Source organism: Marmota flaviventris, chromosome 4 (assembly GCF_047511675.1).
Source record: "Marmota flaviventris isolate mMarFla1 chromosome 4, mMarFla1.hap1, whole genome shotgun sequence".
In the NCBI taxonomy this organism is placed as follows: Eukaryota; Metazoa; Chordata; class Mammalia; order Rodentia; family Sciuridae; genus Marmota; species Marmota flaviventris.
This window is the reverse complement of record NC_092501.1, coordinates 79108598-79172658: the sequence shown is the minus strand read 5'-3', so window position 1 is coordinate 79172658 and position 64061 is coordinate 79108598. Positions and strand designations below refer to the sequence as shown.

Genomic DNA, 64061 nt, shown 5'->3' with positions numbered 1-64061 from the left:
TATTCATCCAAATGAATTTTAGAACTGTGAAAAATGCCATTGGTGTTCTGATGAGGATTGCAATAATCAATTATATTCTAATGAATTCTATAATATTTTACCCTTTTTTGTTTATATCAACAGATAAAACTTGGACAGATAATGAGTTTCTCTAGGCAGTTTTTTTCCTATTTTTTAAAACCTCAATCCATTCTATGTATTGCAATTTTCTTTGTACAACGATAAAAACATAAATATGCATGTCATACATTCAATAACTTTTTAGCACTTACCAGGCACACTATTCTTGGTATTAAGGTATAGAGCAGTAAGCAAAAGAAATGTTCATGTCCTTGTAGTTGAAAACAGGAGGAAAAATATGTTTTAACCAATTGTAATAATAATTTTATTTTAGTTTGTTACTTTAAAATTTTTATTGGTTCTTTTTTTTTTTTTTTTTTTTTTTGGTTATGGTATATTGTGGTAAGTTCTACGAAGAAAACCTAGGAATGAAAGGTAGGGAATTGATATGATAGGGAAGATCACATTGTATTTGGTCAAGGAAATTCTCACTTGTGTGACTTGAGGAAAAAGCCTGAAGGACATAGGATGTAAAGGAAAGAACCAAGTTGGTATCATAGCAAAATCATTAAAGGCATAAGAAAAAATATAATATATAACAACTGAAAAATAATAAATATACCACAAGTTTTTCTGTGAAAAATGCCCTTATACCTTATAATATATTCTTATTTTATATTCTATTCCAGCCTTGTATGTAAAAACATTTTCCCAAATCCACTTCCTAAATGTCACTATCTATAAGCAAGTATTATCCCCCCAGGTGTAAAGCCAAAGCTCCAGTGGTTAAAAAGAGGAATGGAATTGGTGGGTCAGAGGGTTGGTACTCTCAAAAGTGACTGCCCAGCTTTGTGCAATGGCAGTATCATAGCCAATGAGGTTAATCTTAGGTTCAATTATTGCTCGTAAAAAAAAAAAAAAAAGTGACTGCCCAGTGTTTCAATGGAAGAAATAGACATGTAATCAAAACAGCTGCACACCCTGCATAAAATATAATGTAGAGACACTGGCCCAGGCATGATAGAATTAAGAAATTGTATTGCAATAAGGCAAGATAGGATTCTTTCAAAATAGATCAGGCTATGATATAAGCTGCCCCGCTACTCGGCTACTCGAGCCCTATAAGATGACAGACCAGTAGATTTTACTAGATAATAGGGAAACCACAATGGAGAGTTGCAGTGCAGGTTTCTGTGGCTAAAAAAAAAACTTGTTCTTTAGCAAAGAGCTTGTCTCCATTTAAAACAGCTCTTAGAATATTACAGTATCTGACCAGGATAAGAAACCACTGTACAAATGAAGCTGCCCTCATGCACTGGGTATTTTTACATCCAGCCCTATAGTAAGTCTTGTAGATAGAACCATGATATGGTTTGGATAAGTGTTAATGCCTTGGTCCCTAGCCTGTGGCAATATTAGGAGGGTAGAGCCTTTGAGAGGGTCCCCTTAAAGACATCTGTGGGACTCCTGAATCTATTTCCCCCCCTCCCCACCCCCACCCCCATGAGGGTGAGCAGCTTGCTCCACTGTGTGTTTCTTGCCATAGATATCCTGCCTTGCCACAGACCCCAAAGCAATGGGGCCAACCAATCATGAGCTGAAACCTCAAAAATAGTGAGCTGAAATAAACTGTTCCTATTTTTAACTTGATTATCTCAGGTATTGTGTTTCAGTAATGGAAACCTGACTAGCCACAAACAGCAATTTGTTGTAAGATAAAAATGGGACATTCTGGAACACATTATGTTAAGCAAAATAAAAATCATAGGATCTCATTTATATGTGGAATCTAAAAAGGTTGAATTCACAGAAGTAGAGAAAAGAACGGTTGTTACTGGAGGCTAGAGTTATAGGAAGATTACAGAGATGTTGGTCAAAGTATTCAACAGTTCAGTTAGATAGAAGGGAGTTCAAGAGATCTATTATATAACATGATAATTATAGTTAATAACAATATATTATATTCTTGAAAAGTGATGAAAGTAGATTTTAAGTAGTCACCACAAAATGATATATATGTGAGACACTACATGTTAATTACCTAATTTAGCCATTCCACAAGGAATATATACATTTGAAACATGTTATAAAAATATGTACAAATTTTGTCAATTGAAAAAAAATGTTTAAAAAGTTAAGAAATTATTTCCACTTATGTTGGTAAGAACAGGGCTAACATATTAAGCATAAAAATACTGGTGCATGTCTGTAATCCCAGCTACTTGCGGGGCTGAGGCATAAGGATCACAATTTCAAGGCTAGCCTCCACAACTGAGCAAGACTCCATCTCAAAAATTTAAAAGGAGCCGGGCTTGGAGGTGCACACCTGTAATCTCAGGGACTCGGGAGAGTTCTAATCCAGCCTTAGCAACTTAGCAAGGCCTTAAGAAACTCAGTGAGACCCTGTCTCTAATAAAATATTTTTAAAATGACTGGAGATGTGTCTGGGTGGTTAAGTGCCCCTGAGTTCAATCCCTGGTACAAAAATAAAATAAAAGGACTATAAATGGAGCTCAATGGTGATAAAGTACCCCTGGGTTCAGTCCCCAGTATTCCCCCCCACTGAAAAAAGACAAGCCAAAAATAAACGTCTAAAACTAAAAAAAGGAAATGAGTAAAGGATATGATTAGGAAATACAACAGAAGATGTTCATAGAAAAGTAAGTTAAGGAAAAATGTTCAGTGCAAAGAATTGTAAACTCAAGCAACCATAACATAACTTTGCCACTAACCAGTTTAGCAAATAATGAGGAAACAAGTTATACTTGATATTATCAAGCCCTTGGATAAATGCATGTTTGTACTGCTGATAGGAATATAAATAGGCACAATCTCCCTGATGGCAACATGTCATGAAAACAGTTCTGATCCTTTGACTCACTTTGTAAAGTATTATCCCAAAGAAATTCTTGTAGAAGAAGACAAAGATGTATGTGGTATTAATATAATAGTAATGATTGAAAATAGGTAAAAATAACAAATAAGTTATGTAAAATATATGACGGAATATTACATAGCCACTAATAATTATGTTTAAAATTGTATTTAAACATGAAAAAAATAGTAAAAAATTAAACTAATTGTGTATTTATTTGTGTCTATGTGAAACATTTATACATGAGAAAAAACAGGTAGAAAAGAAAATGAAGTGTCAACAGAGAAGGTAGGAATGGAGGGAGGAAATGATATATTTCCACAGGACACAAGTGAATTATACCCAGAGGTGGCCCAGATCCAAGTATTACCTACCACTGTTGCTACTCTCATACCTAATACATATGGCCTTGTGGGCATTTCTTGTGAACAGCTGAACAGGAAGGGAAAAACACTAGGCCTAGTTTATGAGTGGATGGCTCAATAGGATAGAAATGAGAAGAGCCAACCTATCATAAGTTGAATTTATTATAAAGTTCCTATAATTAAAATAATGGGATATAGATACATAAATAGAAATATGAAAGGAAATTCCAGAAATTTAGGCTCAAAGTCATCTAGAATTTAACAAGTGATAAAGGTAGTATTATACAGTAGGGGAAAGAAATTTTCATTAAGAGATGATAAGATAACTGAATAGATAGATGAAAAAAATAAAAGAGAATCCATTCCCATTTATATATCAAAAAAATTCCAATGGACTACTCAATGTTAAATGTAAAAAGAGGGATTCCACCTCTTGGGTCCCCTTCTTCCTCCGGGAGAAGTCTTTTCTGCTGTCCTTTAATAAACTTCTAATTTCTACTCTGACCTTGCCTCGGCGTGCTTCTTTGGTGTTATTCTTCAACATTGGGGAAGCAAGGACTCGTCACCGGTCAACAGCGGTATCATATTGGAGGTCCCAGACCGAGATTCTACACTGAGGTAAGTGCACGCACTCCATGTCTGTTTGAGGTGCATCTTTTTCTTTCTGGAGGGTAAGGTGGGCACCCGACGGCTACTTAAACGCAATTAGTGCAGCCGCCACTCTTCAAGACTCGGGTGAGAGGTTTCCCGGCCTAGACAGCTCTCAATCACCTGTTCAATACAGAGCAGGCATGTTGGGTTCTGCCAAAGCCGCTTCCAACTTTTCTGTCTGGGCCTGGAGAGCAATTGGCGTGAGTACACAGTGTCCCGAATCCTGATCTGCCTCGGATGCGTGGAGGTGGAGGAAGGAGTTTGGAACAACTGCGGAATTCCGGTCTGGGCTACACTCAGATGATTCCTAAGGTTCCTTTCTCTTGAGCCCCCTTCCGACAGCCCTCAGGGGTATCTAGGGTGATCGTAGATGAATGGCACTGAGGGAAAGCCCCAATCACATTTGCCTCCGTATGGGCCATGCAACACTCCCAACCTCGCATCCATTCCTCCTGGATGCTCCCCTTCCTTCGCAGGTCAGAAATGTTAGCAATTCAGGTTGTAGGACTGAGAAAGGCATGAGATAATTAGCAAAATCTGCCCAGGTTCTCTAAGATGCATAGGTAAATTTCACTAGTCTGTTTTACCGCCCCAATGTTTAAAATGTGTTGTGTTCCTTAAGCTGCTAGAGAGGCATTTTTAGAATCAACTCCTCTGGTAATCTGCTATCTTACAGCCAGTAGATATCCCTTAACACTTAGGCGGCTCCTTTAGTCTACAGAGCAAAGGCAACAAAGAGCGCATGTTTCTCTTTTGCAATGGGTTTTTAGTGGCCGGGAGGATAAGCAGTAATGCCCTTAAGTCTGAATCCTCCCAGGGTCTCTGGCACAGGGCAAACTGAGACCCTAGCACTTTGCTAAAGGGGACCAGAAACCCCTTGGCAAAGCAAGGTGAGAGACGGGTTTTCTGGACTGTCTAGGAAGCTCAAGCTTAGGGAGACGTCCCTAATGAGAACAGTTTTCTCTGGCGCAGCATGGGCGCCTGAGTCCTGTTCTTCTCACTCAGACGGGAGCTTCTCTCTCTCCAATATGCCAGGTGCACCACTAGCCTGCGTATTGAAAAATTGGGATAAATTTGAACCTCAGACGCTCAAGAAAAAGCGCCTCATTTTCTTGGCCTGGCCTCAATACAAACTCTCTGATGGAGAAACCTGGCCACCAGAGGGAAATATCAATTTTAATACAATTTTACAGTTTGATAAAATTTACAAAAAAGGAAATGGTGTGAGGTGCTGTATGTTCAGATTTTCTTTGCTCTAAGGGAAAATCCTAAATTATGCCAACAGTGTAAAGTAGACTTAGCTATGATATCTGCCATGAAGAGAAAAAATCTTGGACTCACTGAGGAAAAAGAATCAAGAGAAAAATTTGGGCCGATCAAAGTACATACCCCCTTCCCCCTTCAAGACCTAAGGCAGATAAAAACTGACTCTCCTGGAAAGTTAGGAGATATGCCAGATTGCCTGGGATTGGATCTATCCAAAGGAGCTAATCCTGTAAGTAAAAGGGAAACTGAGGATTCCCAGCAGCTGCCAGAGCCATTTTCGCTTTGGGGAATTTCCTCATTCTTCCCTGCACTGCAAGGATTGCTCCATCTCTGTCCACTTAAAAAGAAGGGACACTGAATGCAGTAAAGTCAGTCACACTGAGACCCTTGATTTTACACCTATAGCTGCCCCTATGTGAAAACATCTGGTCCACTCATGGGAAATCTAAGGTGCCACTGATAGGAGTCATAATTAAATGGAAGTTAAAAACCTGGAGAGATTTTTCTCTTATCTGGTCTATTTTAAAGGTTATTATAGATTGTTTCTTGGGGATGATCTTGGCTAAACGTGTGTCTAAAAGATGATTTTTTTATTGTAACATCTGGTATCTAAATGAGTTTGAAGCATTGCATAATCTTGCAGTTAAAAGTTGGGGTTAGGTAATTGTTTAGTTTGATTTCAGATAATTCATGCTGGAGAACTTAAATACTTAGGATAGAAAATTAAAAGAATTCTACTTCCAAGTTGGCAAGTAACTCCCAATCATTTAGTTTTATTTTGAACTGGGTAGCCTGAGAAGATTTCACTAGGTGTACCAGTGCATTAACTTGGGCAAGGATAGTAAATTATGATATGGTATCTGTTCCCCCTCCAGTGTGTAAGATTTAGGAAAAAAATGTTAAATTGGAACGTTGGTCTGGCTTATTGAAATAACATTGAATAGCAACAGTCTTAAATTTTTAAAGCTTAATTTTGGATATACATGGTAGTGTGTGGTTCTATTTTAAGATTTTTTTCAAATGATTTAATGTAACTTAATACTATAGGAACTTCAGAACAAAGGAAGTGACTTAATGATCCTAAAGAAATTTCTTCTGATGGTAGAGATCCTATTTTCAGTTTTGTGTGAGCAAGTTTTTCTAGTGTAGGAAAATGTAAAGGTATGAAATTTTGTAAATTGTATCTTAAACTTGTATCATAATTTTCAACATCCAAACCTGAAAATTGTGACTTATGGTTAAAATGCTTTAGGCATGAGGTTTCTGCTCAGAATTCCAGTTTTCCCAGTTCCTTCCAGACCTCAGCCAGGACTTAAGTTGATATGCAAATAGAAGAAGCCTGGAGCAATCAGTAGGAGACAGATCTGAGGCCCAAGAAAAAAAAAAAAGAGTAAAGGTGTCTTTTTATGGGCACTCAAACTAGATTAAACCAAAGAGTAAGTTGTATGGCATTTACTAATTACTGGCCGGTCAATTTTTTCTAGGACTTTTGCTTTTTTCTTAGATTCTGTATTTTTTTTTTTGAGCTCGTGATTTTGATCCTACAGACAAGTTAATGTTTTTCTGATAAGTTCTATTTTTGATCAACTGGAGTTTTTTTAAACATTGCAATGAGATTTCACCTGAGAAAGCTACAAGGCCTTTACTATTGTGTTGTGTTACACTTGTGTTACATGTTGTATGTTGGTATGTCTGTATGTGTGTATGTCCATATATCATGCAGTGATATGACAATTGACAGATGAGGAGCGCTCATAAAAAATTAAAAAATGGATCCAAATATCTTTGATTCACGTGATTCAAATGGTTCAATTTAAATTTGGCAAATAGATAAAAAAGAGGTCTTAAATTAAGCTTATAAGTTTTTCTAGATGTTCAAAAAGGCCCTAATAAAATGTTAAATCTGCTTAAATTCAAAAATTTACAAGTATTGTTTCAAAATGTGAACAGAAGGAGGTTACAGATGAAAAAGAAAAACTAGAAGGTTCTAGGTATGGATTTAATAGAGGGAAAATGTGTTTCTGGATAAGAGTATATGATTAAGTAATTAAGAGGGTTTAAGTAAATGATATAAAGAAGGTCTGTGTAAGTTGCTTATAAGTGTAAGTTTTTGAGCAAGTAATCTTCAAGAAATTAAACAGCTGGTCAAACAAGTGCTGTTGTTTTAGAGAATTGTGCTGTTATTTCTTTAAAAGCTAAACTTGGTTAATATAAAAACATCAATGTAATTGTGGTGTTAATGTGTCCATATCTTCCAGGTGTACAAGTCTGTAAGGTAGAAGCTTTAGAAAGAGCATTATATCAAGCTGGTGTTCTAAAGTTGTATGGTAATTTTAGGCTTAAAAAGAAAAACATGTTGGAGATTTATTATATCATTTGTGTTCTATAACTGGACTTGTTATCAATAAGATATGTAAAGTTCTATGTTACTTTTTACACTGAGATACAATTTAAATGTATTTTTAAATGAGAGCCTAATCTGTGTGAAGGTTTTATTGCAAAACACAAAAGTACATTACTACTTTTCTACAAAAGGTTAAAAGCTTTCAGCCTTTCTTTAATTCATGTTTTGGGTGTGATATTTTGTTAGCTAATATTCATGTGAACTTGAGCAACAATTTATGTAGGCTTTGTAAAATGATGTTTAAAAAAGCAAAGATCAGTTTCAGAACTACAGTACTTAAGATTTATGAAGAGCCCTGCCTTACTTGAGATAAGGCTCTGTCCCATCTCACTACATGTGAAAGTGACTATGGAGGAAGTAGGCCAGATTTCAGTACATTTAAAGTTGTGTCCAAAAGTTGGGTTTTGTCACGATTACCAGGATCTCAAACAGGGAATTATGATGTATAACCCTGCCAGAATTCAAGGTAGCTATTATATAAGCTAAATGTTTTTACTCTTGATAATTTTATTTTGTAGTTTTCTTATAAATGATTTAGGATTGCCTGTTAATGTTTTAAAGAGGTACTGCTTTAAGAACACAACCTGGGTCAACATAAGATAAGGAGTTATCACCTACAGGATAGAGAGATAGACATTAAAGCCCAGTGCTCTTAATATAAGGCTGTTAACTTATTTGCTGGATGTTTAAGATTAAGTTTTAAAATTAAAAATTTGGCTCTTGCCCTCTGAGTCAGTCTGAATCAGGGAATAGGGGACTTCTCCAAAGAGCTTTGCAACTCTAGGCCACATAACCTCCTGATCAGGGAGATTAATGAGACCAGTGGAGGACAGAAAGCCAATCAGTGCATTTGCTGTGAAGAGGAGGGTCATCAGAAAAGGGAGACATCCCTGATGCTTCCAAGGGAAGCCACATGGTCAAGCAAGGCCTGGACCCATCCTAGCGCAAATGGCACTAGCAGTGCAAATGGCACTAGCTGAACTGAGAAGCTGCTGTGAAGTTCCCCGAGGACTCCCAGGGAAGCTCAGCTGACTGTTAACAATAGATAAAAACAAAAGTCAGTTTGACTTGCTTCATCTTAAACACTTAGCAAAGACAGTCAAAGCCAAAGCACAGCTGTTCCTGGATATTTTAAATAATAATAATAGTTAAATGTAACTTCCAAAAATAAGTAAACTGGAGGCTACAAAAGAGATTCTCAGACAGGAATGCCTGATAACTATCAAAAGGAACTTCCAGAGTAGTTTTTAGTTTAAGGCCTTTATTTCTAACCTACACAGGTAGGCTTAATGTTTGCTAGTATGGTTATCCAGCCCTAAGTAACAGAATTAAGGTCTCTCTATTAGACACAGAGGTCATACTAATAAAAGGATTTTTCAAGATCAGATGACATTAAATTATTAAACTGTATCTTAAGGAAAAGGACATCTGTAACCCTAAAAGTTAAATGTTGTGTTTACATCCCTGACATTTCTCGCAATGTGACAAATATCCTTAAAGATTTACATGCTCAGATAGAAGCCATGTCCTCAGCAACTTTGTCATGGAAACAATATCTTAGCTCCTGGTTCTTGGTACTTCCTGGTAGAAAACATTGTTAGTCTTTGTCTTTGCCATCATACTCATTGGCATATTCCTGTGCTATGGCATTTATTGCTGCATCAATATGGTTCCAGTACTAATGAATTCTTGTTTCTCTTATAGACCACCCATCACTCAAATGGCCCTCCAGCCTATTACTTCTCAATCAGACTTCTATCATGGACCACTCGATAGACCCGATTTTTAAAGGGGGACTCCAAACTGCTTGCCCCACATCGTCCCTTTTCAGCCTGAAGAAGCCAGAAAGATCTTATTCGCCCCCCTTCCTTACAGCAGTAAGGAGTTCCCAACTTAGAGGGGGGAATGAAGCCAGATTTAAAGTTAGGTAGTCAGTGTAGTTAGATAAATCGGGTCTAATATCGAGTGAAATCTAAAATGGAGACCATGCGGAGAATGACTCCGGGAAAACACAGGACAACTCATGGAAGTCCCGAAAAGGCCCTAGGCCAAAGTCCACCTCAAAGAAATGTTAATGAACAGCCCCCAGCAAAAAGGTGCTGACTCAGAAGTCCTTCCTGACCAGATTACTTCTTTGGCCCACCTGTGTCCCACCCCTGGGTCCTTCCCACCTACATTCCATCACTGAAAGAACTATAAAAAGGGAAGACAACATCCCTTCCACGGATTCCACCTCTTGGGTCCCCTTCTTCCTCCGGGAGAAGTCTTTTCTGCTGTCCTTTAATAAACTTCTAATTTCTACTCTGAAAAAAAAAATGTAAAAAGAGTTAAAAATACTAGAAAAACAAAGTGTGAATTTTCCCATAACTTAATATTCCTCACCATGATTAAAACTTCAGATACACTAAAAGAAAATATTGACAAATCTATCCACATAAAATTTAAAAATTAACAACAAAACAACTCTGCATTGTTAAGTAAACTAAAAATAAATTCACAATCAAAATTAAAAGATTAAACTGGGAATAAGTTATTTGCTATTTTCTTAACAAAGAAAGGACTAATATTCCTATTGGAAGAGTTCTTACAAATATAGTCACCACTCAACATCCATGAGAGATTGGTTCTGGGATCCCCCACAGATGCCAGAATACACACATGTTCAACTACCTTATATATAATGTATTTTCATAAAATCTATGCATATCTTTTTGTATATTTAAAGTCATCCCTGGATTGCCTATAATACTTAAGGCAATGTAAATACTACATAAATATTTGTTATACTATTTATACTATTATTTAGGGAATGATGATGAGAGAAAAGCATGTACAGTGGCAATTCTTTCCAAATATTTTCAATCCACAATTGTTTGAATTGATGAATGCAAAATCCATTGAATATAAAAAGCTAACTGTATGGAGATGTAAGGAAACCAACAACCCTACAGAACTATGGGTATGAATTTTGTGCAGAAAATTCATTGGAAGAGAAATCCAAATGACACTAAAGTTTATGCAATCAAAATTGCTCTTTAAAATAAAAAGAAAAAATATAAATAAATATAACATCAAATCATTTCACTATCAGACTGGCAAAAATCCAAAAGTATAATAATATATATAATTAGTTTGGTTTTGCTATAGACAAAAATGCATTTTTACATCCTGCTGGTGAGAATCAAAATATCAACCACTATTTAGTAAAATTACATATGAATTTACCATTTGACTCAGAAAATCTCACTTCTAGGAATCCACCTACCACAAGGACACATAGGTCAAAAAATGAAAAGACCTAAGCACAAGTCTACATTACTTTTTATATTTGCAAAAGACTGGAAACAAATAAAATGTTGATTAATAAACTGGTGTAATGTATTGTGGTATACACAGAGAGCTTAGCATCTTAAGGAAAAAAAGCAGAGAAATTGCTCTACATACTACTAAAGGGAAGCTCCAGACTATATTATTAAGTAACAAAAGAAAATCTGAGAAAATCAAGTATTCTATAATATATAATAGTATTATATATTATATAATAGCTTTCATATAAAAAAGGAAAATACACACACATATGGATTTGTTTATATTAAAAATAATGATAAACTATAAGTAATACACTTCCTTGGTTTTCCCGCTCCCCCCACTACTCGAGGCCAGACCAGGCCAGCCTGTCAACCTGCGGGATCTGTTACTGTCTTCCAGATCACACCCAAGAATCCGAAAAGCAAAAATCTACACCAAGTTGCACAAACACCAGAGGACCAGTCCAGGGCTATGCGCAGTGAGCCACCAATGTGCAGACTCTATTTTCTATAAGCACGATCCACGACACTGGGGACTATTCCTTCATTAGCAGTTCAGGGGGTGTGGCCCAGGGCTATAACGTATACTCTCAGTAGCCCTGAATTTTTCCAGTGTTCCAGAAAAAACGGCCATGTACATAATCAGTGTATTATTTGAACACAAGACTACCAAAGGGAGTAAAGATACAAAGCTGTGTGAATTATGAATATGAATGAGGGACTAGGGGGTGTAATTTAATAGGAGGAAGGTTGCTTAGCATGCTGGGTTTGGTCCCCAGTACACAACTTGGGCCCTCGGGGGCACACACATGCACACAATGTGTATGTATAAATTGTTAGACTAGGACGCAAAGAAAAGACCACTGACTCCAATTAAAATCAAATTAAAGCAATCTTATTATTTCCACCAGCTGGGCTGCCTCTCCCAACAAAAACCGCAGGAAGGAGACAGCAATGCATCTTTCCTGTAGCCCAACTTTATAGCCCAGAAAGTGGGGGTTACAGATAGCAAACTCTGAGGAGCTTAACACAAATGGTAGTTTATATTTTTGCTGGCCCCGACATCAGAATTTATGAAGGTCATTAGAGCCTCAAAGAGAGTCGTTATCTGGCTAGTGAGGCCAATATTTATGAGGCATCACTAAAGTTTCAGAGAGGGCTGCTATCTGTTCCCGGAAAGCCAGGCATGGGTGAGTTAAGGCACAGGGCAGGCATTCTAAGCAAGTTCAGAATTTGCAGTAATTTATAGTAAAGCCAAAATTAGCTTTTTATGTCTTTGTGGAGAGATGGCTCCCAATTTTAAAAGGCAATCAGGCTGAGTTTAACAAAATATATATACACACGTATAGAGAAGTTAAATTATACTAGGAAATTAAAATACTAGCAAATAAAAACACTTAAAAGTGAGTAGTAAAAAACTGGGGGAAAAATAAGAAAGTTGACTCTTAAAATGACAAAATAAATCCTGATTTGGGCAAAAGAAAGTTTATTCAAAAAGGTTTTTTGTGTGTGTGTGATAAGAAATACACTCTTATCTCAGGATCTGAAAGCATCTCAAAAATTAAAGGATTTTTATTTTTACATGGAGGGATAAGAATGGTTAGTAACTTTTGAGAGGCAAGTGGGCAAGCAAATGGGGAAAGTGATAAAACAGCCAGATGGGGTTAGTCTGACAGGATATGATGCCTCCTAAGGTCAGCCATTCTGCATTTGAGTATTTACTCAGAATTTCAGAGGCCTGCCAAGAGGAGAGAAGCTTGAAATTCGGTCAATCTCAATGGGTAAATAATGAGCAACTGTGAAGATTTGGCCATAAATCAAGCAGTAATATATGCAAATTTTAGATAAATCAGAAATACTAGTGAAGGAACAAAATAAACACAAGTGCCTCACACACTCCCCTCCCACAGAAAACCAAGATTAAATGTTAGATACAATTCTTCTGATATTTTTACAACAATAAGATCATTAGAACCAAAAAAAAAGATAAAGTAATTTATCTCTTTGCACCAAACAACACATAGTGAACATTATCACTTAGTATTGTTTTATAACATCGTCTTCATTATAGGCCAATAATAATACAATCGAATGGAATCTCATTTTTAAATGAGAAAAAAAAAAAAAAACCGTAAGCAACACAGAAAACACTATGGAGGTGGGAGAATCTGATTTCCCAAGTGATCACATTGTAATATTCAAAATATCCAGCATCAACAAAAATTTCATGGCATATAAAGAAACAACTATATGGATCAAAGAAAAAAATTGACAAAAACCGTCTCTGATAAACATGATGTTGAACTTACTAGGCAAATACTTTAACTAACTTAAATATGCTAAAGAGTTAAAGGTAGAATGATGGATGGTCAAATAGACACTATAAATAATAAATTCATAAAAAGTTCTGGGGCTGAAAAGTACAACAGCTTCCCAAAGGTAATATCTCCAACTACACAATACCGTGAGGTGTTAGAATCTCAAAATGTAAATTTTGGACACACACAAATAGTCAGTCTATAGAAACATATATCTGATGAAAAATTGGCATCAGTAATTCATAAAGAACCCCTACAAATAAATAATTAAAAGACCCAATTAAAAATGGACAGAATTTGAGTGCTTATTTCCCAAAATAATGTGAATAGACAGTAAATAAGTAAATTAAAAGGTACTCAACATTACTATTCATCAAGGAAATGCAAATTTAAAATATAGTAAAATACTGCTATATACCCACTAGAATGCCTAAAATGAAAGATCAAGTGTTGAAGATATGGCACAGTTAGAACTCTCATAAATTACTAGTTGTATGACACTTTTGGGAAAAATATTGGGCAGTTTCTAATATAGTTAAACATATACCTCCTATCTGACTCAGCAATTCCACTCATATGTATGTGTGTGTGTGTGTGTGTGTGTGTATAAAACAAAAATATGTGACACAAAAATATTTTCACAAAAATTTTTAGCAAATAATCAAATCTAAGAAGAATAGGTCATGAGAACACCTGAAATATGAGTGGTCTGGGATTTGTGATTTCTGTATTAAGTGAGAAAAGGCTTATTAATTTGGAACCTTTCCATAGTGTGAGAAGTAAATTGTTGGGACCTCAGTTGATGTCAGAGAATTGGAGAAGCAGGGCTGGAGAAGATCTATGTATTTTGTATCAAAAAGAAGAAAAAAATATCTTATTCAGTATCAAAAGTGTTGTGAGTAAAAGCAACTCAGGAACACTATTCCATGATTTGAAAAAATAGTAAGCATCAAGTCATGCAAAGACAAAGATGAATCTTAAATGTAAGTGTAAGTAGCCAATATGAATGGTTAAGATTCCATTTTTCTGACACTCTGGAAGAAAGCAAAAATATGCAAATATTCCCAGACAGAGATCTGACAGTTCATCACACAATGGGCCAAGTAAATCAAGAAAGACAAAGTATTGAGGCAGGGAAGGAAAATGTATTTGCAAAACCAGTTGGTCAAGAAAGTGAAGTGTTAGTGTCCAAAGTCTATCCTGCCAGGATGCTGATTTAGGAGTTGATTACATAGGCAGTTGATGGGTACTCCCAGACTGTGGACATTTCTCACAGGAGTGATATGTGATCACAGACTGGTGGGTGCCTTATTAGAGTGAAAGTGTCAAATGACACATGCATGATTTTAATTGCTTAATTAAGTCCGGCTGCAGCAAAATAACGGGGGGGGGGGGGGGGGGGGGGGGGGGACGAGCAACTTGTGTACATTGATACAGCAGGAGTGGGAGCCGTTTATCGTAGGACAGGAGGGGTATATATATTACACACAGATTATCTTAATTAACATAAACTAGATACAGCAGTCAACCAATAAGGAATCTCCACACTTAATGGCTCCCTGGCGTTACTTCACAAACCACTCCCTCTGCAAAATGGCAGGCGCCATTTTGACTTGTTTACAGACTCTAACACTTATTTATAAGATTCTTGTCAGTTTTGCAAATATCAAAAACAAAGATCATATTTTCTCAGGCTATTCTTGTTAGTTTTCCCACATACAGATTCTGACATATTACACAATGGATAGGTTAGAGAGGGTAGCTGTCCTGAGACCTTCTCGCTAATCACTAAACTCATGACAGTGAAAGAAAACATACTTCACCTTATTATTGTGGAAGATAGGGGTCAGGTGAGGTTAAGTAGGTAGTTGGGCACAAGAATTGGTCTCAATGCTTGTTTTCAGAAACAGTAAGCTTTAGCCCTTGACCCCCGCCGACTTCATGAATGAAGGTTTGAGATGTGAGAAACCACTAGGGAGTTTTGAATTAAAGAGACAAGACTCTAATTACCTTTAAACCAAGCTCCAGGACGGCTCCTAGTGGGACCATCCTCGCACGTGTGATTTGAGTTACCTCCCTGACTGGGCGAGAGGAGCTTAGGCACAGCTGTGTCAGAGCTTTCCCCACCCTTCTCAGGTCCAAGGGCTTGTCCATAAAGAGGCATGTCTGACCACTACCCTGAAGACCCAATCATCGCCCCTGACCTTGGGATGCTGCCCCCCTTAATCTTCATTGGATAGGATTTTTTCCCAGAATTTTTTGTTCCCCAATTAAAGTCCACTCCCTGGCGTGTTCTCTCTCTCTTGCTAGCCTCTTCAGTAAACCTCACTATCACAATAGGTGGCTGGAGGCTGGAGCTAGGAGGAGAGCTTGTTTTAAAGCCGCTGCGAGAGTAAAAGTTTATAAATGAGCTGGGTCGATATCAGAACACAAACGAATAAACTCTGAAACCATTCCCTTCTTTCTATGGGGTCTGAGAACATCTTGACAATATTTGTTTGCATTTTCAAATGCTAGCTGTTTAACAATAAATTCACATGTACCTGGGTCTCCAACAGATGGGTTTGCGGTCTGATAGAGCAGGGCAACAAAATCAGAATAGAGTTCATTGGCACCCCAGTCACCCAGAGGGAGTGGCTGGCAGCAAATTGTCTTAAGCAATCTCTGTATAAATGGCAGATTAGGACCGTAAACATCATAAGCATTTTTTAATTTTTTAATAGTTTTAAATGAAATTACCACATGGATGCAAACACGCTGGTCTTGATCATTAACCTGCTCAAAAACTGGAGAAAGTTGAAAGTCACTAATATCTTCCCAGTTTCCGGTGCCTTTCTAACTTCCTGCTGGAATGGAGTAAGGAAGGTCATCACCAGTTCAGAATACCTGTTAAAATTTGTCCTTCTAACAGGGAGCGGCTGAATTTGAATGGCTGGAGCAGGCCCCATTAAGCATAATTTGTTAAAATTCCTGGTAAGGGCTGGGGTTGTGGCTCAGCGGTAGAGGGCTCGCCTCGCATGTGCAAGAACTTGGGTTCAATCCTCAGCACCACATACAAAAATAAACAAGTGAAATAAAGGTTTTGTGTCCAACTACAACTAAAAAATAAATATTAAAAAAAAATTCCCTGGTAATTCCTGACTTCATTGTCTGACTCCTCTCTCTCAGACTGGACCCTTCCATGGGCCTTTCCCTGTTGCCATCTTGACTCTGACCTTCAAAGCCTCATGGAGGAGGAGGAGGAGGACTTTCTGTCTCTCTATGAATTTCCTCTGGATTTTCCTCTCCTGGAGAGAAATCTTCTACCTGCCACCCCCCCACCCCCACCCCCAGGCCTCCTATCTATGGTTCTCCTCTGGATTACTCCGATCTGGTTCAGGCCAAGCTAAGTTTTTTACTTTAGGTCTTGCCCTGAGGTTTTTTGCTTGAAAAGATTTTTCTGTTGTTTTTAGTCTGCTTAAAGGAAAAAAGTTTTCCTTAGCATCAGGCAATTTTTCCATTTGAATAGACTTAATGGCTCTCTGAATATCTTTCAATAGATCTTCAGGGGGCCAAGGACTTTGGCCCACGTAATCAAAAAGACAGATCTCTAAAGCAGTCCAAACCTTTTGAATATTGTCAATATTTCCAGGTAATTCATTAGAAAGGCAAACTTTATGTAATTTTCTTCCTAATTTTTCCCATGTATGTAAATTTGGTGAATCTTGGTCACAAAACAAAGGACAAAATTCACCAACAATTTTTAAAAATTGTAGCAGCTGGGTCCTCTTGACCTGCTTTCCCTTCTGATTAATTATTGTCTCTAAAATGGTCAAATACATGTCCTTATGGGTAGAAGTTGAATTTCCCATTATTAATTCTTTTAACGTCCCTTAGCTCCAAAAACTGCCTGGTACCTTCGTGACCCTAAAAATTGTCACAAATTCTGCATTTCTATAGCGCACTTTCTAACTCAACCTAAACGATTTGACTTATGTGCCTCACTTCAGGGCACCGCTTAAAGCCCACAACCTGCACCGGCTTCATGAATGAAGGTTCAAGACATGAGAAACCACTAGGGAGTTTTGAATTAAAGAGACAAGACTCTAATTACATTGAAACCAGCTCCAGGACGGCTCCTCTTAGCTCCAGCCTCTAGCCACGTATTGTGTAGCAAGGTTTACTGAAGAGGTGAGAGAGAGAGAGAGAGAGAGAGAGAGAGAGAGAGAGAGAACATGCCAGGGAGTGGACTTTTATTGGAGAACAAAAAATTCTGGGGAAAATCCCATCCAGTGAAGATTAAGGGGGGCAGCATCCCAAGGTCAGGGGTGATGGGGTAGTGGTCAGACATGCCTTTACACTGCCAAGCCCTCAGACCTGGAGAAGGGTGGGGAAAGCTCTGATACAGCTATGCCTAAGCGCATCTCTCCCAGCCAGGGAGGTAACTCAAATCACATGCGAGGATTGCCTCCCACAGTAAGCATATTAGCAGGATAATTTTTAGGGCAGCACAGCTATTCTTTATGACATGTAATGGTAAATTTAGGACACGATGCATTTGTCAAAAGACATATAACTTTATAGCACAAAGTAAACTTTAACGTAAGCATTTTAAAAAATCATTTGGTTAGTCAGAGACCTTAGAATAGAAATCGGGACTAAAATAATCTTAGTGCATTGTAAATATATGAAACAACATAACTAAAATGAAGTAGAAGTGCTGACTTTAGTCATCACAGAGATGATGAATTTTTTTTTTTTTTTTAGTGATATTGTGATTGAATCCAGGATCTCACACTTGCTAGGCCAGTGCTCTATCACTGACCTACATTCCCCTGTACTCTAGTTGACAAAGTGGTTTACCAAGGGAGTGCTAGTTAACAGTTCTGAAACCACTATACATGCATACTGGAACTGAACAACTAAAAGGATAGTGGATAGGAGAACCAGATTTCTCACTGTTTGGGTGAGAGTTTACACACATGCAAGGGAAAGTGATTAAAATGATCAATGGCATAACTGATTATAGCAGAAGGAATCATTATTAACTCATGCTTAGCTTCATATAAAGTTACTGCAGAGTGTTATATATAGAAATATTTATAGATATGTTTATATACAAGGGTTAGTGTGTGTAATTATATATATATATATATTTTTTTTTTTTCTTGTCAACTGAGAGGGTCTTGAAGAAATAACATATAAGAAGCAACAAGCACAGCTAGCACTCCATTCTTACTTTCTATACCATTATCTAATAAAGGAAACCAGAGCTCCTTGAATAATTGGCTGACTCCAGGACTGGGGCAGGAAATATACAAGAAGAGTATGAAGCATCTTAAAGTGCCAGAAAGCAAGGAAGTATTCAAACAGAATACTTCTAAAAGAGGCTTTTGCATTCCACTTCAGACTTGAGAGTGTGAGGAACTCTGAGGACCTGCTCCCCAGGGAAAGCAATGAAACTCCAAAAGCAAATGCTGAAATTCTATAAAAATCATCCTAGGTGCATGCAGCAAATGAAACACTTATTCAAGAAAATCTACTAAAATTCAGTAAGAACAGTAAGAGTCTGTGATACCTAAACAAAGATCCTCACCTTCATTCCCATCTGAACAGTTACAGCCAAGAATATGTAACTTTCTCTATTTTCACTTATAAGTCTATCTTCCCAGAAATGGCAATAGGTGGACGTTTCTATCTTGCTCCAAATTACTTTCTGCCAAGTCTAAGTTCTTGGTGAGTACAGCTAAGAGGGAGCTAATTATTTCTTTTCAGCCACCACTAATGGGTGAGAGCCTCTATATTGGCATGGTGACTTTGAAAATACTTTGGCCCCAATCTCTGAGGAAGGATTCATGTATAGAGAAGAAAGCTGAAGAAGGCTAAGAAAGCAAATATTCATCTAACTAATCAGGGCTGCCATTCAGGGAGAAGGGGACTGTGGTCATGGCTCCAAAGTCATGGCTCAGAGATTTGTCATGGGAATAAGCAGGTTATAGAACAGAGAACTCCAAGTCTCTCCTCAAATAAACTGATTTACAATAGAGTATGGGAAAATTCATGCTTAAGCACTCTCAAAAACAGTAGTGATTGTGGGAATTGATGTCAACAAGGTGGTAGAATAAGAAGCTCCAGACCCTTATTCCCTCAAGAAGAAACTACATGTGTGAGATCTCTAGATATTGCATCACCCAAGTAAGCACACAAACAAGAAAAGGGACTGCATCAAAAATGGTAGGGGAGTGTGCCATATTTTGCTTAGTCACACTGGACCCCTAACAGTGTAGTATAGTACAATTAGGGAATTTCTTTTTTTCCCAATTCCTGGATTGTCTCTCAGAATGAAAAAAAAAAAAAAACACAAAAACATGAAACTTCTATTCACTGCTCTATACTGTCTGAGGACTGCCCAAGAAACTGATCTCCATCTCACATGTTCCAAGGTATTGATGGAATGGTAACATAGTTTGTATACCAAATTGGAGTTTGCTAAAAACACAGGCAAGTTCATTAGAGCAGCAAGGAGGAAATGATGGACAAAAAACCTACAGATGTACAGAAACAAATTAATGAAATGCCAGTGATAAGACTTTTCCTATCTGTAATTACATTAAATGTAAATGAATTAAAGTTCCTAATCAAAAGTATAGGTTGGTTGAGTGGATTTTTTCCATGTTTTTATTGATACACTATAATTGTACATAATGATGGAATTCGTTTTGCATATGGATACATGCACATGATATAATAATATAATTTGGTCAGTATTATTCCCTAGTATTTGAGCTTTCCCTCTCCTCTTCACCCCTGGTCCCTTTCATCTGCTATATTGGTCTCCTTTCAATTTTCTTGATATCCCTCCACCTTTTTTGAATTTTTTCCTCTCTAGTTTCCACATATGAGATAAAATATACAACTCTTGACTTTCTGAATTTGGCTTATTTCATTTAACACTTAACATAATTATTCTGCAAATTACATAATTTCATTTTTCTTTAACACTGAATAAATTTCCATTGTGTATGTATGCCATATTTTCTTTATCCATTCATCCATTGAGAGATACTTGGGTGGGTTTCATAATTTGTGACTTTGCTGCTAAAAACATAGGTATGCATGTATTGCTATAGTATGCTGACTTTAATTCTTTAAGATAAACAGCAAGGAGTGGTATAGCTGGGTCATATAGTGCTTCCATGCCTACTCTTCTGAGAAAACTCCATACTGATTTCCATATAATTTACAATCGCACCAACAATGTAGAAGACTTCCTTTATCCCCACTTCCTCTCCAGCATTTATTATTATTTGTATTCTTGATGGCTGCCATTCTAATCAGAGTGAGATATAATCACATTGTAGTGTTTTTTTTTAATATTTATTTTTTAGTATTTGGCGGACACAACATCTTTGTTTGTATGTGGTGCTGAGGATCGAACCCGGGCCGCACGCATGCCAGGCGAGCACGCTACCGTTTGAGCCACATCTCCAGCCCCATCACATTGTAGTTTTGATTTGCATTTCCCTAATTGCTAAAGATGTTGAACGTTTCTTCATGTTAGTTGACCATTTGTATTTCTTCTCTTGAAAAGTGTCTGTTTAGTTAATTTTCCCATTTATTAATTTGATTTGTTTGCTTTCTTGTGATGTTAAGTGGTTTGTTCTGAATTCTTTATATATTCTGAATGTTAATTTTATGTCTAAAGAGTGTTAAGGTCGAGCGAGCGTTGGAGGAAGAGACCACCTCTGCAACAGCAGAGGGTTTATTGGGGGTCCAGCATGCTGGGGCTCAGAGCTCACTTGAGAGGAGCAAAGAGCCCTGAGAACAGCTTAAGCAGAGCTTATATACATTCTTTAGAGGAGGGCAGGGACTTCACATACATCATAGCATCCCTTAGCAAATCATCACACGCCGCGGGAAAATCAAATAACAACTCTAAATCATGATTAGCACATTCACTGGCGGGAACAAGTTGGGTAAGGGGGATTGGTCAGTACAAGAAAAGGGTATACATTTGAACTGATTGGTTTAAGTCCTGAGGGGTGTACTTGCTGAGCTGCATGGTTTCTGGGAGGGGTTGTTTTTACAGAGCAACCAGATGGTCAGGAGAGATTTCTCAACATACATTTAGTAGTTTTTTCAGGAGTTGTTTTGACATCTACATAAATTTCGGGTTTCAGGAAAACAGGTTTCAGGAAAACAGAACTTAGACTCAACCAAGAAAACAAAACTTAACTTTTACATTCTTAACCTTTCAAGAGTACCTAGCAAAGATTTTCTCCCATTCTGTAAGTTCTCACTTCATCTTCTTAATTGTTTTCTTTGTTGTGCATAGTTTTTTTAATTTGATGGCATCCTATTTATTAATTGTTTATATAATTACCTGAGCTATTGAGGAAGTTCCTCTATTGAGGAAGTCTTTGCCTGCATCTATATGTTGGAGTGTTAACCCTGCGTTTTCTTCTAGAAGTTGTCAAGTCTAGGACAATTCCTAAGTCTTTGATCCAGTTTGAGTTGACTTTAGTACAGGGTGAGAGATAGGGATCTAGTTTTGTAATGATCGGGCAAAAGTCGGAGGAAAAGACCACCAAGAGACTGTCTCATGCAACAGCAAAGGGTTTATTGGGGGTCCAGCATGCTGGGGCTCCAAGCTCACCTCGAAGAGGTAAAGAGCAAAGAGCCCCAAGAACAGCTTGAGCAGAGCTTATATACATTCTTTGGAAAGGGCAGGGACTTCACATACAGCATAGCAAATCATCACATGCCGCGGGAAAATCAAATAACAACTCTTAACCATGATTAGTACATTCACTGGTGGGAACAAGTCGGGTAGGGGTGATTGGTCAGCACAAAGAAGGGTGTACATTCGAACTGATTGGCTTAAGTCCTGAGGTGTGCACGTGCCGGACTGCATGGTTTCTGGGTGTGGGGGGGGTTGTTTTTACAGAGCAACCAGATGGTCAGGGGAGATTTCAACATACATTTCAGTGGCTTTTCCGGGAGTTGTTTTTAACTTCCACGTGAATTTCAGGTTCCAAATGCAACTTAACAGAACTTAAAAACTTTACAGAACTTGAAACAAATCTTATCTTTTATCTTTCAATTTCTTTAACCTTTCAGTTTCATTCTTCTACGTATGGATTATTGGAATAACTTTCGGTTTACAGCTAGCAGCTACGAGGAACTTGGAGTGCTTGAGAGGAACTTGGAGTGCTTGAAAAATCTACTATCATTCAGGCCTGACAAGAACACCTGCAGGATTGGGTGCTCTGCTCTAGCAAGCCATTAGTGAAACCACATCCTCAGAACTTGTGGTTAGCGTTGCCAAACTACCAGGCCAGGAAACTGAGAGTCAGAAGCTTCGGCATCAAACCCCTGACTCAGAAGGCCCCCCTTCCCTAGGGACAAAGACCCTTCTAGATTGCTTTCCACCATGACAGCAATATTTAGAGCTTCCTTATAGTGTGGTTACATTAGGTATAAAATGATTGGCTTATAGATATTAACTACATTTAACCACACCAGTGACCAGAACAACCACAATTCTGACATCATTTGTTTAAAAAGCTGTTTTTTCTCCAATGTATGTTTTTGGGTCCTGTGTCAAAGATCAGATGACTGTATCTGTGTGGATTTGTCTCTGTGTCCTCTATTCTATTTCATATTCTATATGTCTGTTTTTAAGCCAGTACCACATAAATTTGTATTATAATTTTAAGTTGGATATCATGATGTCTCCAACATTGCTTTTTTTGGTTTAGAATTTGTCTATTCAGGGTGTTTTATTATTTTCTTTCATTGTTCTTCCCCACCCCTTTGGGGATTGAAATCAAAGGAGCTTTACCATTGAGATACATCACCAATCCTTCTTATTTTTTATTTTGAGATGGGATCTTGCTAAGTTGCTAACATTCTTGCTAAGTTACTGAAGCTGGCCCTGAATTTGTGATTCTCCTACCTCAGCCTCCTGAAGTGCTGGACTTATACGCATCTGTCACCACGCAAGAGTGCATCTTTTATTCTTCCAAAGGAATTTTATATATGTTTTTTCTAGTTCTATGAAGAATGTAATGGATGTTTTGATGAAAATTGTATTGAGTATGTATATTGTTTTTGGTAATATGGCAATATTAATGCTGACTCTCCATGAACATGAGAAGTCTTTCCATCTTTTAGTGTCTTCTTTAATTTCTTTCTCCAGTGTTCTATCATTTTCATTGTAGAGTTCTTTCATATCCTTGGTTAGATTTATTCCTAGGTATTTTATTTATTTTTTAGGCTATTGTGAATGGGATAGTTTTCTTGTTTTTTTTTTTTTTTTTCTCACCAGATTCATTATTGGTGTATAGGAAAACTATTGATTTTTTTATGTTGATTTTGTAAATTGCTCTTGTGCTGAGTCTGTTTATTAGTTCTATCAGTCTTCTGGTGGATTTTTTGGGAGCCTTTTAGGATTGTGTAATCTACAAATAGCAATAATTTGACTTCTTGCTTTTCTATTTTTACCCTTTTTTATTTCATTCTCTTGCTTAATTGCTCTAGCTAGAATTTCTAGTCACATACTAAATAGAAATGGTAAGAATGGGCATTCTTCTCTTGTTCTGGATTTTAAATGAAATGCTTTAAGTTTTTCCCCATTCATTATGATATTAGCTTTGAGTTTGTCATATGTAGCCTGTATGAAGTTGGAGTAAGTTTCTTATATCCCTAGTTTCTTCCATGTTTTTATCATGAGTGGGTGATGGATTTTGTTGAAGATTTTCTAAACATGTATTGAGATGTCTATGTGATTTTTGCCTTTAATTCCATTTATGTGGTAAATTACATTTATTGATTTGTCTATCTTAGGCAAAACTCGAATGGAACCAACTTGATCATGATGCACCAACATTTTAGTATGGTGTTGAATATGATTTGTTAATATTTTATTAAGAATATTTTGCATCTAAGTTCATTAAGAATATTGATCTGTAGTCCCCTGCCCCTTGGAAAGTCCTTATCTAGTTTTGGCATCAGGGTGACAATGGCTTTATAGAATGAACTTGGAAGTGTTCCACCTTTTTCTCTTTTTTGAAATACTTTGAGGAGCAATGCCACTTGTTTTTCTTTAAATGTCTGTTAGAATTCAGCTGAGAATCTATCTGGTCTTGGGCCTTTCTTTGTTGGAAGGATTTTCATTAATTCTCTATCTCATTTCTTGTTATTTAATGGTTGAGGTTTTCTATGACCCCTTGATTCAATTTTGGCAGGTCATCTCTGTTAGAAATCTATTCATTTCTTCTAGGTTTTCCAATTTATTGGAAGATACATTTTCAAAATAATCCCAAATGATCCTCTGGATTTCTGTGATGTCTCTGGTAATTTCTCTTTTTATTTCTAATTTTAATAATTTGGTTATTTGGGTGAAGAGTGTGTCAATTTTGTTTAATCAACTATTCATTTCATTGAATATTTGTATTGTTTTTAAATTATCTATTTCATTGATTCAGGTCACGATCTTAATTATTTCCTTCTACTTGTTTTGTAATTGGTTTGTTTTTCTTTATTAAAGGACTTTGAGAAGAACCATTAGGTTGTTTGAAATGTTCTAATTTTCCTATATAGGCATTCATAGCTATAAACTTTTCTCTCAGAACAACTTTCAGAGTGTCTTAGAGGTAGTGGTATGTTCTGTCACTATACTCATTTGATTTTAAGAGTTTTTAAATTTCTACCCTGATTTCTTCTATCACACATTAATAATTTAAAAATGCATTGTTCAATCTCCATGTGTTTATAGAGTTTCTGTATTTGGTGTGTGTGTGTGTGTGTGTGTGTGTTGATTTCCAGTGCCATTCCATTATGAACAGATAAAATGCAAAGAATAATATAAATTTTTGTGATTATTAAGAATTGCTGGGCTGGGGTTGTGGCTCAAGCGGTAGCGCGCTCACCTGGCATGCATACGGCCTGGGTTCGATCCTCAGCACCACGTACAAACAAAGATGTTGTGTCTGCCGAAAACTAAAAAATAAAAATTGAAATTCTCTCTCTCTCTCTCTCTCTCTCTCTCTCTCTCTCTGTAAAAAAAAAAAAAAAAAGAAGAATTGCTTTGTGGCCAGGTTCCAGTAGCATCTGAGAAAAAAGTGAATCAGCTCATGAGATATTCTATACATATCTCTTATGTCTATTTGATTTGTGATATTTTTTAGGTCTAAAGAGTCTTGACTCAGTTTAACTAAGTCTGGTCAACATATCTGTTGGTGAAAGAAGTGTGTTGAAATAACGCAGTATTATTGTACTAAGGTCTATCTGAAGCTTTCTGTTGAGTAGTACCTGTTTTATGTAATTATATACACTGATATTTGGGGCATAAATATCTTGTATCGTTATGTCTTTTTGTTGGATTGTTTCTCTAACCAGTTCAAAGTTACTTTCTTCATTTCTTCTGATTGATTTTGTCTTTATGTCTGCTTTGTTGGATATGAGAGTAGCTATTCCTGATTGTTTTCAGGGTCCACTTGTATAAAATATTATTTTTATCCTTTAATTTTCATCACCTTGTGCCATATTTTGATATCTTTGCCTATAAGGTGAGTCTCTTATCAACATATTTGAGTCTTGGTTTTTTTAATTGATTCTATCAGCCTATGTCTTTTAATTGGGGAGTGGGGACCACTTACATTCAGTGTTATGATAGAGAGATTTATAAATTCCTACCATTTTGATTGATTTCTGATGTTTAATTTGGTTATGGTTCTCATTGTTTAGCCACTCTTCAAATGAGATTTGTCTATTTTTCAGTTCTGGAGTTTGTTTTATTTCAGTATTTTTCTTTGCTTTTTGGAGTATTTTTAAAGTATTTTCTGTAATGCCAGTTTATGGCTCTTTTTAGTTTCTGCTTATCTTAAAAGGTTTTCTAAATTTCTTCTTAAAATCTATAGGATAGTTTTGCTGGATACAGCAATCTGGGTAAATAGTTATTCTCACTCAGTATTTATAAAACATCATTACAAGACCTTTAGATTTTAGTGTTTGTGCTGAGAAATCAAAAGTAATTCTGATTGGTTAGCCTCTAATTAGTAAACTAATATTTATCTTGAGATTTTTAAAATGCTATTCTTGTTCTTTATGCTAGGTATTTTAATTATAATGTGTCATGGAGAGGTTCTTTTTTTTTAATCTTGCCTTATTGGGGGTTTGAATTCCTCCTATATATAGATATCCACCTCATTCCCAAGTTATGAAAAAAAAATTATTATGAAGAAGTTATCCATGCCATTCATATTCATCTCATAGCCCTCTCCAATTCCAATGATTGTTAAATTTGAATTCTTCATGTTGTCCCAGAGATTTTTCATATTCTCATGGTTATTTATTTGGTTTTCTTTAATACTGTCTTAATGTTCAAGGCCAGTGGCTTTGTCTTCCAGCTCTGACATTCTGTTTTCCTCTATAAGAGAGACATTCCACTAAACATTTGATTTATTATACTTTTCATTTATAAGATTATTGTTTGGTTCTTTTTCACCATCTTTATCTCCTTATTGAATTTTTCACTCATGTCCTGTTTTTCTATGTTCTTTTTAAATTAATGATCATTTTAAATAATTCTTTATCTGGTAGTTCATCTAATTCAGTATCTTTAAAGTCAGTTTTTGGTGAATTCTGAACCTTAGCAGGTGTCTTGTTGCCTTAGTTTTTTATATTTCTTATATTCTTCTGTTGGGTTTTGTGAACCTGTTGGGATGGATTTTGCTTCCACTTTTATGTGGACTTTTTCAGGGTATAGCCTTCTGTTAGCAAAGAATTCTGGAATATCAGATTGTTGTGAATTTTTCAATGTATTTCCAAGTGAGTTTTGTAGTATGGTTTCCCTGCTATTTCTTTAGTGAAAATTAATGTGCTTTGATACAGTTTGTATTGTGTCAGAGCTAGAGGATTCCACTTTCCCTGTAAGCCTCACAGAGTAGGGTTCTTCATGTAGCTCTTGCAGTTGTGTTCTATATAGCAGGTCATGCAGTACATTCTCAGTGATTGATCTTCTTCACTTAACAACTCTACGTATTATAAGAGGGCATGGGATCAATCTAGATTGAGACCCTTCATGTACATGGTGTTCATGTCTATCTGCTAATTCTCTTGTTTTTGCCATAGGAATGGATGTTCATGTGTGGGATGGGGTGGGTGCCCACAGCTATTTCTACTTGAACCCTGATTATTGGTTATGGGTTTTTGTCTTTCTTACTCCATATATTAAAATATTACTGAAGTTTGAATGTGGTTAGTTTGAGCAAGGTGTGCTGTCTCTTGGCTGGGTTTTTGGATATAGCTAAGTAGAGGAGTCTCTACCCTGTGAACTCACTACTACTACTTCCAGTAGATTCCTAGCACCTCACAGAAAAGGGGAAACAAACAATGGCAGTGAACAATAAACAGCATTGAAATAAATGCTCAGTTCCTACTATGACATCTACAACACTATAACACAAAAACTGGAATGGCAGGATCAGCAATTGTCAGTGGTAATAACAATAAATAGCTGTGAATTAGATCTGGCATTAAAGTAAATAGTAGGTGTTAATTATGTCATCCACGGCACTAATAAACACAATACTAATGGTTGGAGCAGGAAATGTACAAACCAAATAGTTCTAAAAGAAGGTAAAATACAGTTCATTAAGAGAAAACAAATTGTGATAAGAAGGTAAAAGAAAGTTTAGGATGTTCAAAACATGAACATAAGAGATGTAAAATTATGGGTATAAATAAGAAGAAAAATAAATAAAGGGAACAAAATAATTTAATAGGGAAAGAGAGAATGAGAAATTTGCTATTAGAGGGAAAGAGAGAAAAGAGAAACAAAGAAGAGACAAAGAGAAACAAAAGCAAAAATAAGAAACCTATCCCTCAAAAGATAAAAACCAAGAAATCTCCAAACTTTTAAAAAAATGACTAAAATAAGAAAAACCATCTCATTCACAATAACATAAAAATACTTGAGAATTAATCTAGCCAAGGATAAAAGAGTTGTACAATTAAAATTATAGAACACTGAAGAAAGAAACTGAAGAACTTAGAAGATGGATAGACATCTCATGTTCTTGGATAGACAAATTAATATTGTCAAAATAGCCATATAACATGGCAATATACAGATTCAGTGCAATCCCCATCAAAATACCAATGACATTTTTGGCAGAATTAGAAAGAACAACCCTTTAATTCATTTGTAAGAATAAGAGACCCAGAATAGCCAAAGCAATACTAATCAAGAAAAGGAAAGCAGGAGGCATCACAATACCTGATCTGAAATTATACTACAGGAACAAAAAAGAGTATGGTATTGGCATCAAAATAGACATGAAGACAAATGGAATCTACTAGAAGACATAGAGACAAATCCACATACCTATAGTCATCTGATAGTTGACAAAGTTGCCAAAAATATATTTTGGAGAAAAGACAGCTTTTTAAACAAATAGTGCTGGGAAAACTGAATAATATGATAGATAGAAAAATGAAACTAGACCCGTATCTCTCACCCTGAACAAAATTCAAATAGAAATGGATCAAAGACTTAATAATTAGAGAAACCTTGAAACAGCTAGTAGAAAACATAGGATCAATGTGAGAAGCCATCCGTGAAATGTGTGAGGAGCTTCTTCAGCATTGGAGCCAGTGATTTGGTACTGGGAAATTACTGACCATGGCAGTCCTATGGGGATAGATCACTCAAATGCAAGTGAACTTCCCCTCAGCTTTGCTAAGAGGTCTCATGCAGAAACAGAGATGGGCGTGACCCTTTAGAAACAGAGTAGCCTATTTGCCCCTACCTCTATCCTATTTTGGTGAAGAACTTTCTGTAGAAAGCCTTTGATGTGTTCCAATATAAATAAAGCAAATGCAGGTTCCTTTCTTTGTTAGAAGCTGGACCCATTTGGTAAGCTTTGAGGGTCCATCTCTGCCCAATCTTTGAAACTACTTTCTGTATTCTGTGGTTATTTCATCGTACTACTTTTCTTAGCTTTTATTTCTCAGCAAACCATTCCACCAAATGGAAAATCATTCCCTCCCCCATAATGGACATGGGGGATAAGTCAACACTCTATCATATAGATGCTGGTACTGACTTTCTTAACAAAACCCTCAAAACACAAGAAATAAAACCAAGAATCAATAAGTTGGATGCCATCAAACTAAAAAGCTTCTCCACAGCAAAGGAAATTATTAAGAGCATGAAGAAAGAGCCTACAGAATGGGGGGAAATCTTGGCCAGCTACTCCTCCAATACAGGATTAATATCCAGAATATACAAATAACTCAAAAAAACTTAACTCCAAAACCACAAATAACCCAATCAATAAATATAACTGAATCAATCAATAAAAGAACTAAACAGAATCTTCTCAAAAGAAGAATTGCAAAAGACCAACACATATATGAAAAACAATATGAAAAAAATGTTCAACATCTCTAACAATCAGGGAAATGCAAATCAAACCTACAGTAAGATTTTATCTCACTCCAGTCAGATTAATCAAGAATACAAACAATAATAAATGCTCATGAGGTTTTGGGGAGAAAGGAATACTGATACATTGTTGGTGCGACAGCAGACTAGTACAACCATTCTTGAAAGCAGTATGGAGATTCCTCAAAAAACTAATGGAATCACCATATGACCTTGCTTTCCCATTCCTGGGTCTTTTCTCAAAAAATGCAAAATCAACATACTACAGTGACACATAAATGTTTATAGCAGCACAATTCACAATAGCTTAAATTATAGAATCAACCAGGGTGTTCAACAGTAGATAAATGGATTAAGAAATTGTGATGTGTGTGTACAGATAAATGGATTAGATAAATGGATTATGAAATTGTGATATATATATGTGTGCGTGTACACACACATAATGGAGTTCTACTCAGCTGTGAAAAAAAATTGCCATTTGCTGATAAATGGATGCAAATGGAGAATATCATACTATGTGAAATAAGCCAAACTCAGAAACTCAAAGGTCAAATGTTTTCTCTCATATACAGAAGCTATAGTAAAATAAAGGAAAAGGGAAGGGAAGGATAGGATATGATAAAGAGAAGATCAGTAATGTAGAAGGAGATTGAGAGACAGAGTGGAGGGATGGGAAAGGGGAGGCAATGCAAAATGTGTTCTCTAAAAAGTCATGGTATGTGCATATATTAGAACCAATCAAATATATACAAATAGATGAGCAAAAGGAAGTGTAATACAGGAAGGAGAATGGGGGAGTGGAGGGAGAACAGGAGAAAAGAGCAGGAAAGAAAAGAAGGGAGGAATTTTACTGAAGTCAAATTCCATGCATATATGAATTTGTTAGGATGAATCAAATTACAAAGTACAACTATAAAGCTCTAATAAAACTAACTGTTACAAATTTTTTTTAAAATGGGGAAAACCCCAAATGAGTGTGTGTTTATATATTCATGAACTGATCAGCACAGCAAAACCACCACCAAAAAAAAAGAAAAGAAAAAATTCTCAATGAAAAATTAAAGTGTTGTCTCTGCTGAGGTGGTCGAAACTGTCAACAAGGGTGGATGTCCATTGCCTATACCAGATGCCCTTCTGTTTCTTCTAGAGCTGTGTACTGTTGGAAATAGGGAGGTGTTGCAAGAAATGAAACATGTGCTTGGAAGTGGGTGGGCAAGGCACACCTTACTTCTGTCAGAAGGGCATGCTACGTAACCTGGGTAGCAAGATGTGCCTCGGTGGGTAGTCCACCTGCTTCTATCCCTAACACAGCACTCCCCAGTATGCCTGCCCCAATTTTAAAATTAGCCAATCAAATAGACAGCTACACAGAGCTCCTCCATCAGGGCAAAGGGAAGGGATACAGTTAGACATTTCTAAGGTTAAATACAATATTCTGAAGATAAACCAGCTTACTTTCTTTTTCTCAAAGTACCCCTTAGAGAGAGCATGACCTGAAGGTTTCAAACCTTTACTCTTTTTGTGTTGCTCACTGAGCTGCCAGCTGGAACGGCTTAGAGCTGAAGTTGGTTGAAATAGTTCAGTTTTCCTTCTCACCAGTATATTATAGGAAGGAATATAAAATACTGTTAATTGGAATTTTGTCTGGACAGAGAAGATCAATGTACTCCCAGGGTGAGATTTCTGCAGAGTTCTTAAGTCCTGAATGGATTTTTGAAAAAAGATCCAATGATATGTTGTTTATAAGACATGCTCATGAAATCTAAGGACATACAGGATAAAAGTGAATGGACATAAAGTGATATTTCATGAAAAGATAACCAAAAGAGAAAAAGGGAAGCTATTCTATTAGCAGAAAAAATAGATTTTAAGTAAAAAAAAAAAAAAAAAAAAACTACCAAAAGAGACCCCCCCCCCCCCAAAAAAAAAAAAAAAGATATTGCCTAATTATGAAAGAGTCAATCCACTAGAAGCATATATCAATATCCCCAGGGCATTTTTCAAAAGAATTATAAAAACCAACTCAATTCTTAATCCTGGAATAGTTGACTCTAGCAGTTACTATATCAGTCACTTAGGGCAAAGAATAAACGATTTTACAAGGGGAGACTTTGCAAAATAAAGCTAATTTTGAAGAGAGGAGTAAAACAAATGATTAAGTCATTGCTTCTGACACAACAGCGTCCTAAAAAAAATGGTATGAGGTGGACGTCAAGGAATGTTTTGTTCTAGTTTGTAAAGTATGTTTGGTTTCACGAGATCAGAGAGGTTTTACTTCTATAAGTTTGATACGTAAACAGTTTCCTACATATAAACAATTTTACTTTATTATTTAATTTTTGAGATGAGGTAGGGTTGGTGGGGGGGTCTCCCTATGCTGCTCAGGCTGGAATCCTGCCTCAGCCTCCTGAAGAGTTGGGATCATATGCATGGGCCATCCTGCCGGTTTCAGAACTCATAGATTGTCTTTTTTCTTTATTCCATAGAATAGTCATGCTTGCTGCAGTTGTTTACATGAACCTGTTTTCTGTTTCCGATAAATGTATATTTATAAACGAAATTTAAGCATATGTTTCCTTTGAGACTAAAAATTGGTTTGATCCACAATCTAGTGTGCACCAACAGTGTGCTGGCTTCCTGCACAAGTGAATAATAGTAATCTCTCATTAAACTAGGCAAAAAATCCAGATGATTTTTAGAGACATGGGCATCGTGTATACCGGGAAGTACAAACTCGAGAAAAGTGTTGAACAATTTATGAGCCAGGCAGCGTTCTAAGTGCTTTTACAATGCAAACCGCTTTTGATTTTCATAGAAATTCTACTAGCTAGACATTGTTAATAGCTTCATTCTACAGTGGAAAATGAGGTATGGGAGGCATACCTCCTAGCAGCATCCCTTCCAAGAGCTCAGCCACCTTTCCGTCTCCCAGCCATCCCGTCGCACCGCCTCTCCCTCTGCGCATGCGCACCCCCCCCCCCCCGCCCCGCAGTTCGTCGTCCCTGGCCTCTAGTCCCTCGTGGGAAACAATTGCCAGCCTCCGGGTCCACGCGGCGAGGGAGCGGGTGAGCCCGGAGGAGTTGAGCAAAGGCCTAGGGGGCCCGGGAGGCTTCGGGGACCGGAAGGAGACCTAGGCGGAGAGGAGGAGTCCCGCGGACCCCGCGGTGAGACCTCGTTCATCTGCAATTGAAGCAGGCCATCCGGATAGGTGTATCCCTGTCGGGGGAAGGGGCTCGGGTCTGGCGCGGGAACGGTAGTGTTTGTGCTCGCGGGGTTCGCACTGGTCTAGCCTCAGCGCCTAGCCCGCGGCGCCGTCGTGTGGCCGCAGGTGGGGAGTACGAGTGATTTTCCTACGCTCTGGGCCCTCGGGGAGGGAGTGGGGCTGCGGCGGGCGGGGATATGGGGAAGGGACCGCGCGTGTGTAGCGTGTGACGTGTGCGCGACGCGTGCTTGACGTTGTGACGTATGCCTTTCGCTGGACCCACGGGGAAGGGGCGGGGCTGCGAGGGCCAGGTCTGGTGTGACTGTTACTCTTGACCAAATAATCCACGTGAGATTCTTCCTTCTCTTATAAAATGCGGATGTTATGAATATTTGCCGCTTTGGGTTGTTTTGAGCACCTTCAGGTTTTTAGCCAATATCCTATAGATTTATTGTGTATATGTAGCGCGCTGGGAGGATCCCAAGAAGACTTCCCTTGCTGCTGGAGCTTGGACTGGTCCCTAAGGCCTTTGTGTTAGTGAAGTGGAAAAGGAGTGGCGTATCTAGCCACCAAGGCATTTTGCTGGCCCTAACACACCTGCATTCTAAGATATTCCTTATTTGTTACTTGTTTATTTATTATTTATTATGTATAATAACACAGTATTCTGAAGTCATCGAAGGCTGTGTGCCGGTGGAAGGTCTGGGACAAGTTTAAGAAGAGAGGTGAGCTGGAGCTGAGAGGGGTGGGCACCCAGGCTGCACAGGAAATGGAGCATGGTCTGGAATGAAAGACTCACCAGAGGCAGCTAACAAAATGCCATCCCTTCTCGTTAAAAGTCTCCCATATCCTTCCTATCCTGTTCACTCTTTACTGAGGCTAGCACTTCTAGTGTACCATCCAAGGGTGGAATTTAGAGAGATGCTGAGTTTCCTGCTCTCCTGGCCTTATAGATTCACAGGATGGTAGTGCAGGCAAGTCCTCTTTGTTTTATCGCATTTAAAAGATTAAAGATAGTTTGTGAGAAAGTGATTCACATCATGCAGTTTGTCATTGGCAGGACCAAGAAATGTAAGATTTGCAGATTCCTGGGCCCTTGCTATCCATTTTGTCACTGTTAAGTCATAGTTAGTTTCTTATTAAAAAATCTTTTTGAGGTGGGCATGGTGGGGCAAGCTTGTAATCCCAGTAGCTCCATAGGCTGAAGCAGGAAAATTGCAATTTCAAGGCCAGCCTCAGAAACTTAGCAAGACCCTAAGCAATTTAGTGAGACCCTAAGCAACTTAGAGAGATCCTGCCTCAAAATTTAAAGATAAGCAGGGATAGATATGTATCTTAGTGGTAAATTGCCCCTGGGTTAAATCCCCAGTATCCCCCCACACCCGCAAAAAAAAAAAAAAAAAAGGTTTTTTTTTAATTGTAAGCAAGTTAGAACAAACATTCTTTTAAAAAAAAAATTTTATCTTGCCTTAAACACACCATAAAGGAGGGTTAGAGATTTCTTGGGTTATCTGATCTCAAGGGATTAATGGTGTTAACAGGTAAATAAACAATGTGGTATAGTTTTTCTCCCTTTGCAACATTGGTATCCATACTATTTCCTTCTTTAGATTTACTGTTATTTTTAAACTCATCTTTTCATGTTTTTAATTTCTCTGTGTAACAGAACCTAAATTGGTAACAAATGAATAAGAAACAAATATTTGCTTACACTCAGTGAAAAGTATCATATCTAAACTCAACACATATGGGAGCCACACATGGACAGGTAAGTATCTTGTTGTGGAGCTGTATAGGCAGGTGAATCTAGGAACTGCAAGGCAGGCCAAGTTTCTCCTGACATCCTCCTTCCTTCTCTCTTAGCTTTCCCTCCTCCAATAAGAGCGGAAAATGAACAAATCCCAGGTGAGTGTTTTGTTTATTTACTCCCACTTTGTTTTAAGTTTATAAGGACTCATTTTTTTAGGAGAAAAAGTAAAACAAGGCAAAAGATTTACATTAAGGGAAATAGAGCGTAGCAAATTCAGAATAGGACAGTTGGCAAAATTAGATGAAGGACTTTTAATTTCATAGGATTGTCCAAGTTATTGTAAAATTTTCTGTGAATTTTCTAATAACATCCCTTAAATAAATGTGATATATTGTTTATAATCATTTCTTGGCTAGAAACAAAGTAGTGCTGGAGCAAAACCCAGTGCACAAAACCCAGTCTCTCTTTTCAGAAGACCAAACATTGAGAGGTTTGACTAGACTGCTCTCTGATGATCCTGATTAATTCAAGAATAAAACCTGAAAGGTACGGAGGAATGGAGGGGTTACATGTCCTCAAAACAGCATTCCTTAATGTGTTGGCTTGGTGTTTCTATATACAGTCACAGGTAGTTCTGGCTTATGTCTTGCGTTTTTTAACCTGATAAATACATCCTTGTCCCATTACCACCATTCACCTGAGTTAGTTTAGAAAAAGCCACCAAATTATAGTCAAAACCAGTACATATTTTTGTCTGCCTTACTAGACTGTTGAACAACATTTGATAGTATTGACCTCAATCTCTGATTTGAATGTCTCCTCTGTTGGTGTCTGCGACATCATCCTTTAAGCTCTCCCTGTTTCTTTTTTCTTTTTTTAAAATATTTTTTAGTTGTAGTTGGACACAATACCTTTATTTATTTATCTTTATGTGGTGCTGAGGATTGAACCCAGGGCCTCACATGTGCTAAGCGAGTGCTGTACCACTGAGCCACAACCCCAGCCTGTAAGCTCTCCCTGTTTCTGATGCTTGATTTCCTCTCTAATCCTCAGGAAAGCATCTTTGCTTTTTGTCCCAGGTGATTTTATACCCATATTTCCATCCTTGACTTACTCCTCCTCTGTGCTTTATTGACTGGTTTCATGTGTTTTATTTTTTTTCTTAATCAAATGCTTTTGAATTAATAATATACCAATATGTTTAAAAACTAAGTGACTATATTAATAAAAAAATTAAAACTTCAAACCAGAAAAACGATAATCTTAAAGATAAAAGATTTTGCACTCCCTTTCTCTTCATTTCTGCTTGCATTTTTAACCTGATAAATACAGCCTCTAGGTAGGGTGATATTTATCCTACAGAGATACTTTCACTGAGTGTGAAAGAAGTTCTTTAAATTAGTATGCTAGGATAACTGGCATATATTGGGACAGCCCCAAACTGGAGTGTATGGTCACCCTACTATAGATCCCTATTTTTAAAAACAGTTTCTTTTCTATCCTTCCAGTGTTTCTTTATCTGGTTAAAAGAAATAAGTGTACATATTCTTATATACCCCCTCCCTTTATTTAAGAAGGAATCCATTGTCCTTTAGGGCTTCTTAGACTTACATGGGCCTGTGTATTTCTAGTGTCATGTTAATGGCAGATTCTGAGTTAGTAGATATAGATGGTATCCTGGATTCTGAATTTCTAATAAGCTTCCAGGTGAAGCCAATTCTGCTCAAGGGCACCCTTTGAGTAGCAAGCCTGTACACTGTTTTCCATTCTTTTTTCACTTACATACACCAGAGATTTCTGTGACCAGAACATGGATTGCTGCTTCTTTCTTTGTCACAATTACATGGTAATTTAAGTGTAAATATTCAAGTTTATTAAACTACTTCCAACCTTTTGTTATTGTAAACCATGTTAGAATGAGTAACCTTGCATACACACATGTGCATATATGTACACACAAAATAATCCATAAATAGATATGTCTGTTAGATTAATTCCCAGAGCTTGATCAGCTTAGTGAGACTGCCTTGTCCTAGAGGTGGTATCATTTTATAGTCTCATTGGCAATTCATGAGGACTTATTTCTCCACAGCTTCTCCCATAGAGGTGTGTTTCAACCTTTGGATTTTGGGTACCAGATACGTAAAAAGTGGTATTTTGTGTAGTTAGCATCTGCAGTTTTCTTCACTCTGGATGAAGTTGAGTACCTTTTCACATGTCTAAGAGTGCTTTGTATTTTTCTGTGAACTGTCTGTTATTATGCACATTTTGTTCCCATCCTGTGTCTAGTTAGCTCTTTATATATTAGAGATGATAATGCTTGTTTTTTTGCATTTTTAAATTTTAATTTGTTATATATGGCAGCAGAATGCATTACAATTCATATTACACATATAGAGCACAATTTACTTGTTTTTTTATGAGTTGCAAATTACTACTTTTTGTTATATCAATCTTTTATGGGTTTAAACTTTATAGCATTTAAGGGAATAATTAGAAAGTTCTTCTCACTTCATGATTATAAAGAATCTGATCCTAAAATTTAGCACATTATGTGTTTTATGTTTAAATCTCTAATTCATTTGGAGTTTATTGTAGTATGCAAGAACAGGACAGTTAAATTGCAACAGTATCGTGACATTTACCACTTCCCGCCCTGGGTGCTGCTGTTATCTTGTTTTCTTCTCCCTGTCTTCTCAACCCTGTAAGACTTCTATAGCTTTAGATAGTTAGTAGCTTTATATTTACTTAAAAGCTTGCTCTTTCCTGTGTTTTCCTTCCTTGTAACAGCAGTTTTCTACTTCGTTTATGATTATTTGTTTTTAACCCAAAGAACTTCTTTCATTATTTCTTGTGCCAGTCTTACAGTTAGAAATTCTCTCAACTTTTTTTTTTTTTTTTTTTTTTTTAAAGATGTCTGCATTTCTTTGTTTCTGAAGGATATTTTTGATGAGTACAGAATTCTGGATTAAGAGCTCACCCTCTCCCCTTTGGTACTTTAAAGTATACCATCCCAATATCTTCTGAAACTTTGTTGTTGTTATCTGAAGTCAGCCTTATTTATTTTAATTTTTTCATTTCTTCATTTGAAACCCAAGGCCTCATTTGGCTAGGCAAATATTCACCACTGAGCTACACCCCACCCTGAAACATTTTAAATATTCTCCCCCCTTGAAAGCAGTGTTTTTTTTTTTTTTTTTTTTTCCAAAACTCTGGCAGCTTATGAGAATTTCTCCTTTTTTCTTGCAGTTGTTACTTGATACTATTTGGTTTTGTTTTCTCTATGTGTACTTATCCTGTATTCTGGAAGGTTTTGATTCTGAGGTGTGATATCTTTTTTATCAGTTTGAGAAAATTCTCAGCTGTCCCCCCACCCCCACCCCGACACACCAAATATTTGCTAATTCCCTTCTGGGATTCCAGTTAAACTTAATCAGAATCTTTCAGTTCCTTATGTCTATTAGCATACATAACATTTCTTGTCATTCTTTTTTTTTCCTTCCTTTATTTCTTCTTGTGTAAATCTTCACCTCTCTTTCAAAGATGTTAGTTTTCTAGCTGTGTTTATTTTGTTGTAGTGTCCTATATTCTGTACCCCTAAAGTTTTCTCTTTCACATTGAGTTTTTTTTGTTGTTGTTGTTTTGTTTTGTTTTTGGCTTTTATTAGAGCTTCATAGTTGTACATAATAGTTGAGTTCATTTTGACATAATCATACATGAACGGATATTAATTTACTCCATTTCAGTCCCCAGTGCCCCTCCTTTCCCTCCTGTACTCCTGTACTCCCGTACTCCCTCCCCCATTCCCTTTCTACCACTCTACTGGTCTGCTTTCTATTCTATAAATATATACAAAATATATATATTTTACATTTATTTATTTTTTAAATCTTTATTTTATGTGGTGTTGTGTATCAAACCTAGTGCCTCATGCATGTGAGACAAGTGCTGTATCACTAAGCTATAGCCCCAACCCCCATTTGTATATTTTTAATTGGTGCTTATTTTACCTAAAGGTAGAGTTCACTATGGTATATTTATACATGCACATTGCCTAATTTTGTCAAATTCATTGTACATTTTCTCCCCTTTCCTGTCCCTGCTCTTTAATCCTCTACTCTTTTGATCTTTTCCCTGTTCTTATGATATCTGACCATCCCTTTTCCCTGCTTCATTCATAACTTCTACATATGAGAGAGAACACTTGACTCTTAATTTTCTGAGTCTGGCTCATTTCACTTACATGATATTCTCCAGTTCCATTTATGGGCATGATTTCATTCTTAATGGCCCAGTAAAACTCCATATATTCCATATTTTCTTAATCTATTCATCTGTTGATTGGCACCTGGGCTAGTTCCATATGGCTATTGTGAGTTGTGCCGCTATAAACATAGATGACTATTCACTACAGTATGCAGATTTTTGTTCTTTTGGATAAATCTTGAGTGAGATAGCTAGTGGTTCCCTTCCTAGTTTTTTGAGGAATCTCCATACTGGTTAAAATCTCCAGAGTGGTTATACTAATTTGCAGTACCATCAGCAATGAATGAACATACCTTTTTTCCTGCATTCTCACCAGCATTTATCATTATTTGTATTCTTTTTATTTGGTAACTGGGAATTGAACCCAGGGGCACTTAAACGCTGAGCTAAATTCCTAGCCCTTTTTATTTTTATTTTTTTGAAATAGGGTCTTGCTTAGGACCTCATTAAATTGCTGAGGCTGCCTTTGAACTTGAGAATCCTCCTCCCTCAGCCTTCCTAGTCTCTGGGATTACAGATATGTACCACCATGGCTGGCTTATCATTTGTATTCCTGATAATTGCCATTCTCACTAGGGTAGATGAAATCTCAATATAGTTTTGATTCATATTTCTCTAACTGCTAGGGATGTTAAACATTTTTTTCTTACATTTGTTGGCCATTTGTGTTTCTTCTTTTGAGGAACATCTGTTTAGTCCGTTTAGTTCTTTTGCCCATTTATTCATTGCCACTTGGTTTGTTTTGTGTTTTTGTTTTTGTTGTTCTTTATAAATTCTGGATATTCATACTCTGTCAGAAAAATAACTGACAAAGATTTTCTTCCATTCTATAGGTTCTCTTTTCACACTTTTTGTAGTTTATTTGCTGTGCCAAAGCTTTTTAATTTGATGCTGATTCATTTATTAATTCTTAGTTTGATTTCTTGAGCTTCAGGGGTCTTGTTAAGGAATTCAGTACCTGTGTCAATATGTTGGAGTGTTAGCCTATGTTTTCTTAGCAATTGCAAAGTTTATGGTCTAGTTCCTAAGTCTTTCATTCACTTTGAGTTGACATGTGCAGGATGAGAGATAGGGATCTTGTTTCATTTTTCTACATAGGGTATCCAGTTTTTCCTTGCCAGTTTATTAAAAAGGATATCTTTTCCTCTCACATATTTTTGGTATTTTTGTCAAGTATCAGATGATTGTAACTGTGAGTTTATCTCTGTGTCTTCTATTCTTTTCCACTGATCTTTATGTCTATTTTTGTTTGTTTGTTTAGTGTAGATGGAAACAATGTTTTATTTATTTATGTTTTTCTGTTGTGCAGAGAGTTGAACCAGTGCTTCACACGTGTTAGGCAAACACTCTATCAATGAGCCATAACCCCAGCCCACTTCAAGTCTGTTTTGATGCCAGTATCATGCTGGTCTTGTTACTATAGCCCTATAGTATAATTTGAGGTCCAGTATTTTGATGCTTCCAGAATATCTCTTCTTGTTCAGGGTCTTTTTATTCTTCTAAATGAATTTTAGGGCTGTCTTGTCTAGTTCTGTGAAGAATATCATTGGTATTTTGATAGGGATTGCATTGAAGTAAGGCCATTTTGACAGTATTATTTCTGCCTACCCAAGAACATGGGAAGTTTTTCTGTCTTTTAAGGTCTTCTTCAATGTCTTCCTTCAGTATTCACATAGTTTTCATTGAAGAGGGCTTTCACCTCCTCTACAAAATAAAATACTTGGGAATTGGTCTAAATTAATTTTCAAGTATTTTGAGATTATTCTGACTGGTAGAGTTTTCCTAATTTCTTTCCCAGCAGAGTCTCTACTGGAGTATAGGAAAGCTCTTGATTTGTGAATAGTGATCTTGTATCCTATTACCTTGCTAAATTTATTTATCAACTCTTAAGAGTCATCTAGTGGAATGTTTCGGGTCTTCCAGATATTGGATCATGTCATCAGCAAACATATAGTGTCCTTTAATTTCCTTTTCTTGCCTGTTTGCTCTGGTTATAGTTTCAAGGACTATATTGAATAGAGGTGGTATTTTCTTCTTCCTGATTTTAGAAGAAATGTTTTCAGTTTTTCTTCATTCAGTATGATTTTTGGCTTTGGGTTTGTTGTATATAGCCTTTGTAATGTTGAGGTGAATTCCTTCTATCCCTAGTTTCTCCAGCATTTTTTAAACTTTTTATTTAATATTTATTTATTTATTTATTTTTAGTTATAGATGGACATAATATCTTTATTTTATTTGTTTATTTTGTAAGTGGTGCCAGGGATTGAACCCAGTGCCTCACACATGCTAGGCAAGCACTCTACCACTGAGCCACAACCCCGGTCCTCCAGCATTTTTAACATGAATAGATACTGGATTTTATCAAAGATCTTGTCTTTATCTGTGAAATAATCATGACTCTTGTCTTTCCTTTTCATCTATGTGGTGAATTATATTTATTGATCTGTATAGGTTGAACCAAACTTGCATCCAAGGGATTAAACCCATTTGAACATGGTATACTCTTTTCAACTACTTCCTTGAAGAGTTTTTGAATGCATATTTTGGTTTGTTTTTTGGTTTTTTGGTTAGTTTGGCTAGGGGTTTATCAATCTTGTTTATCTTTGTTACATTGATTCTGTATATTGTTTTATTAATTTTAGTTATGATCTTAATTATTCCTGTCTTCTACCGATTTTGACTTTTCTTCTTCCTTTTCTAAGGCCCTGAGTCATAACATTAGATTATTTGGATCTTTCTGGTTTTTTTTTTAATGTAAGATTTCAAGTCTGTAAACTAGCCTTTTAGAACTTCCTTTATGCTGTACATTTGTTATGAATTGTTTGTAGGAATTTTTTTTTATTTCTTCACTTGTCTCTTCTATGATCCATTCCTTGTCTAAAACAGTATTGTTCAGGGGCTGGGGTTGTGGCTCAGTGGTAGAGTGCTGGCCTAGCATGTGTGAGGCACTGGGTTTGATTCTCAGCACTACATATAAATAAATAAATAATAAAGGTCCAAAAACAATTAAAGAATTTTTTTTTTTTTTTAAAAAGAGTATTGGGGATGGGGATGTGGCTCAAGCGATAGCGTGCTCGCCTGGCATGCGCGGGGTGCTGGGTTCAACCTCTTCACCACATAAAAATAAAATAAAGATGTTGTGTCCACCAAAAACTAAAAAATAAATATTAAAAAATTCTCTCTCTCTTTGAAAAAATTTTAAAAAAAATTAAAAAGAGTATTGTTCAATCTCTATGTGTTTATGTGATTTCTTTAATGTTTCTTGCTGTTGATTTCTAGTTTCATTCCATTATGAGCTGATAGGATGCATGGATATATCAATTTTTGGTATTTTCTGAGATTTGGATTTTAACCTAGAATATGATCTATTTTTTTAAAAATCTCATTGAGCTTCTGAGAAGAAAGTAAATTCAGCCATACATGTCTTGTGGATCCATTTAATTTATAGTATCATTTAGGATGGACGTACCTGTGTTGATTTTATGTTTAGATGAACAGGTGATAGGGATATTTAAAATCACCCAGTATTATTGTAGTGAGGTTTAATGTGAAGAAGTAGTGTTTTGTGTAATTAGTACACTTAGATTTATGGCATAATTATTTGTGGTGTTCAGTCATCTTGTTGAATTGTTACCTTCACCAATAATTAGTGGTTTTCTTTGTCTCCTCTGATTAATTTTTGCTTGAAATCTGCTTTGTCGATATGAGAATAGCTACTTACTCCTCCTTGTTTTGGGACTCCATTTGAATGGAATATTTTTCCCATTCTTCACTTTTAGCCTGTGAATGTCTGTGCCTATGAGATGAGTCTCTTCAAATAGCATATAGTTGGATCTTATTTTTTAATACATTCTAACAATCTGTCTGTGCCTTTTAATTAGGGAGTTGAGAACATTTATATTGAGTGTTGTTATGGATAGATGATTGTTACTTCCTGCCATTTTGGTTAGTTTGCTGTATTTAATTGTCTTGGTTTTCATTTAGTTAATGGTTCTCTAGTAAACTTCATATGTTTGGGAGCTGTGGGGTTTGTTTTGGGGTTCCTCTGTGTATCTTTAAGTACTCTTTGTAGTGTTGGCTCAGTAGTTATCACTTTTAGTTTATTTTTATCTGGAAAATTTTTATTCGTCCATCAATTCTGACAGATAACTTTCCAGATATAGCAATCTTGGGTACAATTTTTCCTTTCAGAGCTTTTAGAGCTTATTCCAGGCCCTTCTTGATTTTAGAGTTTGACTTGAGAGTCAGAAGTAAGCCTTACTAGTTTTGCCTCTAAATGTGACCTGACATTTTTCTCTTCGAGCTTTTAATATTCTTCCCTTATTTTCTATGTTAGGCTTTTTAATTATGATGTATCTTGGAGAAGTTCTGATTTGATCTTGTCTATTTGAGGGGTCCGGTATACCTCCTGTATATAGATGTCTATCTCATTTTTAAGGTAGGGAAATTTTTCTGCTTCTATCACCCTGAAAAGTTTCATAATGTTTTTAGCCTGTATTTTCCTATTCTCTTCTATCATAATGACTCTCAGGTTTGATCTCTTGCTATTGTCTCAGAGTTCTTATATATTCTGATCATGGTCTTCCCCCCAACCCCATTTATTGCATACTTAGTATTTGGAGTCACATACCCAGTCTTCAAGGCCTGAGTTCTACATTTGAGGTTTGGAGTTCTATTTTGTTTATGATCTCTACTGTTGATGATACTTCCAATTGAATTTTGAATTTGATTCATTATGCCTTACATTTCAAGAGCTCTGATTTTTTTCTCTTTAATATCTCTCTATTTCTTTTTTGAAATGGCCTTTCACCTCCTGCATTTTCTCTCTAATTCATTCCTTAGATATTCTTTTGGTTCACTCTTTGTTTTGGTCTTTCTCTGAAATTTCATCTACTTCCATATATATGGGTTTCTTTGTTGGTTTGTGAATTTTGTGGGGAGATTTGTTTGCCTGTTTCCTCATGTTTTCAGATTGGACTTGTACATAAGTTACGTTTGATTCCTCTTCCTCTTTTATACATGTGTCCACCAATGTGTAGTTATCTTTTTTGGTCTAGGGACTTCTCTCTGGTTTTTGCTGTATGAGTAGATATCTAGAAGTGGACCTGAGGCCCCCCTCTAGTTGTTTTTACTTCAGGCACAGATATTGGTTTGGGGTTTTTCTTCCTTGTATTCTATGTGTTGAAGTATTGTTGAGGCTCAAGTAGGGCTAGTTTCTGTGTTCAGTGAGAATCAAGGTTACTGAAATGTGAGCTACTCATCAGGATCTCTACTCTGTAAGCTTAAAGTATGCCTGTCATTTAACAGATCCTCTTAGAGAAACAGGGCAAGGACTAGTAATGTTAACAACCTATGTACATCCTTAAAATAAATGTCCCGTGTCTACTTGGATATCTCTGCTACTTACAGAGGAATAGTGGGGTCAGCATTTAACATCAATGCTAATAGTAAACAACTATGACCTCAATCAGACATTAACCAGCAGGTGTCTACTGTGCCATCAACTGTATTAATAATCACAACATGTGTTGGGTACAAATTACATAAACTATATAATTTTACCATATAATGGAATTATAGTTCCTTAAATGAAGACAAAATATGGTGGAAAGGCAAGAGAAAGTTTGAAGTATTTTAAAAGTGAACAAAGGAGAAGCAGGAGAAAGGAATCAGATGATGGCTATAAAGATAGGGGAATAAAAAATAACTAAAAGTAATAGTGGAAGAAAAAAGGTACAGGAAAAGTTGGTTACTAATGGTATAAGAGAATGAAGGGGTAATAAGAGGAACAAAAACTGAAGAATGTACAAAAAAACAAAAGATCTAAAGAGAACAAACCCATGTAAAATTTTACCCCACCAGCTGGGTGCAGCAGCACATGCCTGTAATCCCAGTGGCTTGAGAGGCTGAGGCAGAAGGATTGCAAGTTCAAAGCCAATCTCAGCAACTTATTGAGGTCTTAAGCAACTTAGCAAGACCCTGTCTCTAAATAAAATTAAAAATGGGCTAGCGATGTGGCTCAGTGGTTAAGCACCCCTGGGTTAAATCCCCACTACTAAAAACTAAAAACAAAACAGTGAATAAGAGAGCAATTAAAATGAATAAAAATTTATATGAACATTTATATTATATATTTTTGTACCTATCCACATTAGTGAGAACACTAACACCCCCACCCCACCCCCCACTTACACCCATACATACATACACACAATAATGCAGAATATAAAAAAGTAAAATATGTGTATACGTGTATGTGAAATAAAAATTAGAAAAGGAAAAATAATTTTTTATTTTTTATTTGTTTTAATTAGTTATACAGGACAGTAGAATGATAGGATATGTCCTTTATGCTTTTGGATAGAGTACTGTATGAATGTCAGTTAGATCAATTAATATGCTACTCATGTCCTTTATATGCTTACTGACTTTCTGCATTTGATCTATCAGTATTCAGGCGGGTTGAAGTCTTTAATTGTAATGTAGATTGGTTATTTTCTCCTTTCATATCTTTCAGTTTTTTCCTAATGCATTTCAACAGCCTTGTTAGATGCATACTGTTTTAGATTGCATCTTTTTCTAGTATGAATTTGAATCCATCTAATGAACTCTTAACTTCAGATACTGGGTTTTTTAGCTCTGATATGCCCACTGCATGTGTGTATATATGTGTAAGAAGTCTCCAGCATCATCCTAGGTGGAGTGAGTCCCTAGAATGACTCAGCATATAGTCATTCTTAATGGCTGTATTTTAGTACATATGAAAAGGATATAAGCATAATGAGCAAGATTCTAAGAGCTTTCTACCAGTGGAGTCTTAAAGAACACACTTAAGTCCTCTAGCCATGACTCATGAAATACATACCAAGAAAGCCCAAAGATACTTGGCACCCAGAGTTTTTGTCAGGCACTGGTTATATAGGTACTGTCTAGTATTGTTGCCAAAAGCTTGGTCCTTGTTCCCAATGCCAATCTTAATAATGAAGACATGGTTTTGAGAAAAAGGAAAAAGAAGGTTTATTGCTTTGCTAGCAAGGAGAAACACAGGGGACTCCTGTCCCAAAGGCTGTGATTCTGCCCATCAGCAGGAATAGGGGGATTTTAAAAGAGGTGATTCAAAGGCTACATTCCACATTTTCTCTGTCTGGAACTGTAATTCACTTGTTAATTTGAAAGAGAGTCATTTCTGAGATCTTCTGGTACCATCTCCAAAGTCTGGATTACTTCATTCCTATGGTGGATGTTTACTCAGGGACAGGTAATTCTGCCTAGGATGGTAAAGAAAGATAATCCTATTTTCCCCTAAAATTAGGGAGGGGGAGAGATTAGGGAGGAGCTAGGGAGAAAGGAAGAGAAAGAAACATGTCCATTTTAAAAATAAGTTGTAGTGGCAGAGCAGCAAGGGTTATATTCAGAGCAAAAAGTGGACCACTGTTGTAGCATGTCCCAAAATTCTAGACTCCCAGAAGGAAAGCACATATGCAGAATAAACAATATTGTTTACATTAGCAGTTCAGGCTCAGTGGGTTGTTCTTATCAGGGAATGATAATGAAAATTCTCTTGAAATTCAAGTTCCCAGAAATCCAACAAAGGGTGACCTTTCAAAGGACATCAGTCTCAGGCCTATAGTCTTAGCCCTTTTTCTATACACCATAAATTCATTTATCTGTTGAGCTTTTACCATCCTCACATTTATTTTGTTCATATTTTCCTCTTTTTTATTGGACATATTCATCATAATTTATATTGAAGATCTTGTTTTTTAATTCCAGTATCTGGGTCACCCATGGATCTGCTTTTTTTGTTTTGTTTGTTTGTTAGTGCCAGGGTATTGTGTATGTTAGGCAAGAGCTTTAACACTTAGCTATATTTATAGCCCTTTTAAAAATTTTATTTTGAGACAGGATCTTGTTAATAGGTTGTCTGAGCTGGCCTCAAGCTTGCCAGTCCCTTTGTGAGCCTCCCCTACATGGCTGGGATTACAGGCATATGCCACCACATCTGACTGGAGTGGCTGCTTTTATTCCCTTTTTTTCTTGGTCCCTGTTATTTCACATACCACTAATTTTTTTACTGAATATCAAATATTGTGTTATGAACAAATAAATTTGTTTCTTGGTCCCTGTTATTTCACAAACCACTAATATTTTTACTGAATATCAAATATTGTGTTATGAACAAAAAAGGATGAGCTCTGCTTGAAGAGATCATCTCCAGAAGATGATCTCTTCAAGCAGAGCTCATCCTTTTCTCTGATGGGCAGTTAGACTGCAAGGCAGTCTTTTCAACTAATCATGGACTTCTCTTAGTCAGGGCCTGTGCCATATACATTGTAATCTCACTGTTTATTTTAACAACTGCAGATATTACTTCCTGATGAAAATTAGCATGGTAATGTAAAAGATAGTAGGAAAAAAATGTTCTCTATAATTCCAATCCACTTTGTATACACTGCCAGTTCCTGCAATATCCATCTTCTTAAGTGTTCACATGTATGTATCCTAATGAGGTCATAAGCACTTTGAGAACAGGAACCATGTTTTATGTTCGCCTCAGTAATATTTATAGCAACTAGGACAGTCCTTAGTGGAAACTCAATTTTTGCAAAATTTATTATTCTATGTAGTAAAGCTTAAAAGGAGGTATTCTGTCATTTTTCAGTAAATTTTTTCTATACCATTTCATTCTGACTACTTCATATATAAAGGGGATATTCTCTTACAGGAGCAAGTGTCATTCAAGGATGTGTGTGTGGACTTTACCAAGGAAGAATGGAGTCTGTTGGATCCTGCTCAGAAGATACTATACAGAGATGTGATCCTGGAAAATTACAGTAACCTTGTCTCAGTTGGTGAGAATTTTTTGTTTTTAGTGTGGTTACCAATTGCATGCACTTCTCAGTTGCTGACAGTGAACAGTGAAAGCCCTGTGGTTTTCTGTTTTAAAGCTTGAGATTCATAATGTGCTGTTTTAAAGTTTGAGATTCAATGCTATGAAGTGACTGATCTTTTTAGTCTTCTATGTAAAGAATGTATTCTTATCTCTCAGTGGTTGGTTCATCTGAGCACCTTCTCTAAGCACTCCTGAAGTTATACCTTTCTTTCCCTTCATTTTTGCATTTATCCCCAAAGTAAAGCTATTTAGTCCCAGCCCTGTGTTATTTTGTCTTAACAGGGTATTGCGTTACTAAGCCAGAAGTGATCTTCAAAATAGAGCAAGGAGAAGAGCCCTGGATATTAGAGAAGGAATTCCCAAGCCAGTGCCACTCAGGTGAGTTAGTGAATTCATAGGCAGATGAAGACCAGAGGAAGTTAATTTTAGGTCATTTGGTTTAGGGTTTGTACCCTTTGAAGGTCTTGTTTTTTAATTCCAGTATCTTTGGAATGCTGGAATACTTTTTCAGAAATTTCCATTTTTAGCCTCAGACCTTTGGAAATGACCAAGGACTCCATTCTATTATCTTAATAATTCTTCTGTATGTCACTCCTCCTCATAAATGCTTTTCTTTTTCTTCAGCATTTTAGAATGATTTATTATACTCATAATCAAAAGCTAGTTGGCTTCACCTTAGTTTTTTGTTGTTGTTGTTAGTTTTTTTTTTTACAATCATTCACCTCTCTGTTTTCTTAGGACACCTTTTGTTAGCTGGTATATATTGATGAACTACTTCCATATACCCATTTGACAAAAACATGATGATGAACACTCCCTGTGATCCAGTTATGTTTTAGGTAACACAGAATGATGTCCTGGTATCACAGAGCTTATATTACAGTGAGGGACAAACAATATGTTGGTTGGTGGTAAGTTCTGTGAAGAGAGTTCTCCCAGGGAACAGGAGACTAAAGCATATTTAGCAAGGAGATCAAAGAAATCCTTTTGATGAGGTCCCCATTAAACAGGAGACTTAATAAAGTGAGAGTACAAGCTCTGTAGATTGATGGTATTCCAGGCAGAGAGGACATCAGGTGCTGTATCTCTTAGGCAAGTGTGTTCTTGGACTATTTAGATAATGACAGTGGGTGGAAGCTGGTGGGTATGGAGGAGGCTAGTAGGAGGATTTTATAAATAGTAGTAGCATGTGCCATGTAGATATAATAATTTAATTTTGAGGGATGTGAAAAACCTTCAGTTTATCTTGAGTTAATGTCAATTAGATTAAATCATCAGATCTGATTTACAGTTTAAAAGGATGTCTGACTTCTGTGTGGTGACTGTACTGAGTGGAGTGATTGGTAGGCAGGCATGAGCAAGAGAAGAGATACTAGTTAGGAGGCTATGCTGTACTCCAGAGGGGAGAGGGTGATGGCAAAAACCATGCTAGACGTGCTGAGAATTGGTAGGTATCTTGGAGATGAGGCCACAAGTATTTGCTCTCAGAGTCAAAGAGAGGAGTCTAGCATGATTCCAATGATTCTCAAGCAACTACATAAATTAGGGAGCCATTTACTGATATAGAGAAAATTATGGAGGAGACATTATAGGGAAGTTATTATAGATTTAATTTTGGAAAAGAAAAGTTGGAGATAACTGTTAGAATCTGAGGTTGGATATGGCTAAGTGTGGTGCATGGTTGAGGTTGGAACTAGAGGTAGCCATTTAAAAGGCATCAACTTTAAATGCTGATAAGGCAGAGATGCAATCTAGAACAGAGATTGACAGAATCGTTTTTTGTAAAAGACCAGATAATAAAAGTGTTAGGCCTAAAAAGCCACATGAACTACTTACTGCTGTTCTCTTCCTTCTTCCTGTTCCTCTTCTTTCTCTCTTCCTTTCTTCCTTCCTTCCTTCCTTCTCCCACCTCTTTACTCTTCTTCTTTTTCCCTTCAAAAACCTTAAAAGACCATTTCCTTGTGGTCATTGTTTGCCAGCAGCTTATCTTGAGCATGTAGGTGAGAGTAGTCCTAGTACAATACTATTTTTTGAAGGTATTAAGTCCATTTATTCGAAGAGATTGAGAAGGAACAACCTGAGCTTCACAAAAACCACAGAGCCTGTTTGCCAGGAGTTAAATACAGTCTGTTCTACCTTCTACTAGTACCTTAAATGGCAAACATGGGATCCCTACACTATTCCTTGTCATCTCTTACTGATCTTATCATACTTATGTTATTTTTCTTTCAAAACTACCTATATCTCTTCATATTCTAATTTTGCATTGATGACACTTGAAAGCAGAACAGTGTCTCTCAATGTTCTCATTTCTGACTTGGCCTAATTCCTAATTCATTTATTCATTCATTCATTCTTTTTTTTTTTTTTAACCTCAAGCATTTCAGTTTCTCTTTAACTAGCCTGACAAAGTAATCTATAGAAATAAATGAGATTATAGTCTCTTTTTATTGACTGTTATAATGTGGTTCTGTTTTACTTGTCTTACATTTCTTTCTTTCGATACTAAACCTTATACTATCCTATATCTTAAATTGTGATTATAAATGTTCTCTCATTTATCTAAAACCTTTTTCTTATTTACTTTGCTTTTTTTCAGATAATTAATATTATATGTGTAAAATGTCCAGACACTGCATAGTACATGGTAATGACTTCAGTCATTGTTACTATTTCACTTGTTTTAAGTCATAACAATTTTTTGCCATTAATAGACCATATTTTGTGACACTATTCCATCAGTGGTTGTGCCTCAAAACTCAGACCTGAGTTGCTTAGGGTTTCTTTCCCTACTGAGATTTTGTTCTCTCTAAAAAAAGGACTTTTCTTAATTCTGATATTTTGGTAATTAGTGTTGACTACCTGTAGAGCCAAGTTTATGAGAAACCTTTTTTTCTTTTCCATCCATTCACAAAGCACTCTATAGTACTCTTCCTAAGTGTACTTTCCCTTCTTTTGTCCAATGTATTATATTACTATTGGTTAGAGTTTGGAAATAATCCTCATGCACATTGTTTTCCTAAGAATCATTTCAGAGGAAGCAGGGGAAACAAGACTTGTATTACCTGCCAAGAGTTAGACCCTGGTCACAACAGAGGCTTAGCATTGAGCAGGGGATTTTTTATGTTACAGGGAATTATATGAACAGTAGCTTCTTTTAAAGAATAAAGCAGGTAGAGTCTTAAAATGGTAGGAATGTTGTAGAGATTTTTTGCTTCATTCTTTTATTATTACTGTTGTTGTTTTAATGGAAAAAAAAAAATAGCTTTGCACCGAAGGATGTCTAGATTCCAAGGAGAGAACCAAGGCTAGATTGCTTCTAATTGTGTGAAAGATGTGTTATTAGGAATTAGCAATTTACAAGAATCTGATACATAGCTAGAATGCACAGAGATGTTTTTTGTGGACTTAAGGAATGTTGGTTTGAATAGTCAATGTAAATCAGCTGGTGTAAATTTTTGTTTGCTTACTTACTTTGTTTTGGCCAGGATAATAACATCTTTGTTTGTCTTTGGGACTGTGGACTTCATAGATATTTTTGTAACATGATTAACATTGTTTCATTGATTAGCAACAGTGAAGTATATAGCCAAGAATTTTTATGATGAAGTGTACTGAAGATTTTAGTCTCATATATAGGAATGATGGTTATGGGCCCCACATGCAAATAAAAAACACACAGATGAAACTAAATATTAAACAAGTAAACCTAGAAAATCGTGGAAATAAAGGCAGACTCAACACCTAGATATAGAACATACACATGAATATTAGTGAGAGTCCCTCTACATTAATAAGTCTATGAGCAAACAGGGTATATACTTCTCTTGCCTTTGCCAAAACCTAATTCTTTCTATATGTTTCTCAGACATTCTTTTTATTGTGTGAATTTTCTGTTCTTTGAAATGAACAATCTCAGATAATCTCCATTTCTCTATTTATCATACCTCAAGTTTATTTCACTTCCTCTAACATGCATTTCCACAGCATTTTAGGGGGAAAAAATTTTCCTTGTTGATAAAATTAAAGAAAACTTCTATCAGGCCTGTGCTATCAGATCATTCTTTTCACCATGGGAAAGTTTGTGTTTACAGGACTTTAAGTTGGTGTGATGAATGGAATGGAAAAGAATGTACTGTAGTGGAAATAAATCTGTTCCAGTGATTGTGTAAAGGCTGAGGTTGCAGAGGTTGTCTGAGGGCTCTCTATTTTGTATCCAGCCAATGTAGTTTATCCTCTGAAACCCTTGCCTACTAATCTTTAGTGTCACTTTATTTCAGTGTTCAGTGTCTCTTTTGGGCTTACCTTATTGTTTTCAAGTTTCCCTATTTTTCAATTAGCCACTATAGTTCTCCGTCCTATGAATTTTATCTATCCTTTTTATATCCAGGTTGTTTGTTTGTTCCTTGTTTTTTATTTTTTTATTATGGTGCTGGGAATTGAACCCAGTGCCTCACATGTACCAGGCAAGCACTGTACCACTGAACCACATCCCCAGCCTTTCTAAGTCCAGTTTTGAAATTTGTATTTATAAAGTGTTAAATGTGTTTGCCAGTTTCCTTTCCCTGACTCCACAGCAACACATTTGTATTTTCTACTCAAGTAAAGAGAGCAAAGGAAATATCTTATTTAGTTCAAACCAAGAAAATGAGTCTAAAACTAAAGAATTGACTATAGAATAGGGCATTTGTGTAAAAGTCTAAGTCCATCAGAAATGTATTAAAATATGTAAGTTGTGATTATTTTTTTTTTCATTTCTAGAAAGAAAATGGAAATTTGATGACCTATTAGAGAACAGCCAGGAAAATCAAGATGAATACTTTTGGCAGTTCATGTTCACCAACAATAAAACACAAAGTGTAGAAAGTGGCAGTAAAGTTAGGAAAACTTGCAATGTGGACACAGACCCCATTTCTTCAAGAAATTTTCATTTCAAAATATGCGACTCATGTGAAATGAGTTTGAAAAATATTTCAGGTTTAATTACTAGTAAAAGAAGCTATTCTAGAAAGAAGCCTGATGAGTTTAATGTATGTGAAAAATTACTCCTTGATAGGCATGAGAAAATTTCTGTTGGAGAGAAATCTTATAAATGTGATCAAAAAAGGAATGTTCTCAGTCATCGCCAGGATCTTACTCAGCCAATTTTTAATCAGCCTTTTGAGTATAGTGAAAATGAACAAGGCTTTAATGAAGAAGCAACCTTTTTAATAAATCAGAGGTCTCAGATAGGGGAGACACTCTGTAAATACACTGAATGTAGAAGAAACTTCATTGATGGTTTAAAGCTTAATGTATCTCAGAGAACTCATTTGGAAATGGAGCCGCATGAATGTGGTATCTGTGGGAAGTCCTTTTATATGGATTTACGATTTGGACATCAAAAAGTTCTTTCAGGAAACATTCCTTATGAATATAATGAGTATGGGGAAGTCTTCTGTGACAATTCAGCATTCATTATTCATCAGGGATACACACGAAAGATTCCCCAAGAATACAAAGTGAGTAACAAAACTTGGGAAAAGTCAACCCTCTTTAAACATCAGATAGTACATATGGGAGAAAAACCCTATGAGTACCATGAAAATGGGAATAATTTCAGCAAAAAATCTCATATTACCCAGTCTCGGAGAGCTCATTCTGGAGAAAAAACCTTTGAATGTGGTGAATGTGGCAAAACTTTCTGGGAGAAGTCAAACCTCACTCAACATCAGAGAACACACACAGGAGAGAAGCCCTATGAATGTACTGAGTGTGGAAAAGCTTTTTGCCAGAAACCACATCTTACCAACCACCAGCGAACACATACAGGAGAAAAACCCTATGAATGTAAACAATGTGGGAAAACGTTCTGTGTGAAGTCAAACCTCACTGAACATCAGAGAACACACACAGGGGAAAAGCCCTATGAATGTAGTGCATGTGGAAAATCCTTCTGCCACAGGTCAGCCCTAACTGTCCATCAGAGAACACACACAGGAGAGAAACCTTTTATATGTAATGAATGTGGAAAGTCCTTCTGTGTGAAGTCAAACCTCATTGTACATCAAAGAACTCACACTGGGGAGAAACCCTATAAATGTAATGAATGTGGGAAAACCTTCTGTGAAAAATCAGCTCTGACTAAACATCAGAGAACTCACACAGGGGAGAAGCCCTATGAGTGTACTGCATGTGGGAAGACTTTTAGTCAAAGATCAGTACTCACTAAACATCAGAGGATTCACGCAAGAGTGAAAGCTCTTTCAACATCTTAAATGTTCAGAAGCTTTCAGACATCAGATTTGTTGTAAAATTTTTAAAATGAAATTAAAGCCAAAGAATGCCACAGAGTACTAGAAAAATGACATCTCATTTAAATATATGAAAGCTTCCAAGAAAAATTGAAACTTGACTAAAGAAATTTGTCATGAGGGAAAACCTATTCATTTAATCAATGTGGTAAAAATCTTTAGAATTTATGTTGTTTGATATGTCTTCCAGATGTGATACCAAATTTTTAAATAGAATTGGTAATATTCATTTTACTTGTATTCACACTGGAATTTGAAGTTTAAAAATTGAATGGCAGTAACATTAAACATATATGTTAAGAGTCCCTGCTATTTGTAGATTTACATGAGTATGATAATGTAACTAATAAAGGGTATGCTTGATTTGCATATTAGATCCCAACATGATTGTAAGGAGAAAATATGATCCCCTAGGTTAGTGAATTTTAAGGCATAAATATTTTCCACACTAAATACCACAGTGATTTTTATGTGTGAATGTGTGTTTGTATGTCTATATGTGTGTGTGTATATATATATGTGTGTGTGTGTGTGTGTACATATGTAAATACATTTGTACGTACACAACTACTCCACACATACAGTGATGTGTTAGTGTCACCTTGTACTGACTTAAAAGTGCTGCTGATTATTAAATTTTCAGGAATTTTGTAAGTCATTTGTTAAACACAGTCATTACCTAGAATTATTGTAAACTTAAACTAAAACTAAAAGCAAAGGTAACCCAAATACTCATCACTCACAACTTTCTAATAATCTTGCTGCATTTCACTGTTCTTTTTGTTATTTAGGTTATTTACATTATTGGATCCATATGGTGAGAATACTGTGTAATGGTTTGCTCCTATACACCTCTTCCTAATTCCACATTCAGTGCCATCAAGTTGGTAACTTGGCCTTATTCATATTTAAACCATGGAAATTGGCAAACTCTACATAGCAGGGTATTCATTTTCTCAGAGAAACTGTTGTCCAGTGTTTACCAGCACACCTCTGTCTATATATGAAAACATATTTGGCTGATTTAAAGTACAAACCACATACCCTTTTTCCTATTTCCTGAAACAAATAAATGGCTATGCCATTATTACTGAACTGCCTCATCAGTTAAAAAAAAGCCAAAAGATGTTTTGTGAGGTTTTAACTACCTCTGAACCAGTTTGATTCTAAATACTACCAGAGACTCTTTATAGCTTGGCCAGTATATGTTTGAAGTGAAATATTATTTCACAAAGAAGCATTCTACCTACTTTTGACTGGTTCCTGGCATATATAAATGAGTATGGTTATTATTATGAAGCTATCCCTTCAATGAAGAAGTCAAAACAATATTTTTCTGAGGTTTTTGAGCTACCTCCCAATCAGTCATGTAAATTCTGTTAATAAGAATGGTATTTACACAAATTAAAGTTTAACATCACTTGTAAATGGTAATACTCAATGCACTCTAGAAATAAAAACTGGTGGTATGTAATGGAATGCCATTTTCATACTCTTGGTATTTCATTGTGGATCTCTTTAAGCATGATATATGTAACCCTAGTTCTATGTAATCCAGAAACTATGTACTTGTATTTAGTGTTAATGTCATATAGTGTCTGCCTCCTTTGTTCCTTTGTTCTCTATGCTTCTTAGGACCACATTGGTTAATAATTCTGTGACTACTTATTTCTTCCTTGCTGAGCTGAGTTTTATCACTTTGAGCTGAGTTTTTATTGTCTAGATGATTTAGGGGATAAATCCAGATTAGTTGGAATTAATCACAGAAATTCCATTCAGGTAATTTTGTTGGATGAATAGGTGAGCAAGGAGATGTTTGGAGAATAGTCTGTAGTATTTTTGGGAAAAGTCTCAATGATAAAACATTGACATGACATGAGAAGATATGAGAGACATGAGAAGAGATTGTCCCTCTTCTTCTAGACTTTTTCATGTCTGTACATGATATCAGCTTATAGTTTGTGGCCCTGAAGGGCAGTAGCCTGAAGATAACAGAGCACATGTGGGAAAAGCTGGCCCAGAACTGAGATGCTCAACTCTTTCTGCAGCTGCTCTCTTCTGAAACTTTAGATTACATGAAGTAATACAGTTTCTTGTTTATTCATAGGACTGTCTGATATTTAAAGGTAAAGGCATTTTAGTTGATACAAAGGAACACTTTTCTAAGTGTTACAAGTTCTGCACCGTGATTTGAGGGAAGAATTATTTCTGATTTGGGGATGGATGTTTGTATAAGCCAGGTTTTTTTTTTTTCTGATGGAAAACAGAATTTTCTATCTAAAAACATTTTAGTGGTAGATTTTTTACAATAATATGGAACAAGCGATGTTAAAACATACACTTAGAAACCATCACCTGCATGAAGCCATTCCTATTCTGAGTCTTCAGGGAACAAGGTTGGAGTCCATTTGAGAGCTCCTGTCATGGAGGATGTATTGTCACTACCAGAATTGTGGCACCAAATTGTTAGTACCTTCCTTTGAAGAACTCAACTTAGATACCTTTGCTGTTGAGCCCAGGTGGGCACAGAGAATGATGGAGAGAGAGTTTGGGTGGAGAAAATGTGGAATAAGCACAGTGGTTTGTTGTTTTTCATTTCTGTAAATTCCTATGTAAAGGCTCAGTATTAGAAATAAAGTTATTATATTAGTTGAAAGGTAAGTTTCCACTTTGTTGTGATTTTTCATATCAGCATAAGTAAATTTATTTTGGAACTGAGCCCTGTAGCAGGTACATCTGCCTTTTGACATGTATGAAGCAGATGTTAAGTTAAATTGCATTGTTCATATATTTCTCTGTGGTGTTAAATGTGGTATGAGGGAAGTAGTTCTATAGTCTTTTATACTGTTCACCTTTTTTATTGGTTTGATATGGTACTGGTGTTACCATTTACTTAGATATAAATTATCTCTATTGCTTTTGTCTGCTATATAACTTTTAAACAATTTTCTAGTAGTAGTCACATAGTTTTTACCCTAGATGGTACTCTCTTCCTGACCTGCATTTGTATTGATCCCAAAATTAACATTTTGTTCCAAAATAAGGTTAGTGAGAACCCATCCTAGAGTACTTAACATTGCAAGGTCAACATGGACCAGACAATTTGTATACTTGTTAGCACCAGCAATCATATCAAGACTGCAATTGTACTGCAGTGTATTCAAAGTTAGCCTTTAATACACACAAGAAAATATATTTGTAAAGGAGATGGTGGTGTTAAATGCCATTAATAAAAGTTGTCAGAGAGATGGTTTTATTTTAGGTAGGAAAGGAAAAGACCTCACTGAGAAGGCTACATTAAAAGAGGAGCCAAATGGATAACTGGAAGAGTGTGTGTGTGTGTGTGTGTGAGAGAGAGAGAGAGACAGACATAAGCATGTATAATCAATAATTTTACATAAATTTTCTTTTTCATGAAACACCCTATTTACCTATAATATATTTTTTATACTTCCTTTTGGGTTGTAGTACATTCTGTTAAAAGAAATACTTGTGTCCATATACTAAACTGATTTCACAACCAACAAATAGATCATCCCCAGTTCACTAGTGTGTGAAACCAAGATGTGAATTGCTGGGTCATTGATTTGTGCTTTCTAAGAGGATTAAGTAAATCACATTCTGCTTGGAAACTCCCAAGAGTCTACTTTTGGAAGTGGGCCTATTTTCTGTCTTGACTTGTCCTCCCCTTGTCTGGTGTTCTGCAGCACTTCACCCAATGGACTTGACAGGTAGTGCCATCACCTACAGGAGGGTTCAGCCCATAGGTGTCCTTGGTGCTCTCAGCCACTACCCCTGCTTATTGCTCTCAATTGGAGACTGCAGGTGTGACTGCCCTGCATCTCCAATTCTTTTATTTCCTCTGACTCTTCATCTACCACTTAGTGCCTGGCCACTGTATATCCCAACCCCATTCCTTTATCTGTGGAATGCCTCCTCCATTTCCTTTTTCTGGCCTGCTCTATATTAGAGAAGGATCCATGTGCTGCTGAGAAGTCTATTCAGTCATATATATTCTATGTATATGCATTCAAACTGGCACAACACCTGGGTTCCTGGGTCTCTAGTTTGACAATTCAACCTATAGATCTCCGAACTTGTCATCCTCCATAATCATGTAAGCCTTTTCCTTACAATGAATTTATTTATAAATATATAAAAATTTATGTTTATAACAAAAAATTATAAATATAACATATATAAGTATATTGTGAATTTTGTGGATAAATATATAAAATATATAATTTATAAACTTGTGATCTGATTTATATGCATAAAATAATTATATATGAATTTACATATAATTATATTTATACACATATATACATTTATATACCAATACATACATATATACATGAATATGCATTTATTCTTTGGAGAAACTTGACTAACAGTGTCACTATTATTACATACTAAATTCTCATTATTTAACATAAAATTTATATCTGCTCTTATTCAGCAAAAGAACTGAACTGAATCTTTGAAAATATAAAACCATGTTGAAAATTTGGAATGCTATGCCATAATATGCTTCATCTTTTTTATGATATGCGATTTGTATCTCTCATCATTCACATAAACATCCATTCTGTAAATTTCTATATTCCTTCACATAGACTCTGCCCATTTATTTCTAGATATTTTTTCCTTTGGACTTATAAATATCTCTACTATATTATGAATATAATGGAGGCATTTTGTAATAACATATTTACCAATAAAGATCTTCACTCTGTGCTGTTTAGTGAAGATTGTTAAAACACTATCTAGACTTCATCCTTTCAAGACGTGGTTCTATGCAGAGAATTGGGAGTTTGTGCACTTTGGGGTTGGCATTGTTATTTAGTTCTGTGGAATTTGGTAGTTGTAAAAATGTCAGAGGTTGCACTTAAAATTCATTGAATGAGTCCAATATACTACTTTACTTTTGGATAGTATTGTTTTGTTGTATCCCCGCTCCCCCCCTGCCGCTCAGGTACGCTTAGCCACTGAGCTACGTTGCCAGTCCTTTTTATTTTTTTTTTATGGTCTCACTGAGTTGCTTAGGGCCTCACAAAATTACTGAGGCTGACTTTGAATTTGTGATATTCCTATCTCAGCCTACCAAGTTGCTAGGATTAGAAGCATGCACCACCATACCCTACTTGGACTGTGTTTTGATATATTTTTTTCCATTTTAGTTTAATACTTATATAATTTTTTCAAGTTAGTATTTTATATCCTGGGAAATCTTGAAATAGATATACTTTTTTCTTTTTATTGACATAATAAACATTTGTGGAGCAAATGTGATAACATGTATATACATTATATAATTATATAATTATCAATTCAAGATAATTAGCATTTCCCTCTCAATTCTTCTAGTTCTTCATAGAATATATAATTTGTTGTTTTTAACTTTAGTCACCCAGATGTGCTTTAGAACATTAAAACTTACTCCTCCTATCATATTTGGGTATTCATTATCCAACCTCCTCCTATTCTCTTTCCTTTCTACCCTCTAGTAATCAGTATTCTTTGTGATCAACACTTTTAGCTTCCACATGAGTGAAAACTTGTGTTCAACTTATTTAACTAACATATTTTTTTAAATATAATGAAAGAAATGAACATAAACTAAGCAAGTCCCCATGGAAGAGTGTTGAGAGTCACAGCCGAGTCGGAATGGCCCCTGGCATTTTGCCAGAAGTAATGGTTGAGAGGTGAGCCATTAAGATGATGCTGGATTGATTCAATTGTATATTAGACCTTTACTGTCTGGTAATAGGATGGCTCTTGCTGCCACCGGCGCCCCCTACTTTGGAGTTCCCATTGAGTTCTCGCGGTTGGAGAGTGAGTGCGCGCCCGTAGCCCAGGGGAGGGATTTCCGGTTGGTGTGGTGTGTCCCGGGAGAAGGCCGTGCATGGCATTCTGGGAGTGCAGAGAATAAAGAAGTTCCTGTTTTGAACCTACAAGGCTGTGTGGCGGCTCGGTTATTTGTGCCCAGCCAGACTGCGGCAGAAGAGGGGAATCTGATATCTGGAGATACCACAGTATAACTTTCAAACATCCATTTTTTAACAACAACAACAACAAAAATCACAAGATCTACCAAAAAAAAGTGAAGTGTTGCCCATTCAAAGGAAAAAATACATAAAAGGAAGATACCTTTGACCAGAGGTGGACTTATTGGACAAAGGCTCTAAAATGCTGTTTTAAAGATGCTCAAAGAACTGAAAGCTGATGTGGACAAAGAAAACAATGCAATAAAAAATATAAAAGATGTAGAAAAAAATTCTGAAGTAGAAAAGTACAGTAATGAGTATATTTGATAGAGGAATCCAGAAGCATATTTGAGCAGGCAGAAAAATCAGTGAACTTGAATATAGGACCTTTGACATCAAATCTGAGGCACAGAAAGAGAAAAAAAATCAAGGAAAAGTGAACAAGACCTAAGAGACCCATTGGACATCATTAAGTGAACCAACATAGCTTGAGAAAGGATTCAGAAAAGGAAGAATGGCTGAAAAGTTTCTAAATTTGATAAAATATATGAATCTAAATATGAAAGAAGCTCAATAAACTTCAAGTATGATAAAATCTAAGGCAGTCACATTGAGACACATCATAATCAAACTTTCAAAGACCATGAAATGCAGCAAGAGGGCTAGTGGTATAACTTAGTGGTAGAGTGCTTGCCTCTACCATGGCCCTCGATTTGATACCCAGCACCTCAAATGAAATAGTAAGAGGAGCAACTCACTGCATAGAAGGGATCTTCAAACAGGTTATCAGTGTCTACTCAGAGACCTTGGAGGCCGGAAGGCAGTGGGTCGATATATTCAAAGTGCTAAGGGAAAAAAACAAAAACAAGAATCTTATATCCAGAAAGATGAAGAAATTAAAACATTAAGAAATTAAGACATTCATTGATAAACAAAAACTGGGCTAGTGTTACCACAAGAAATGCTTAAGAGGGTCCTTTAAGTTGAAATAAAAGGACACTGGAGAGAAACTTGTTGCTATTAAAGAAATAAAGATTTACTAGAGTAAAGGTAAACTATAAAAACAAGTGTTTTAACATTGGTTTCTTATCCCACTTTTTTCTTTGTGATTTAAGAGATGAATGCATAAAATAATTTTAGTCTATGTTTTTGTACACACAGTGACTAAAAAAGTAATTTGTGACACCAATAACTAAAGGGGATGGGGACAGGTTTCCTGGCAGAGTATTTTTTAGGTTCCTGAAATTAAACTAGAATAAATTAAAATTAGAATGTAATGACTTAGATTATTAACAGCAGAAACCAGTTATAGAAAGAAAATACACAAAAATAAATAAGAATTGAAACATTACGGAATAGCAACTAAAAATACTAATTCAGGGAATAGGTCAGAAAGCTATAAGGCATTTAGAAAACAGCACAAGGACATGTGTATGTTCCTTTTTCTCAGTAATTGTTTTAAATTAATTAAATTGTCCTCAAATTGGTAAAATGGATTAAAAGAAAAAATGGCTGAAAAGTTTCTAAATTTGATAAAATATATGAATCTAATTGTGAAAGAAGTTCAATAAACTCCAAGTATGATAAAATCAAAGGCAAAGATATTGCATGTTGAAAAAAATCAAAATTAAAAAAAAAAAAACATGATCCAACTGTATACTGTCCACAAAAGACTCAGGATAGAATTAACAGAAAAAGGAAAAGAAAGAAAAAAATATAAGTAGCAAATAAGTAGCCAAAAGAGAGCAGTGGTGATTGTCAGAAAAAAATAGACCTTAAATTTAAAAGGTGCAAAGGAAAAGGACATTGCATGTTGATAAAAGGTTCACTTCAGAAATAAGATACAGCAATAATAAACACCAAATAATAGAACATCAAAATATATGAAGCAAAAATGGATAGAATTGATGGGAGAACAGTTCTACTGTAATGGTTAGAAACCTTAAAATTCTACTATGGATAAAGCATGACAGATAAGGAAATATAGGACTTGAAAAATACAGTAAACCAACTTGATCTAACAACTGTATCCAACAACAGAATACATGTTCTTCTCAAGTGCACACAAAACATTCTCCAGGATATACTATATGTTAGGCCACAAATTAAGTCTAAATCAATTTGGGGCAGATATTATACGAAGTATCTTCTCTGACTACAATAGGATGAAGTTAGAAAACTAAGAGAAAGAATACTAGGAAATCCTCACATTTGTGAAAGTAATTTAAATAATACACTTTTAAACAACCAATGGCTCAAAAAATCTGAGAGAAAATTATGAAAAATACCTAAAGATGATGAAAACAGAAGCACAACATACCAAAACACATAGGATGCAGCTAAAGCAGCTATAAGGGGCATGATGGTAGCTCTAGATGCTTCCATTAAAAAAGATCTCTAATCAATTACCTAACTTTATAAGATGGGGAATTAGAATAAGAACTAGTTAAACCCAAAAGTAACTTAAGGAATGAAATAAAGATTAGATCAGAGCCTTTTCACCAAGATAGTGCCAAAAGCTAAGAAGGAAGCTCCTGCCATTCCCACAGCTGAAGCCAAAGCAAAAGCTTTGAAGGCCAAGAAGGCAGTGTTGAACTGTTGAATTCATAAAAAGAAGAAGAACCCCACATCACCTACTTTCTAGCGACCCCAAGACATTGAGGCTCTGGAGGCAGCCCAAATATTCTCAGAGAGCACCCCCAGGAAAAACAAGCTTGACCACTATGCCCTCATCAGATTCCCTCCGACCACTGAGTCAGCCATAAAGAAGATTGAAGACAACAACACACTTGTGGTCATTATGGATGTCAAAGCCAACAAACACCAGATCAAACAAACTGTAAAGAACCTCTGTGACATTGGTGTGGCCAAGATTAACACCTTGATCAGGAGAGAAAAATTAATATGTTTAAATGGCTCATGATTATGATGCTTTGGACAGTTGCCAACAAAATTGGGATCATCTAAACGGAGTCCAGCTGTCTAATTCTAAAAATACCCATTTTTTTCAACATTAAAAAAAATCAGAGACAATAGAGAAAAGAAAATAGAGAAAATCAATGAGCCAGGAGTGGTGGGTAGTCTGTAATCTCAGCTATTCAGGAGGCTGCGGCAGAAGGATCACAAGTCTGAGACCAGCCTTGGTGATTTAGTGTCTCAAAATTTAGAAATAAAAATGACAGGCTGTAGCTCAGCAGTAGAACACCCCTGGGTTCAATCACCAATACCATAAAAAATGAATCAAAAGTTGGTTATTTTAAAAAGTCAAAAAGTTGACAAACTCTTAGCTACATAGACAAGAAAAAATACTAAAGGTTCAAATTACTAAAATCAGGACTGAAGGTAGGGGCATACCTACTAATTATACAGAAATAAAAAGCACTAACTCCAATAATTGCACTCAAACCAACTGCATAACATGTATGAAGAAACTAAATATCTAGAACACAAAACCTACTGGGACTGACTCATGAAGAGATAGGAAATCTAAAAGGAGACATAACTAATAAGGAAAGTGAAACAGTAATCAAAAATCTCATGACAAAGAAAAGCACCAGACTTGATGGCTTCCCAGATGCATTCTTTTAAACATTTAAAAGATAAATAACATCAACTTTTCTCAAAATCTTCCAAAAAACTGAACACAGGAACAATTCCAAACTCATTGTATAAGTTACAATTATCAAGAACAAAGTTTCTACAAGAAAACCATATGCCAACATCCCTTATGAACATTAATGCAAATATCCTCAACAAAATACTACAAAAATGAATTCAACAGCATATCAAAAGGATATGTATGATGTGACCAAGCAGTATTTATTCCTGGAATACAAGGATACTTCAACATAGGAAAATCAGTTAATATATAATATACCACATTAACAGAGTAAAGGTTAAAAACAATCATTTCATGGGTGAAGAGGGAGAGCATTTGCTCAAATTTCAATACTCATTCATAATAATAAATGATAAATCACAAATGATA

The 64061-nt window shown here is 36.1% G+C and overlaps 1 protein-coding gene and 1 pseudogene across 1 annotated transcript; both read left to right on the top strand.

Annotated features, from left to right (window-relative positions):
• The first annotated feature begins 32676 nt into the window (after nucleotides 1-32676).
• On the top strand, nucleotides 32677-56747 carry Znf248 (zinc finger protein 248). Its single transcript, XM_027947926.3, has 7 exons — nucleotides 32677-32846; nucleotides 33548-33609; nucleotides 34551-34652; nucleotides 34748-34789; nucleotides 47626-47752; nucleotides 48076-48171; nucleotides 52555-56747. The coding sequence occupies exons 4-7, from the start codon at nucleotides 34775-34777 to the stop codon at nucleotides 54048-54050; spliced, it is 1734 nt and encodes a 577-aa protein (XP_027803727.1). The 5' UTR covers nucleotides 32677-32846; nucleotides 33548-33609; nucleotides 34551-34652; nucleotides 34748-34774; the 3' UTR covers nucleotides 54051-56747.
• Nucleotides 56748-60289: 3542 nt separating this feature from the next.
• LOC114102431 (large ribosomal subunit protein uL23 pseudogene) lies at nucleotides 60290-63040 on the top strand (annotated as a pseudogene).
• Nucleotides 63041-64061: the final 1021 nt, after the last annotated feature.

Coding starts and splice junctions, on each gene's coding strand:
- Znf248 (XM_027947926.3), top strand. Junction 47,753..48,075: donor CAGTAACCTTGTCTCAGTTG/GTGAGAATTTTT, acceptor TTGTCTTAACAG/GGTATTGCGTTACTAAGCCA. Junction 48,172..52,554: donor CCCAAGCCAGTGCCACTCAG/GTGAGTTAGTGA, acceptor TTTCATTTCTAG/AAAGAAAATGGAAATTTGAT.